Genomic DNA, 72,089 nt, shown 5'->3' with positions numbered 1-72,089 from the left:
TTATTTTGGTGTGTCAATGAATTATGCTTTGTTAGTGAACTTAGTGACAAAGGCTGTGTGTTCTGACTGCTTCATGGAGTGGCTACTCTACATTCCTCCCCTCTCCTGAGGCCTGCTTCTTTTCTGAAACACCATATTATTGAAATCAGTTCAACTAATAACCCTAAAAGCATTCTAAATGTTCAAGTGAAAGGATGAATTTTACATCTCTCCTTCTAAATGAAACATGAGAAATGACGAAGCTTAGTGAGAAAGATGATGAAAGACACCCTGGGCTGAAAGCTGGGCCTCTTGTTCCATTTATTCACGTGGTAGCTCCAAAGAAAAAGTTCTTAAGAAAAACTCAAAGTGCTACTCCAGGGAACGCTGGGATGTAAAACAGCCTGATTTCTGATATGGGGGAAGCTTTGTCGTCTTGATTAAAAATAACTCCTTTCACAACATTATCTTAAGCTAAAGTGTAATCCTGGTCAAGACTCTAACTCTCTTCAATGATCTGAGGGTTAAGAAAAGTAAGAAGGAAGCTGTGGATAGAGAGTCTGAGGCTAGCAATGTTTTCTTCCATGATGTTTAAGAAATCATCTCCACAGCATGTAAGTGCAAAATGAGGCACCAAGTGTTGACAAGAAGGTGCAAGAAGTTATCCAGAAGATCCATTCAAGATAATTTGTGAAGGTGGTTCTGCTAAACAGCAGAAGTTCAATGTAGAAATAATAGTCTTCTAATCTCTATGCTCTCTCCTCATTTTCTTGTTTCCTTTGCTGAGAAAAAGCTTTTTAATTTGAATCTATCCTATTTATTAATTCTTGATTTTACTTCTCGTGCTTTAGATGTCTTGTTAGGAAGTCATATTCTTGGCCTAGTTTTTCTTCTATTAGGCACAGGGTCTCTGTTCTAGTGCCCAAGTCTTTGATCCACTTTGAGTTGATTTTTATGGAGGGTGAGAAATAGAGGTTTAGCTTCATTTTGCTATATATGGATTTCCAATTTTGCCAGTACCATTGGTTGAATAGGCTGTCTTTGGTACAGTGTATGTTTTTGGCACCTTTGTCTAGTATGACATAACCATATTTATATATTCTATTCTATACCATTGGTCTACAAGTCTATTTTGAAGCCAATACTATGCTGTTTTTATTACTAAAGAACTGTTGATTAGTTTAAAGTCTGGTATTGTGATGCCTCCTGCTTCACTGTTCTTGATTAGGATTGCTTTAGCTATTCTGGGTCTCTTATTTTTCCAAATAAATTTCATGATTATTTTTTTCTCCATTAAGAATTTCATTGGTATTTTTGTAAGAATTGTATTAAATCTGTATAACAATTTTGGTAGTCTGGCCATTTGGACATATCCAGGAGCATGGGGATCTTTCCATCTTTTGAGGTTTTCTTCAATTTTTTTCTTTAGTGTTCTGTAGCTTTCATTGTAGAGGTCTTTCACCTCTTTTGTTAGCTCAAATAAAGCATTAATCTGTAGGATATATAAAGAACTCAAAAAACTTAACACCAAAAAAACCCAAATAACCCAATATATAAATGGGCTAAGAAATTGTACAGACACTTCTCAGAAGAAGAAATATAATTGATCAACAAGTATATGAAAAAGAGATCAACATCTCTAGCAATTACAGAAATGCAAAATAAAAGTACTCTGAGATTTCATCTCACTACTGTCAGAATGGCAATCATCAAGAATACAGGCAACAATAAATTTTGGTGAGGATGTCGTGAAAAAGGTACATTCATACATTGCTGGTGGGACTGCAAATTGGTGCAACCACTATGGAAAGCAGTATGGAGATTCTTCAGAAAACTGGGAATGGAACCACCATTTAACCCAGCTATCCTGCTCCTTGGTTTACATCCAAATGACCTAATATTGGCATACTATAGTGACGCATTCACATCAATGTTTATTGCAGCTCAATTCACAATATCTAGACTATGGAACTAACCTAGGTGTCCCTGAATAGATGAATAGATAAAGAAAACATGGTATATTTACTCGATAGAATATCACTCAGCTTTAAAGAAGAGTAAAGTTCTTGCATTTGCCAGTAATTGGTTGGAGCTGAAGAATATCATGCTAAGCAAAATAAGCCAATCCCGCAAAACCAAAGGCTGAATGTTTTCTCTAATATGTGGATACTAATTAACAACAATTTCAGGGGGACACTAGGGAAGAAGAGTGTTACCTTAGATTAGGTAGAGGTAAGTGATGGGAGGGAAATGGAGGGGTTGTGGGGATAGGTATGATAGTAGAATGAAACAGACATTATTACAGTATGTATATATGCTACTACATGACCAATGTTATTCTGCAACATGTATTCTCAGAAGAATGAGAAATCATATCCCACCTATGTATGATATATTAAAGTACATAAATGCATTCTACTGTCATGTACAACCAATTAAAACAAATTTAAAAATTGAAAAAAAGAAAGAAAATAGCCTTGTATTGGAAGAATATGGCCCTAGGACTTTGAGAGCTAGAGAGGAAATGGCAATGTGTGACTTAAATCTTCCAAGGACAGACTGGCTCTATCATTAGGTGCTAATGCAGCTGGTGGTTCTAAGTTGAAGCCAATGTGATAGTGGTCAGCATTCTGAAAATAAGAGAGCTCTTTTTAATGTTACTAAATCTATTCTTCCTGTGGTCTAGAACTGGAACAACAAAGCCTGGATTGTAGCAGGTCTCTTTGCAACATGGTTTTCAGAATACTTTAAGCTCGCTCTTGAGACCTCCTGCCAAGAAAAAGACTCTTTTCAAAATATTTGTCTACACTGACAATGTATCTGGTCACCAAGAGCTCTGATGGAGATGTCCAAGGAGATAATGTTGTTTCCATAACTCCCAACACAATATCAATTCTTCAGTGCATGTTCAACAGAGTAGTGATTGCTTTCAACTGTTGTTATTAAAGAAAAATATGTGTTAAAGCTTTGATAACCATACATAGTGATTTCTTTAATGGATATGAGCATGTTAAATGGAAGACTTTCCAGAAAGGACTCACTGTTCTAGATCCATTAAGAAGAAATATGATTCACGGGAATAGGTCAAAACATGAGCAGTAACAAGACTTTGGAAGAAGTTAATTCCAACCCTCATGAATTAGATTGTACTCTTAATTTGAGAATTTAGTAAAGGAATTAAATGCAGAAATGGAGAGAGAGAGAGAGAGAGAGAGAGAGAGAGAGAGAGAGAGAGAGAGAGAGAGAGAATATGAACATGTGGCTGAATCATTGCAATTCTGGTTTGGATCTGAAGCATCTCACAAAGACCCAAATGTTGAAGGCTTGGTTCCAGGCTGGTAGTGCTATTGGAAGATGGAGGAATCTTGAAGATTTGGGAGCTAGCTGGAAGAGATGGGTGCCTAGGAGAGTGCCTTTGCAGGGTCTGTTTTACCCACAGATTCTTCCCCTTTCCTCTGTCCTTGCTTCCTTGTTATATGAGGTGAACTGTTGTGATTCCCCACACTCTTTGTGCCTTGATGTTTTCCAAAGAAGTTGTATAGTGAATGCCTTGAAGGAAATATTTAATAACCTTTAGTAGTGGTGCCATATATGATTTTTTCTTCTTTGTTTCTAGCTTCTTATATCTTCCCCATTTTATTTAACAACTGTGTTGACATAGATGGTCACCCCAGTATACAGTTAGCATCTCATTGTGAACATACAGCAGGGTTAGACTGCCTTGGCTCTTGCTGTTTCTTCAGATTATAGGACTAATTCTGGCCCAGGTGTTGTGTGACCTCTATGATCAATGGCAATGGTCAGTGATGCCTCAGGATCTGAGCACTTAATTTCCAGTGAGAGTCTCCTAGCAATGATATTGAGATGTGAGGCCTCAAGATGGAAGCTGTGACACTGCTACATGGCAGACTTGGGGGGAGCCCTGGAGAGGTGTCTAGACAAGCTGTTATCTTTCTATGAACAAAAAATAAACTTTCATTCCCTTAAGTCACTGATATTTTGGTGTTATTGATTTCTTCAGCCTAACCCAGTCTGTATCATCTGCTATAGTAACATGCACAAACTATGTACTATTAATAATACTCTTACTATTTCCTAAAATGTAGTCAACTATATACATCTCAAAAATTTTGCCAAAATTCTGAAGCCATCTTGCTAATATTACATTTAGTTTATACCAATCATATGATTGGTTTGAAGTCAAGATCATTTTTGAAATTAAGTGTTGTTCATTTGTATTAGTTACCTTCATCACAGGCTTGTAAAATAGGGTGTGATTAGGAGAGTGACTTTGCAGGGTCTATTTTACCCACAGATTCATTTTACCCATCCCAGTTTATACAGAGGTTTGTCTATTTCATTTAGTACAGGTGAGTTTTCTAATCCAGTGGTTTCCAAACCCTTGTAAGCAGAAAGAAAGAAAACTTTAGAAAATAAGATTTCTAAATCACAATTCTGGAGTTTTGGTAAGAATGTCTATTGTAGGACCTAGGAAATGGCATTTTAAGAGCTCTATTATTAGATTTCAGTCTCAGTGAGGTCTGAGAGTCACTGGTCTAGAGACTTACTTTCAAATTGCTTTTCTTCAACTTAAGCATCACTAAAACTTTGTGTCTATGTTAAATTGAGATCACTTCTATAATACCAGGGCAGCTCTCCAGTAGGAGAACATGGCACAGGGGTTCATGTGCATGGCTTTATTAATTAATGCTCTCAGCAGAAGTATGTAAGAAAGTGAGGAAAGGATTACAGGGGAAAAGAAGAAAGTAAACAAGAATAAGCTTTCATTGAAGATTAGCCTCAGCACAGTCTTGCAGAGGTCTCTGGAGTGTAGATCACCAGAGAGTTTGTTTCTTCTTGAATCAGGGAGCTGGACTCCTGTGCACCACGCACCTTGGTCATTGGCTCCAGGCAGCCTGAACTGAGGTATGTACACTGTGAAACAGGTCTAAGCTCCCAAGGACACTTCATTGGCAGGGTTTCCCTTGTGAGCTATTAAGAGGAATTCAACTTCCACTTGAGGAGAAGTGTACCTAACTGGCACCAAATGTGCCTGCTATTGTCCACAGTTGAGCCACTGACCCCACTTACTTATCCTATTTAATTCATCCCATCACAGCTTCTCCAGGATTCATCCTGTTAACAGCTTACTATAGAGGAAGAGGGGAAGAGTTATAGTCCCTGGTTCTGTAACTTGTCCAAAGGCCACAATTTATTGATTTTCTCCATTTCGCTTGTGTTTGTGCTGTTTAGGACACTGGTATGAGCATGATCTTTTGGGAAACAGAACCTCTAGATATCCATAGACTATTGTTTCTCAGGGGGAGGTCCAAATTCCCCCAGCTGTTTCTGAGAGTGATGTTTAGTGGGACCACTATTTTCTTACATGGGATCAAATGTTCTTCTCATGAACATTCCTCCACCTAGAGTGACCCTTGGTTTAAGGATCCCTGAAACCTCTATTTTATCTATCTGAGGGCTCTTCATCACTTTCAGTCTCATATGATGGGTTACAACGTATGATTGGTGGATTCCATGCATCCACTGCTTTCCTCTTTGGCCATTGAGAGTATTGCTTGGTCCCACAGAAGCTGCATGTGGTTTCATGTTTTTGAAACAGATTCTCTGTGTAGGGGTGGAGTTACGGTGAGGAGAGTAAGTTGCCTTGGAATTCAACTTTAAGATGACATTTCCTATTTTCCACTAAGTATCTCATTTGTCTCACCTTGTCCTTTCCCTGATTCTGTGAGTCCTTGGATAATGGTACTGGCAGAGGCATTGTGGGAAGGAAGGGCAAATAGTAATACCTAAAGTACGTGTCAACCCTGGTCAGGATGAATTGCTGTCATTTTCTGAATGTAAGGTTCCAACTACTACCAGATGTCAGTCTGTGTCTGTTTGGTCTCCTTAGATGATGGTCCCATGCTGGGGGTCTCAGTGTAGGTTTTCATTGTTGACAGGTTACATATTCAGCAGCAGTACATGAGCCAGACCAACTGTGGTGAGTGTATTAGTCAGCTTTTCATCAAAAGTAACCAAATAAGTGACACTGACAACTGAGAGGAGCCAACTTTTATTTGGGTCATCGTTTCATATGTTTAGACCTTCCTTGACTCATGTCATTGCTCTTGCCTAAGGTAAGGCAGAGCACATAGTGGAAGGACATGTCAGAGGACAGTTCCTCAGCTCATGAGAGCCAGGAAGATGATGTAAGGGAAGAAGTATGGAGAAGAAAAAGGAGAGAGAGGGAGAGAGGGGGTGGCAGGGGATACATAAAGAGATCAGGAACAAGATAAAACAAAACAAAACAAAGACACACAACCAGTAAAGACCTATTTCCTCTAGTCATGCCGCAAGTGCCTGTAATTATTTCTCAGTTTATTTAAACTCTGAATCCATCCAATATAATAACACACTGATTAAGTCACAGCTCCATAATCTAATCACTTCACCTCAATATTTCTCTACAAACAAAAGTTTTCAGAGGACATCTCATATCCAAACCTTATCAATGAGATTCTGCTGCATGACCCATACATAACTTTCTCCTCTGGTATTGTGCTGTTCTATCCATGATCTAATTGTAGGAGCATTAGGGTGGACAAATACAGAGCTGGCTGATACCAACTGAAATTATTAATTTGATTGTTTCATTTCTCTTTTGCATTGTATGCATTCTAATTGGCTTTAGCACATAATACAAATGCATAACACACTGGTCTTTAGTCTATACACAGATTTGTGTGAACATGATCTCAATATAATTTTGGAATATTTCCATCACCCCCAGAAACTCTATATCTTTTAGACCTCCCAAATCCTGTTTCTCATTCTTGCAAATCACATTCTTCCTTAGACCCATAGACATTCTGTCTCTACTGATTTGTCTGTTGTGGAGTTTTTTAGGGAAATGGCATCATACAATGTGATTTTCTTGTCTGGCTTTTTTAACAGAGCAATATTTTTTAAACAAATCTTTAAAATGTATTTTCCTTTTGTCTTTATATAAAACAGACCTTCCCCTTAAGATTAGAGTCATCTCCTACTATTCTATTAATTTTCTACCACTCTGTCTGAATCATACACTTTTTTTCCAACTAGTGTTTTAAATAGAGACTGGGGATAAGTGTCCTGGGTGTGCTACATCTCTTTGCACAAATCCACACAGTCTGTAGCAGTTTATCAGCTTTTCTCAACCTTTTATGAGTCTAGAGTAAACTTTTGAGACATTCTGGCCCTGAGTGCTCAAAACAATGGTAGGAAAAGTAGGTCATATCAGTATCTCCCTGTTTGCAATATGCTATCTCCAAAACCTAAGACACTTACCAATTTTATTCCCCTGGACCAAATTATATTGTGTTAATGTACAAATATATCGCAATGTGTTTTACTCTGCTTTTTTGCTGCTGTGACTAACAGATCAAAGTAGCAGAACTGTAGAGGAATATAAGCTGATTTTGGAGCTCATGGTTTTAGAGGTTTTAGTCCATTGAAGGCTGGCTCAATTTCTCAGGGCTCAAGATGAGACTGAACATCAGGGCCAGACAATGTGACCGAGGGAAGCAGCTCATATCATGGTGATCAGGAATCAGAAAGAGAGAGAGAGAGAGAGAGAGAGAGAGAGAGAGAGAGAGAGAGAGAGAGAGACACCCCATTCTCCAGATACAGAATATATACCCCATGGCCAGCCCCCAATTCCCACCTCCCATCAGAGGTTACTACAGTGACTGGGTTAAAACTCTCTCTTTTTAAAAAATATTTATTTTTTAGTTGTAATTGGACACAAATACCTTTATTTCACTTATTTATTTTTTATGTGGTACTGAGGATCGGACCAAGGGTCTCGCATGTGCAAGGGGAGTGCTCTACCACTGAGCCACAATCCCAGCCCAGGGTTAAGAGTCTTACAATTCAATCTTTCTCCTCTGAACCTTCTTGCATTGGGGACACTTCATATCCAAACCATGACATAATGAATCCCACTATTATGCATAATTATAAGCATCATTTTAAAAAATCCTGATAGTAAAAAAAATGTTGGGGTTTCAACAACTCCTTTCTTAATAGCTGGATGTGGAGGTAGAATATCTTACTTTTTGCTTTGAGGAGGATGTTTAAGCTTGCCTAAAACCATCAAGCTCCTAAAAAATTTGCAGGTGGTCAGGACCTTGAAACTTGTGATTTTCATTTCCTTGATATCTAGAGTACTTGCCAATTGTTCATTATTAGTTCAAATTACTATGATGTTATCAATATAGTGGAGCAATATGATGTTTCTACCTTCAATATGTGTTCAGACAGAATATATAAGTGTTGTAAACTCTTTCCCATCCTACCTGAAACATAGTCCTTCTGATCCTCCTTCCTGATATGTTTTAATAAGGACACATTTGTTGGGTCAAAAGCAATGCTAAGTACCAAGTCCAGGTTTCTGTTTTCTAGTAATGATGCCAAACCTGGCTCAGAACTTGTAATTAGTACTACTAGTTGATAGATGTCAGTGATGTACCATCTGACGTGTCCCCTTACTTTTTTATTAGGTCATATCTGGTAAATAAATGGTTATGCCATCAGGACAAGCATCCATTCATCTGTTAAATGTTTGAGATGACCAATTTCTGCTATTTCCCTGGAAGGCAGTGTTATTTTTATCTATTATTTTTGAGTGGAAAAGGGTAGAATTTCAGGACATACATCTGATCTTTCATTTTAGAGTACTTTACACCTATACAAATAGGAGGGTTTTGTAAACTGCTAAGTCAGTCCACCATTCCAAGGATGTATTTTAGAACTGGAGAGGTGTTGAGGGTTTTTGCCTATCAAATAGAAGATTCTGATATAAATGGCCTAAGGGTCTATCAATTATTTGGTTCCCATTTACCAGAAGAGGGAATGATGGCAGTTTGGGTACCTGGGCTTCTGCGTCAGCTCTGACTATAATTTATAAACCTCAATAGATACAGGTATTTACTTCTACTCAAATATGAACACTGTGATTGTTTGATTATTGGCACTAGGTCTCTTTGGAAAGGACTCTAGGAATCACTATTTATATATATCTGTGGTATCTGGGGGGCTGTTTTCTAAGAAAACTTGGTGTTTGTTATTCAAAATGAAAATGTAGGCTTTTTACTTTTCTTTTTATTTTGACGAAGTTTCAAATTTACAGAAAAATTTGAATAGTACAAAGAAATCTTGTATATCTCTCAGAAATCCCATTCAGGTTTCATCAAGAATGGTCTTTACTACAAAAGGGTCTAGGTTGAAATTCACATATTGCTTGCCTTTGTTCAGTCTCCATGGTGTTCCTCAGTTATCTCAGTTTCTCAAAATTTCCTTTTATGACTTCATCCAATTTTTGAAAGATATGGGATAGTAGTTTGTAGAATTTCCTTAATTTTCTTTTGCTTAATACTTCTTTGCAATTAGACCTAGATTATGCATTTTAGCTGGAATGCCCAGAAGTGATGCTATGTTCTCATCACATTCTGCATGATGTGGATTCATCCCAGGTTAGTAGTGACAGTTTAATCACTAGATCAAGATGGTGGATGCCATGTTTATCCTGTATTATTACTTCCCCTGATTTGGAACTAGTAAGAGTTTTGTGGGGAAATATTTTGAGTTATATTAAGATCCATTCCTGAGCACACTTTAAATTTTAGCATCTGTTAATTTTTCTTGGGTGAATTTTTACACCAGTGGTTGCCAAGAATTGTTTTCCTGATTGTCTCAATTTTCAGTTTGCATCCTGTTGGAAGGAAACAGTTGTTTCTTCTCTCCATTTATGGTATTCCTGTATGTACTCATGTCATTGTTGATTCATGGATTCTTGAGCCAATAAGCTAGAATCTGGCAGTATTGAAATTTTGTTACTTAAATTAGCCATGGTTATCCCAGTTGAGGCCCTTTAAGGTGGTTTCTGTGTTTGTTTGACATGTCCCCATTATTCTCTGTACCTGAATGAGGATTCCTTTTTAAGGGTCCCAGGCTTCTTGTAATATTTTTGTCTGAGAGCTATCCATTGTTTTCAAGTAGCCTTAAGAATGGCATTTAGAGACTAAAATCTATTGTAGTATTGCTACTTCTAGGTCTTCTTGGTTTTTAGAAGTATTTTACACACATACACGCACACACATATGTACAACTTTGCTTTGTAAATATCTTTATTTTTATTACATTATTATTATGAATAATATTGGGATTCATTTTGGCATAATCATCCAAATGTGGAATACAATTTGCTTTAATTCTGGTCCTGGTACTTCCCTTTTCCCGCCTCCTCTATTCTCCTGTTCCCCTTCTTCTAGTCTACTGGTTTTCCTTCTATTTACTTAGAGTTTTTTAAATGAATTAGTGAGATTATAAATAAATAAATAAATAAATAAATAAATAAATAAAGTATATTCATATACATCCTGTCTCTTCTTGTCCATTATTCCTCTCCCTTAAACCCCTTTCTGTTGTTCCATTGATCTCTTTTCTATTTTCATGATATTTACTCACATTTCCCCTTATTTTGATCTGTATTCTGTACATGAGAGAAAATATTTACCCCTTGACTTTCTGAGTTGAATTATTTCATTTAACATGATGTTTCCACTTCCACCCATTTAACAGAAAATGCTATTATTTCTGTCTTCTGAATATATATGTTCAGAGTTCACTGTAGAATATTACTATACTTATGTATGTACATAGCACAGTTTTGTCAAAATCATTCCCTGTATCCCCTTTTTTTTTTTTTTTTTTGGTTCTGGAGATGTACCCCAGAGTGCTTAATTATGGGCCACATTCCAACCCTTTTATTATTTATTTTGAGACAGGAGGGTCTCACTAAGTTGCTTGAAACCTTGCAAAATTGCTGAGGCTGGCTTGGGAATTAAGATCCTCCTGCCTCCTGAACCACTAGGATTATAAGTGTGCACCACAGTGCTCATCTCAATCCTGCCTTTTTAAAAAATGTATTGAGTTGTGGATGAACACACAGTATCTTTATTTATTCTTATGTGGTGCTGAGAATTGAACCCATTGCCTCACACATGCGAGGCAAGCACTTTACCACTGAGCTACAGCCCCAGCCCCAGTCCTGTCTTTTCTTGTCCATTCTTCCTCTTCCTTAAACCCGTTCTGTTGTTCTATTGATCTCTTTTCTATTTACATAATATTTGCTCACATGTTTTCCATTATTTTGCTCTGTTTTCTGCACATGAGAGAAAACATTTACCCCTTGACTTTCTGAGTTGAATTGTTTCATTTAACATGATGTTCTCCACTTCCATCCATTTAACAGAAAATGCCATTATTTTAGTCTTCTCTATGGATGAGCAAAAATGCCTTGCACATTTATCACATTCTCTTTACACATTCATCTGTGGAGAGGCTCCATAGCTTGACTTCTATGAATTGTATCACTGTAATCATTGATGTGCCTATGTCACTGTGGTATTCTTTTATGGAATTGTGCTGCTATAATTATTGTTGTACCTATGTCCCTATGGTATGCTGATTTGAGTACTTTTGATAAATAACAATGTATGAGGTAGGTGTGATCATATGATGGTATAATCCTTGTCTTTTGAAGACAAAGTGGTTGTACTGATGTCCAGTTCCCAGCAATGTATGAGTATACCTTTATTCCCACATTCTCACCAGCAGTTATTATTATTGTTTTCTTAATGATTGCTATTCTTTTTTAAAAATATATTTTTTTTAATTGTTGATGGAGTTTATTTTATTTATTTTCATGTGGTGCTGAGAATCAAACCCAGGGCTTCATAAATGCTAGGCAAATGCTCTACCATTGTCATTGTAACTGGACTGAAATAAAATCCAATTTAGTTTTGATTTGTGATCTAAGCAATCTCCATATTTCTTTCCAGAGTGGTTGCACCAATTTTCATTCATAGTAATGTATGAGTGAATCTTTTCCCCCAGATCCAAGCCAACATTTACTGTTTACCTGTATTCTTAATAATTGCCATTCTTTAGGAGTGAGAGAAAATCTTAGAATAGTTTTGACGTGCATTTCTCTAACTGACCTGTTGAACATTATTTTGTTGAACATTCATATTTCTTCTTTTGTGAAATGCCTGTTTAGTTTTTTGCTCATTTATTAACTGAGTTATTTGGAGATTTTGCTGTTAAGTTTTTTAAAAAATATTTACAGTATAGTTTTAATATTTCAGCCATATCAATGAGAAAGTCTCATGGAAAACAAACATAATCCACTGTTGGTAGTAAAATTGACACATTTTGCTGATAATCCTTCATGTATTTTTGGTACAAAGCAATACAAAATAAGAGAATCTTTGTATGATACAATGAATTATTTTACAAATTTGAACAGAGTACAGGTTACCTCATATTTCCAAAACAGAATATCTTTTTCATATAAGTTTGAATCAAAATAATTTATCTGGAAGGTGGCTATTTCTCTATCTCCCATCAGTGGTGTGGTAAAAATCTTCAACTGAACCAGAACTGACTAGAACAGAAGTTGAGAGGTGCTTGTCCATGAAATATGTCTTAATAGATTTTTTTCTAAGTCCTACCTTCTCTTGGTCACTTTTCTACCATACTACCAGACACTGGAATCTCACTATTAGAATTGTTTGCATTAAGTCATTATCTCCAGACTTATAAAATCACAGAATTGTTGTCTCAAGAATACTGTCAAGAATTGGGAAGAGTCTCAGATTTTTTTTCTTATGCCAACAGGTTAGACTGTCCCCATTTCTTGAATGCTGACAGGAGACATAAATAAAGGAAAGTTTGTTATTCACAGAAATAACAATATCAAAAATTCTCAGGATTCCCTCTGGTTCCCTGAACCCCAATACCCACAAGGCAAAACAGAGGGTCCAAGGGGAACATATATATTTAAAAGCAACTATGATATGCAAACTTCTCCTCTCCTTTTCTCACCTTGGAATGTTTTAATAATCCTATTATCTGTAGTCTCTTCAGCCACTCAGGTACAATCTACTACAAGCACTCTAATTTCTCTCTTTTTTAATTTTTTGATTTGTTATATATGACAACAGAATGCATTACAATTCATATTACACATATAAAGCACAAATTTTCATATCTCTGGTTGTTCACAAAGTAGAGTCTCATCCTTCATGTCTTCATACCTGTATTTAGGTATAATGACCCCCATCACATTCCAGTGTCTTTCTTACCCCTTCACCTCCTTCTTTCCCCTCCCTCCCCTTTTCCCTTTTGCCTTATCTAGAGTTCAGTTAACCCCTGCCCCCAGCATATTATGGATCAGCATTTTTACATCAGAGATATCATTTGGCATTTGGTTTTTGGGGATTGGCTAATTTCTCTTAGCATTATATTCTCCACTTCATCCATTTACCTGCAAATGCCATGATTTTGTTCTCTTTTAATGCTGAATAATATTCCATTGTGTATATATGACACATTTTCTTTATCCATTCATCTACTGAAGGGCATCTAGGTTGGTTCCACAGTTTAGCTATTGTGAATTGTGCTGCTATAAATATTGATGTGGCTATGTCCCTGTAGTATGCTGTTTTTAAGATCTTTGGGTATAGACTGAGGAGAGGGATACCTGGGTCAAATGGCGGTTCCATTCCCAGTTTTCTAAGGAATCTCCATACTGTTTTGCAGATTGGCTGCACCGATTTGCAGTCCCACCAGCAGTGTATGAGTGTGCCTTTTTCCCCACATCATCACCAACAGTTATTGTTATTTGTATTCTTAATAGGTGCCATTTTGACTGGAGTGAGATGATATCTTGGAGTAGTTTTGATTTGCATTTCTCTAATTACTAGAGATATTGAGCATTTTTTCTTATATTTGTTGATTGATTGTATATCATCTCCTGAGAAATGTCTGTTCAGTTCCTTGGCCCATTTATAGATTGGGTTATTTTTTTTTTTTTGGTTAAGGTTTTTGAGTGCTTTAGATATCCCAGAGATGAGTGCTCTATCTGATGTGCTTGTGGTAAAGATTTTCTCCCATTCTGTAGGCTGTCTCATCACCTCACTGTTTCTTTTGCTGAGAGGAAGGTTTTCAGTTTGAATCCATCCCATTTATTGTTTCTTGATTTTATTTCCTGTGCTATAGGAATCTTGTTAAGGAAGTTGGGGCCTAATGTGACATGATGAAGATTTGGACCTGCTTTTTCTTCTATTTGACACATGATCTCTGTTCTAATGCCTAGGTCCTAGATACATTTTGAGTTGAGTTTTGTGCATGGTGAGAGATAGGGGCTTAAATTCATTTTGCTGCAAATGAAATTCCAGTTTTCCCAGAACCATTTGTTGAAGGCTATCTTTTCTTAATATATGTTTGGCACCTTTGTCTAGTATGAAATGACTGTTTTTATGTGGGTTTGTCTCTGTGACCTCTATTGTGTGCCATTTGTCTACAAGTCTATTTTGGTGCCAATACCATGCCATTTTTATTACTATAGCTCTGTAGCATAGTTTAAGTTCTGGTATAGTGATGCCATGCCACCTGCTTCACTCTTCTTGCTAAAGATTGCTTTGGGTATTCTGGGTCTGCTATTTTTCCAGATGAATTTCATGATTGTTTTTTTCTATTTCTTTGAGGAATATCATTGGGATTTTGATTGAATTGCATTAAAACTGTATAGGGTTTTTCGTAGTATGTTCATTTTGACAATATTAATTCTACCTATTCATGAAGAAGGTAGATCTTTCCATCTTCTGAAGTCTTCTTTAATTTCTTTCTTTAGTGTTCTGTAGTTTTCATTGTAGAGGTTTTCACTTCTTTCATTGATTCTCAAGTAGTTTAGCTCAGTTTGTAGAGTGCTTGCTTCTCATGTACAAGTCCCCAGCACTAAAATAAAGGGAAAATATGTTACATTCAAATTATTAATACATCAAATAGATTAATCCATTGATTTGGTTACAGCTCTTTGAATCTAATCATTTCACTTGAATATTTCTACAACAAGAGAAGCTTTTAGAGGATGTCTCATATCCAAATATTCCAGAGGGAGTAAGATTGTGCTGCAGGGTGAATACCTAATTTTCATCTCTGGTACCATGGCTGTTCCATTGATGATCTAACTGTACCAGCATTAGGGTGGCCAAATACAGAGCTGGCTGATATCTACTTGATCCCATTCCTTTGATTTTTTTCATGCTTCTTTTGCAATATATGCAAATATATATGAGTGAGGTGTGAGTGCCAATGAAAAGAAGTATTCAAAATAGGAGAATAACTATGGAGGATTTTAGTGGTGTGTACAATATAAACTTACCCCATTCCCTCCCAGGAAATCCTCAGTAACAGTATCTTCTTGATGATAGCTTTTGTGTGAGATGAGTATATGAAGTGAAATTGAAAGAGGGCATGGCTTGAGGTGTAAAGAGTGATTTTACACTTAAGGTGTTAAAAAAGTGAGTTTTCAAGTACATTTTGAACAAGTAAAGCATCCACTCATATCTTAATGATTAACAGGAGTTAATTTAGAGTGCACCACATAATTTCTCTTTGAATCCTCTCAAAATCCGATAAAGTAAGAATTTACATCTGTCCCATTCTTACAGAGTAAGGAATTGAAGCACAAGCAGGATGAATAATTAAACCTGGTATCACACAGTGTGGATTCCATCACCTCAGGTTCTACAGCTTTTGAATCCCCCACCCCACTGTGTTAATTATATGTGGATGAGAGAAAACCAGATAAGTAAATCCCAAGTTAATCTCAGATGGCATTCAAATTTCGAATAAAATGAAATCTAGCCTAAGCACAGTTCAGAAACAGAGAGGAAGTGAAGCCCATCCAATAGCTGCTCATTCCTTTGTCCCTTTTACTCTAGGTGTGTAAACAGTGCTTCATTTCTGCTTTCCTGAGGGCACTTCACCATGTATTGCTGTTGTTCCCTTAATTCTGCACATCTTTGTAACTAGTTCTTCCTGGAGTATTCTTCAATTATTACAATTTGAGCCACCTGTTTCTTGTCAGAATTTTAGAATTAAGAGGGCATATTATTTTTTTAATAATAAGTGAAAGCAATGAAACCCATTATGTAGCCTCTTATCTCAAGTAAGCAATATCTCCCTGTGGCTTAACTTTTTAAATAAATTTTGGGAAAAGGCAGATATTTATCCATGAGTGCAGGTTTAAAAGGTGGGAAGAGGGGATAATGAGAGATAAATCAGAATGGGAAAAGATCTCATTAACCCCATTTTAAACTCAAAGTAGAAGCTCGAGCACCCAGTCTTCAGAAGGATGATTCTGTCTCCTGCCTTTTCCTGAAAGAAGCACCCTGACCCTCTCCAGGTAGAACCTTACAGTAGAAACACAGGGATGTTAACTCAGAGCAACCCCCATACATAACAGGAATTCTGACTCTTCTTACCTTCCTGCCATTCTCCTGTCCAGAAGTAGAGAGTTGAGCTGTGTTGATAGGAGAGAGTCGTTCTCAGATGAAATGACACCAAGGTATAATTCATTGTTCTCCAAGTGGACAGATGCTTATGGAAGCTGTTTAAAAATATATTTATTGTTCATTTTGACATAAACATCCAAAAGTGGAATATAATTTGCTTTAATTCTGACCCCGGTAATTTCCTTCTATTCCCATGTTTTATTTCTTCTATTCTTCTGATCTTCCTTTTATTTACTTACATTTTTAAAATAGTGACATGTATTTAGATGAAATTCACTTTAGTATATTCATATATGTACATAGCAAATTTTTGTCAAAATCATTCCCCTCCCCGCTTTTTTTTTTCGTTCTGTGGTTTGAACTCAGGATGCTTACTATGGAGCCCCATCCTCATCTTTTCTAATTTTTGACAGGGACTAACTAAGTTGCTTTGGGCTTCACTAAGTTACTGAGGCTGGCTTTGAACTTGAGGTCTTCCTGTTTCCTGAATCATTAGGATTACAGGTGTGCACCAACATGCCAACTCATTCCTGTTTTCTTTCCCTTCTCCCTCTTTCTTAATCCCCTTATGCTGTTCCTCTGATGTTTTTCTATTTTCATGGTATCTCCCTACTCATTTTCCCTCATTTTGCTCTGCTTCTGCACATGAGAGAAAGCATTTTGTCCTTGACTTTCTGAGTTGACTTATTGCACATAGCATGATGTTCTCCTTTTCCATCCATTTACCGCACAAAAGCCATTATTTCATTCTTGTCTATGACTGAGTAAAATCCATTGCATTTATATCACATTTTCTTTACACATTTATCTGTGGACAGGTTCCATATCAGTTCATAGCTTGGCTTTTATGAATTGTGTTGCTATAATCATTGATGTGCCTATATCACTATGGTATCCTTTTCTTAATTGTGCTGCTGTGATTATTGATGTGCATACGTCACTATGGTATGCTAATTTGAGTACATTTGAATAAATACCAATGAATGTGAGAGGTGTGTTCACATGATGCTATAATCTTGAGTCTTTGAGGAATCTGTTCTGTTTCCCAAAGTGGTTGTATTGTTGTCTGTCCAGTCCCTTACAATGTATGAGTATACCTTTATTCCCACATTCTCACTAGCAGTTTTTATTATATTTTTTTCTTAATGATTGCTATTCTAACTGGAGTGTGATGAAACCCCAATGTCGTTTTGTTTTGCATCTCCGATTGCTAGAGATATTTACGTTTTTCATATATTTGTAGGTCATATGTTCTTCTTTTGAGAAATTTGTGTTTAGTAGTTTAGCCAGTTTTTTAATTGGGTAATTTGATGTTTTGGTGTTTTTGATTTCTTGGCATATTCCGGATACTGATCTATCAGAGGAGTAAGTGTCAACGATTTCTCCCATTCTGTAGGCACTCTTTTCATACTCCTGGTTGTTCTGTGCAGAAGAATTTATTTTAATGTCACCTCTGATTTTTGGCTTTATTTATTGAGCTTCTTGGGAGCTATTAAAGGAAGTAGGTGCTTGCACGAATATGTTGGAGTGTTAATCCTGTGTTTTCTTCTAGTGTTTGTAGTTTTTTTTGTCTATATCCTAAGTTTTTGATCCACTTTTTGTTGACTTTTTTGCAGGGTAAAATAAAGGAATCTAATTTCATTCTTCTAGATAATGGATATCCAGTGTATCATCCCCATTTGTTAAAAAGTTTTTTTTTTCCTCCAACATGTTTTCAGAAACTCTGTGGAGTATCAGGTGACTGTGTGCGCTGTGTCTATGTGCAACTATCCTTTTTCTTATCTATTTAGTGGCATCCTTTTCTTGTCTGTATCTGATTGAAGATACTGGGTGACACCAGCAGCACAGTGGAGTGCAGAGGGAGAGGGATTTGAGTTTTTGATCTCCTAGATCTCTCCAGTGAGGCCCTGTGTTGGCAGTGGCACTTCCTCACCTTCCTGGCCATTTCCTAGTAACACAGCTACAGATATGGCTGTGCTCTCTCCCTGGGAGCTGCTCCATCCCTTTTTCATGAACAAGGGGTGGAAATATTCTTTCTTTCCTCAGAGCACTTCACCATGCATTGCCATTTTCCCATTAATCTTGCACATCTCTGGAAATGGATCCTCCTGGAGGACAGTTTAATTATTCCAATGGAACCATGTGTTTCTTATAGAAACCTTCAGAGACACATGAGGAGAATATTTTGAAAATCCTATAAAAGAAAAGGTACCTATCATACAGCATCTTAGCTCTACTATTGAACAGCTCCAAGTGGCTTTGCTTTTTAAATGAATAAAAGAGGCACCAATTTATTCAAGACAGCAGATGTGAATGGTTGGAATAAAGAGGAGAAGATGCAGAATTTTAATAGAGTGAAGGAATTTCCCATTAATTCTTTTTAAAACTCCCATGCAAGGGCTGCTGGTACCGAGTCTTCACAAGCTTGCTTCTGCCTCCTACATTTCCTTGATAGAAGCACCATGACATCCTCCATGTAGCATCCTCCATGTAGCACAGGGATGTGACTCAGGGCAAACATCATCACAGGAAATCTGACAATTCTTCAAATATACCCTTACCTCTCTTCCATTCTCCTGTCCAGAGTTGGAAAACTGACAATGAAGAGCCTTTCTCAGACTGAGCGAAACCACACTATATTCCTTGGATCTTTTTTTTTTTTTTTTGAGAGAGAGAGAGAGAGAGAGAGAGAGAGAGAGAGAGAGAGAATTTTTTAATCTTCTTTTTTAAAAAAATTTTTGGTGGACACAACATCTTTATTTTATTTTTATGTGGTGCTGAGGGTCAAACCCAGCACCCCATGCATGCCAGGTGAGCGCTCTATTGCTTGAGCCACATCCTCAGCCCCCATTCCTTGGATCTTTAAGTGTGGAGATGCCTATAGAAGCTGGAGTAAAATCTGCTGACCAATTAACTGTATAATAAAGAATAACAATAACAACAAGAAACAGAGACAAGATGCAGAGACAGGGAAGGTGGCAGAGTGGCTCTTTGTCCAAGTGGCCATGTTTATTTATACCAATAGGTTACATTAGGTCAATAGGAAGTACCATAGCCATATCATTATTTAGAGTATCAGTAAGGTTGCTTTTTCTTAGTTATATTTCACAGTTACAATATGCAATGTTACGACCTTGTGCAGTTCTCAAGAAAGTTTATTGTCTTGGGCTGGGGATGTGGCTCAAGCGGTAGCACACTCGCCTGGCATGCGTGCGGCTGCGGCCCGAGTTCGATCCTCAGCACCACATACCAACAAAGATGTAAAGATGTGTGTCCGCCGAGAACTAAAAAATAAATATTAAAAATTCTCTCTCTCTCTCTCTCTCTCTCTCTCTCTCTCTCTCTCTCCCCTCTCTCACTCTCTCTTTAAAAAAAATAAATAAAAAAAGAAAGTTTATTTTCTGAAGTTACTGTTAGGCAGGCAGATCCAGGAACGTCTGAGCTTATTGAAACCTTGTAGTTATCAAGCAAGCAATTTCCTTTATTCCCAGGAGATATGTACCTAAGATTAAGGTCGAGGCTTGGTGAAGCTCTAACACAGAGTCTTCTCAGGGCATTGCCATACCAGCTAGACATTGAACACATATTAGCTATATTATTAGATCATAAGAGAGATCACAGGGCATTCTAAGGGTGGGAAACAGGATACTTGTTATCCCTCAGGAGTTTGGTCACCAAAGGAATGCTTCTCTGTACATTTCTATGGTCAGAATTCCTACAATCTATCAAGATTATGGATGGCTCCTCTGATTTCCTGTGCTAGGACTGGGAGAAAATTGGAGACCATGTCCATTTGAGACTTCATCCTTCATGGAGATATTTCTGGGAAACTTTCCTATTTCCACTCACATATCAGTCTCTTCCATCTTATTCCTTTTGGACTGTCTTCCTAGAATTATTGCACTTCTTTTTTTTTAATTGTCACCTATGATTGTTGGTAGTAACATAACCAATGTGAGCTGTCATAGTGGAGCTTTACTACTAAGTCATAAAGTATATCATTGGGTCATTCAAGGTTTATCACACCCTGACCATATATGTTTTTTAGTAGTTTACTTCTGAAGTAATGTATCTACCTGTATACCTTTGTTCCAAATTACAGAGAATTGTAAACAAAATCAAAATCTCATTGAATTCTACCCTCCTGATCTCACCACTTCTTCATCTGGCCAATTTTTATATATTCATTATTATCTCTGAAACAATACTTATATTTCTGTTTTTAAATTGTCAGTATGAAGAAGTTAATTAATTGACTTCCCTTATGAAATATGAAATGTTGAGCACATTTATTTTTTGTCATCTCTGCACTTCATGAAATTTTTATAGACTTTTAATGCAGGATAGGCACTTAGCATTTGAAGTTTATCACACACGGCTTTTATCATACATGGCTCCACTTTTTGCTCTTCATGCTATAATCATGTAAGATTTTTCATTTTTCAAATAATGTAACTTGAATTAAGAGCTAAGATGGACATAAACCTTGAGGGTCATTGGTGGAACTCTGTGGTTTGGATATGGTTTAATTTTGTCTCCTCACCCCATGCATTCATGTGATTGGTCCCCCAGTTGGCAGTATTGGGACATTCTGTGGAGCCTTTAAGGGATGGGGCCTTGTGGTCCTTAGGTCATTGGCATTTGCTCTCATATTTGGTTATCTTGCTGCTTATAGAGTTCTTGTGAGAGAGTTGCTATAAAAGAACAAGGCTGGCCTCAAGAAAGCCCTCTTCTGGGGCTGGGGATGTGGCTCAAGTGGTAGCGCGCTTGCCTGGCATGCGTGCGGCCCGGGTTCGATCCTCAGCACCACATACAGACAAAGATGCTGTGTCCGCCAAATACTGAAAAATAAATATTAAAGTTCTCTCTCTCTCTCCCTCTTTCTCACTCTCTCTCACTCTTACTTTAAAAAAAAAAAAAAAAAAAAGAAAGCCCTCTTCTTCCTGGATGGATATGATTCTACTTCCAAATGTACTCCTACCATTAACCATGGATCTTGGTCCAGTGCTCACTTAATTTAACCTTTTGATTTCATGAGTAGGCTGTGTCAGGAATTTTGTTGTAGCAAAAAATGCTGACTCATAAATAAGCTAATTAAAACATTCAGAATATTTCTTCACTGTTTTATTTTGTATTTTATTTTTTTTAATTTTTATTGTTGGTTGTTCAAAACATTACATAATTCTTGATATATCATACTTCACACTTTGATTCAAGTGGGTTATGAACTCCCATTTTTACCCCGTATACAGATTGCAGAATCACATTGGTTACACATCCGTTGATTTACTTATTGCCATACTAGTGTCTGTTGTATTCTGCTGCCTTTCCTATCCTCTACTATCCCCCCTCCCCTCCCCTCCCCTCCCCTCTTCTCTCTCTACCCCCTCTACTGTAATTCATTTCTCCCCCTTGTATTTTTTTTCCCTTTCCCCTCACTTCCTCTTGTATGTAATTTTGTATAACCCTGAGGGTCTCCTTCCATTTCCATGCAATTTCCCTTCTCTCTCCCTTTCCCACCCACCTCTCATCCCTATTTAATGTTAATCTTCTTCTCATGCTCTTCATCCCTACTCTGTTCTTAGTTAATCTCCTTATATCAAAGAAGACATTTGGCATTTGTTTTTTAGGGATTGGCTAGCATCACTTAGCATAATCTGCTCTAATGCCATCCGTTTCCCTGCAAATTCTATGATTTTGTCATTTTTTAATGCAGAGTAATACTCCATTGTGTATAAATGCCATTTTTTTTATCCATTCATCTATTGAAGGGCATCTGGGTTGGTTCCACAGTCTTGCTATTGTGAATTGTGTTGCTATGAACATTGATGTAGCAGTGTCCCTGTAGTATGCTCTTTTTAGGTCTTTAGGGAATAGACCAAGAAGGGGAATAGCTGGGTCAAATGGTGGTTCCATTCCGAGCTTTCCAAGAAATCTCCATTCTGCTTTCCAAATTGGCCACACCAATTTGCAGTCCCACCAGCAATGTACAAGTGTACCCTTTTCCCCACATTCTCGCCAGCACTTGTTGTTGTTTGACTTCATAATGGCTGCCAAGATGGTATCTTAGGGTGGTTTTGATTTGCATTTCTCTGACTGCTAGAGATGGTGAGCATTTTTTCATGTACTTGTTGATTGATTGTATGTCCTCCTCTGAGAAGTATCTTTTCAGGTCCTTGGCCCATTTGTTGATTGGGTTATTTGTTATCTTATTGTCTAATTTTTTTAGTTCTTTGTATACTCTGGATATTAGGGATCTATCTGAAGTGTGAGGAGTAAAGATTTGTTCCCAGGATGTAGGCTCCCTATTTACCTCTTTTATTGTTTCTTTTGCTGAGAAAAAACTTTTTAGTTTGAGTAAGTCCCATTTGTTGATTCTAGTTATTAACTCTTGTGCTATGGGTGTCCTATTGAGGAATTTGGAGCCCGACTCCACAGTATGTAGATCATAGCCAACTTTTTCTTCTATCAGATGCTGTGTCTCTGATTTGATATCAAGCTCCTTGATCCATTTTGAGTTAACGTTTGTGCATGGAGAGAGAAAAGGGATTCAGTTTCATTTTGTTGTATATGGATTTCCAGTTTTCCCAGCACCATTTTTTTGAAGTTGCTGTCCTTCCTCCATTGCATGCTTTTAGCCCCTTTATCAAATATAAGTTAGTTGTAGTTTTGTGGATTGGTTTCTGTGTCCTCAATTCTGTACCATTGGTCCACTTGCCTGTTTTGGTACCAGTAACATGCTGTTTTTGTTACTATTGCTCTGTAGTATAGTTTGAAGTCTGGTATTGCTATACCACCTGATTCACACTTCCTGCTTAGCATTGTTTTTGCTATTCTAGAGGGTCTTTTATTTTTCCATATGAATTTCATGATTTCTTTCTCTATTTCTACAGGAAATGCCATTGGGATTTTGATTGGCATTGCATTAAACCTATGGAGAACTTTTGGTAATATCGCCATTTTGATGATGTTAGTTCTGCCTATCCATGAACAGGGTATATTTTTCCATCTTCTAAGATCTTTTTCTACTTCTCTCTTTAAGGTTCTGTAGTTTTCATTTTGTTAGGTTGATTCCCAAGTATTTTATTTTTTTTAAGGATATTGTGAATGGAGTGTTTTTCCTCATTTCTGTTTCAGAAGTTTTGTAGCTGATATACAGAAATGCCTTTGATTTATGTGTGTTGATTTTATATCCTGCCACTTTGCTGAATTCATTTATTAGTTCTAGTAGTTTCTTTGTAGACCCTTTTGGGTCTTCTAGGTATCGAATCATGTAATCCGCAAATAGTGATAATTTAAGTTCTTCTTTTCCTATTTTTATGCCTTTAATTTCTTTCGTCTGTCTAATTGCTCTGGACAGTGTTTCAAGAACTATGTTGAACAGAAGTGGTGAGAGAGGTCATGCCTGTCTTGTTCCATATTTTAGAGGGAATGCCTTCAATTTTTCTCCATTCAGAATGATGCTTGCCTGAGGCTTAGCATAGAGTGCTTTTACAATATTGAGGTATGTTCCTGTTATCCCTGGTTTTTCTAGAGTTTTGAACATAAAGGGATGCTGTACTTTGTCAAATGCTTTTTCTGCATCTATTGAGATGATCATATGGTTCTTATTTTTAAGTCTATTGATGTGGTGAATAACATTTATTGATTTTTGTATATTTAACAAGCCTTGCATCCCAGGGATGAATCCTACTTGATCATGGTGCACAATTTTTTTGATGTGTTTTTGTATTTGATTCGCCAGAATTTTATTGAGGATTTTTGCATCTAGGTTCATTAGAGATATTGGTCTGTAGTTTTCTTTCTTTGATGTGTCCTTGTCTGGTTTCGGAATCAGGGTGATGTTGGCCTCGTAGAATGAATTTGGAAGTTCTCCCTCTTTTTCTATTTCCTGAAATAGCTTGAAAAGTATTGGTATTAGTTCCTCTTTAAAGGTTTTGTAAAACTCTGCTGCATACACATCTGGTCCTGGGCTTTTCTTAGTTGGTAGTCTTTTGATGGTTTCTTCTATTTCCTCAATTGATATTGGTCTGTTTAGGTTGTCTATATCCTCCTGACTCAATCTGGGCAGATCATATGACTTAAGAAATTTATGGATGCCTTCACTATCTTTTATTTTATTGGAGTATAAGGATTCAAAATAATTTCTGATTATCTTCTGTATTTCTGAAGTGTCTGTTGTGATATTGCCTTTTTCATCCCGTATGCTAGTAATTTGAATTCTCTCTTTTCTTCTCTTTGTTAGCATGGCTAAGGGTCTGTCGATCTTATTTATTTTTTCAAAGAACCAACTTTTAGTTTTGTCAATTTTTTCAATTGTTTCTTTTGTTTCAATTTCATTAATTTCAGCTCTGATTTTAATTATTTCTTGCCTTCTACTTCTTTTGCTGTTGTTTTGCTCTTCTTTTTCTAGGATTTTGAGATGAAGTATGAGATCATTTATTTGTCGATGTTTTCTTTTTTTAAGGAATGAACTCCAAGCAATGAATTTTCCTCTTAGAACTGCTTTCAATGTGTCCCATAGATTTCGATATGTTGTGTCTGTGTTTTCATTTATCTCTAAGAAAATTTTAATTTACTCCTTGATGTCTTCTATAACCCATTGATCATTCAGTAACCTATTGTTCATTCTCCAAGTGATGCATGATTTTTCCTTCCTTCTTTTATCATTGATTTTCAGTTTCATTCCATTATGATCAGATAAGATGCATGGTATTATCTCTACTCCTTTATATTGTCTAATAGTTGCCCTGTGACATAATATATGATCTATTTTTGAGAAAGATCCATGTGCTGCTGAGAAAAAAGTGTAACTGCTTGATGTTGGGTGGTATATTCTATATATGTTAATTAAGTCTAGGTTATTAATTGTGCTTTTGAGTTCTATAGTTTCCTTATTCAACTTTTGTTTGGAAGATCTGTCCAGTGGTGAGAGAGGTGTGTTGAAGTCTCCCATGATTATTGTATGGTGGTCTATTAGACTCTTGAACTTGAGAAGAGTTTGTTTTAATGAACATAGCTGCACCATTGTTTGGGGCATATATATTTATGATTGTTATGTCTTGTTGGTGTATGGTTCCCTTGAGCAGTATGTAGTGTCCCTCTTTATCCCTTTTGATTAACTTTGGCTTGAAATCTATTTTATTTGATATGAGTATGGAGACTCCTGCTTGTTTCCAAAGCCCATATGAGTGATATGATTTTTCCCAACCTTTCACCTTCAGTCTATGTATATTTTTTCCTATCAAATGCGTCTCCTGTAGGCAGCATATTGTTGGGTCTTGTTTTGTGATCCATTCTACTAGCCTGTGTCTCTTAACTGGTGTATTTAAGCCATTAACATTTAGGGTTATTATTGAGATATGAGTTGTTCTTCCAGCCATATTTGTTTATTTGTGTTACTAAACATGGTTTGTTTTCCTCTTCTATAATTCCCCCCCCCTTTACTGTCCTACCTCCCACTGTTGGTTTTCATTGTTATTTTCCATTTCCTCTTCCTGTAATGTTTTGCTGAGGATGTTTTGAAGAGATGGTTTTCTAACTGCAAATTCTTTTAACTTTTGTTTATCGTGGAAGGTTTTAATTTCATCTTCCATCCTGAAGCTTAATTTCTCTGGATACACAATTCTTGGTTGGAACCCATTTTCTTATAGTGTTTGAAATATGTCATTCCAGGATCTTCTAGCTTTCAGAGTCTGTGTTGAAAGATCAGCTGTTATCCTGATTGGTTTACCCCTAAATGTAATCTGCTTCCTTTCTCTTGTAGCTTTTAAAATTCTCTCCTTATTCTGTATGTTGGGCATCTTCATTATAATGTGTCTAGGTGTGGATCTCTTATGATTTTGCACATTTGGCGTCCTGTAGGCTTCTAGGATTTGGGATTCTGTCTCATTCTTCATGTCTGGGAAGTTTTCTGGTAATATTTCATTGAATAGTTTGCTCATTCCTTTGGTTTGGACCTCTATACCTTCCTGTATCACAATGGTCTCTTTATGTTATCCCATATTTCTTGGATGTTCTGCTCATGGTTTCTTAATAGTCTTGCTGAGCTGTCTATGTTCTTTTCAAGTTGAAATACTTTTTCTTCATTGTCTGATGTTCTATCTTCTAAGTGTTTCACTCTGCTGGTAGTATTCTCAATTGAGTTTTTAAGTTGGTTTATTGCTTCCTGCATTTCTAGGATTTCTTTTTGTTTGTTTTTTATAACCTGTATCTCCCTGTATAGTTGATCTTTTGCTTCTTGGATTTCTTTATGTAATTCATTGTCGAAGTGATCTTTCATTGTCTTATTTTGTTGTCTAATGTCTTCCTTGAGACTCCAGATCATCTGAAGCATGTATATCCTGAATTCTTTTTCTGACATTCCATCTGCTGTAGCTATTACCTCTTCTAAAGTTGAGTTGACCTGCATTACTTGTGGTCCTTTCTTTCCTTGTCTTTTCATACTGCTGGCGTTTCTTTCTGCTTGGTGAAACTGTTGTGTTATTGAATTTCCCCCCTATATATTTATATTGCTCTTGTATAGTTGCAAAGTATCCCTTGCAGGGGTGGGCGTGCAGGGGTGGGCGCTGGCTGTGCTCCTCTTCCAATTGGGGTGATCTGTCTACCACGCTGGCGGGGCGCTGGGCCTGTTCTGCCGCTCAGTCCCAGGTCTGCCTACCTTGCAGGTGCGGGTGCTGGCTCTGCTCTTCCCTTACTCCAATTGGGGTGACGTGTCTACCATGCCTGCGGACCACTGGGCCTGTTCTGGGTGCGGGAGGCCGGTCTGCTCTGGCCCTACTCCAATTGGGGTGACGTGACTACCATGCTGGCTGGTCGCTGGGCCTGTTCCGCCGGTCGGTCACAGGTCTGCCTACCTTGCGGGTGGGGGCGGCGGCCTTCTTCAGTGTTTTAATTCAGAAAATATTTAAGTAAGAATTATGTTATGGGTTAAATTATGTCCTTTCAATATTTACTTCTGGAAGATCTACAGTATTTATACCTGGAAGTTCTAATTCCTCATTGTCTCAGAATATGACTATATTTAGAAATGGTGTCCTTGTGGAGCTAATTGTTAAGAAAAATCAATTAGGATTGAGTTTCTATAAGATGACAGCTGTTCTTTCCATTTGTCACTGTGAGTTTCATCTACCAGGATGAGATGTTTGGGGAGACAGGAAGGGAAGCAGAATAAAATAGACAGTATAGACAGTACTATTGTTGTATGTATATATGTGGCCATATAACCAATGTGATTCTGCAACCTGTACCTTTGGAAAAATGAGAAATTATACCCCATTTGATTCAAATGTATGATATGTCAAGATCATTGTATTGTCATGAGCAACTAATAAAAAAAGAAAGTTCTAGAAATGTCCCTATTTTTTTCATTTGTCAGTGTGAGTCTCATCTACCAGAATGAGATGTTTTGGTTCATGCTCAGAATACTCCACTGGTACTCCTGGGAATAAAAACCAGTCATGAACCAGACATGTGTTGCCTGCCAGACCAAGAAGAACATAAATGAGGATCACCAAGCCTGAGATCAGAATCTTCTTGTGAAAAGTTCCAGAAATGTCCCTATTCTTTCCATTTGTTGTATGATTACCATTCTCGGGGCCACAATTCTATGTGGGATTTACTATAAGGCCTTTACAAGGGAGGAAACAAAAACTTAGTATTTTCCCATTTTACAGAGGATGGATTTACAGCTCAAAAGGATGAGCTATTAGCCTCTGACATCATTCACTGAGAATTTGAATGTGACAGTGTTGTCTCATGGTCTGCCTTCAGTCCAGCCCTTCTGACCTACATGCTCTATGTGCTGATGACACATGGCCACAGGTAAAGAAGAGGAGTAATTCATACGTTATATCCAACATGGTGGTCCAAACTGTGGATGAAATAAAACTTATCATAAGCACACTCTTGCAATAGACAGGAGAATCCAATCAAATAGGGAGCCAAGGAGAGGTTAATGGTAGTCAATTAGGAACAGATATAAGAATCCAGGTGCCCTTTGTTGTCTCACAAAGGAGCCATGACTTCAGAATCAAGAGCAGTTTCAGAGGGGCAGGAGGCCTCAAGGGAACAGAGGATGCATCATCTCCTGGGATCTGAAAGGCATTCAGGATTGAATGGATGGCCTCCATCCTGTGTTCTCTTAGAGCAAGAAGCTTTTATGTCCTTGGTTGGTCATAATATGTTTTGGGAGGGACAACAGAATCTGTTTTGGTTGTACTCAGCCTGTAGGGAAAAGTGCATGGAGTACTGCATACATGGCATATGTTAAGGAAATATGAGTAGCAAACCACTCCCCTCATGCTAGGCCCATCAGTGGCAAATAGCTTACCCCTAGGCACAACCTTGGATATGAGGCCATGTGTTGCAGTCCCTGGACCTGCTCCACAGCCAGATCATCGAATGATCTCTGCAAGGGCAGTTGGCCAGAAATTGTGTTGGTGACTGCCTGTACTCTGCTTATCTACTGCCTGCTTCCTGCTTGGTCTCTGGAGATCTTGAATAGTGACTCAGCAGCCACACTCTCCTCTACCCTGTTCCGTGGACCTCCCTGCTGGATGAAAGAGAGCTCATGCCGCAGGGGACTCAGAATTCACATTTTTCTTTAGTGTTTGATGTATTTAGAAGCTCCATAAGGAACGAGTAATTTATGGTTTGTTCACATTTGGACCCTATGTTCCTCCATGGCCTTCTCTTATAAGATCCTCACTTAATACAGGAAGAAACTGAGGCTTACAGACAAAGGGATATGCCTGAACTAACACCATGAAGAGCCATTCCAACACCACTCCTTGGTCCTTTCATGTTTTTTTCCAGGGCTTTCTCACTATTCTCTCTTAAATCATTCAGTACTCATAGGAAGGTTTGAAATTATTTTTATATCCTCACAGAATCTGAGAGACATAATGGGGCTGCAGAATCTCCCAATTTTCTTTTAATATCTATTCTTACCTTCATCATATAATATTTCTAAGAGGATTATAACTGGAAAAAAACCCCATATTTCTGTTTTCCTTGTTATTGAGAAAACCATGTGGCTCTGTACTGACCCAGAGGAGGTGAGAAGGGTTGATGTAATCAAATCCCAGCTCATGGGATTAATAGAAGAGGGTAGTCTCTCCTTCTCTTCTCAGACTTCCTAGTTGACACATCCTGGAACCTTTTAGAAAAACCAGCATGAGGGCACTTTTTCTGTGATTGAATAATAGCAATTTGGAAGGAGTTCTGATGTCTGAGGCCTTGGAGCTTACAACTCAGGTAGAAAACATCTTTGTATTTTGTCTAAGAATTATGACAATTGGTGTCTGTGACAGCAGTCTGACTTCAATGAATAAAGAGTGCATGTTCCCACAGGTCCAGTGTTGCAATGGCAGGGCCTCTTCTGTCTGATCATCGTCTTCTACTGCTGCAGCTATAGTTATGGCTACTGGTTTTGGCACCTGCTCTTTGCCTTGTCATTTTAAATCTAAAAGGATGAATCTGATGTTTCATTATTGGTTAAGGTATTTGTGCATCATTCTGCCCAATTTTGTACAAAGTCCTTTCATAGAAACTTCCTTAAATATTCAGATTGATTCATCTGTTTCGTTAGACTTTTCATATCCACAATGTTGAATAATTTTGAAATCAGGTTCACAGCACCTCATGTTTGGAAGTCAATGCCTATTTGTCATCTTGTTTTTTGGTTGCATGTAAGAATTGGCATTCTTTCCATTAAAGCAGATTTATTTCTAAAATGGGAATTGAATTTTAGAAATTTTTAGCTGGGGTAAGAAGACAAGTTTGTACCTGAGTGAATGAGAGATGGTATGTGCTTGAGAGTTTACTTTCTATTGTCTTTAAATCCTGTGAAGAGCCTGTTATGTAAAACTTAGTATTTTCCCATTTTAAGGAGGATGTGAGGAGATGTACTAGAAGAAAGAAAGCTCTGGAAAACTCCATTCTGAAACCCAACAGTCAGAGATGCCAATATCTTGTTTTCAGAAGAAGCTTCAAGCATCTTGTCTTTTCCTGAAAGAAATTCCATGACCTTCTGCACATAACACCACAAGATTGAAACAAGGGATGTGCACTTAAAGGAAAAAAAATCACGTTGGACATTGGTAATAAAATAATTTTTGTCTTTTATCTTTTCCTTTTGTACATTTTTCTGCCCAGAGTTGGAGAATTTGCCAAGGATCAAGGGCATTAATGTTCAAATGATAGAGGGACCAGAGAGGACCCTTTTCTATCATCTACATGGGAGCTGCTTATGGGACTTGGAGTAAAAGCTGGGAACCCAGGAAAACTATTGAAAATATTGATCACTGAGATGTCCTGTACAGTACTGTGGGAAAATCTGAAACAAGAGCCATGTAAGGTTGATCTGTTCCTGAGATATTTCTTGGCCTCTGTTCTCTGCACTTCCAACCCAACTAGTTCATCTCCTGTAAGTTATTGCTATTGTGGATCCCTTAATTGTCAAGTGTAAGCCTAGGTAGCCATGTTAGCAATGTGGTGTTACAATGTGGGGCTTTGTAAAATATATGAATGTATCTTCAAGGATAATCATGTCTTGTTCCAATGTTTTGGGGATATATTTCTTTATCACAGAAGTAATGTATTGCTGTGTATAATTTCTTTCCCAACCACATATAATTATAAACAAGGTGGATATTTCTGAATCCCATTCTCTATAGGCCATTACTTACTATACTTTCCATTCTTGTTTCTTTTAAAACTGTTAGCTCTGAATATTAAATTTGTATTTATCAGTATGATCAATTATATCTATTGACTTCATTTATAAAATGTAAAGAGTATGGCACTAGAACATATAATTCCTCTTCATTGCACTTAATGAAATTGATATTTCCTTTTGTATAGAGATTAAAATTTTAAGTGTTCTTCTCATATGGCTTTTTTATGCCTCATACTCCAGTTACCTAAACTGTTCATGATTTTAAAAAATGACATTTGAATTATAACAATTTTCAAATATTCAAAAGAGTTTTGTTGTTTCTTTTTCTTTTTTTCTTTCTTCTTTTTCTTTTCTTTTTTTTTAAGCAAATATTCAACAGGAAACTTATTATGGATTCAAATGTGTTTCTTCCTCAATCCCTATTATGAAGGCCTTATTCAGTGCCTCAGAATAATATGGTTTTTGATGATAGGAATAGGTTTTTAAATTTTTCTTTTAGTTGTAGATGGACAAAATGCCTTTATTTTATTTGTTTATTTTTATGTGGTGCTAAGGATGAAACACAGTGCCTCCACATCTCCACATGCTAGGTAAGTGCTCTCCCAGTGAGCTACAGCTCCAGACCCTGAAGATGGGAATATTTAAAGAGGTGATGAAATTAATATCAAATTATCAGGTTGTTCCTAATCTAATATGACTGGTGCCCTTATAAGAAGAGGAGATTAGGCCAAGTTACAGAAAGTGAAGACCATAAGAAAATATGATGGTAACATACAACCAGCAATGGGTGGGTCCTCAGGAAAAAAAGACTAATTCAACATTAAAATTGCAATATTTAAACTTCCAAAATTGTCAGAAAATAAATTTCTGTTGTTTAATCAGCAAAGTAATATACTAGTCAGGAATTGGCATTTTAATGTGACCTAGATTTGACTATGACCTTTTTGGAGATTATCCACCAAAGGCTGGAGAATTCCTAGAGATAGCAAATAAAAATTGAACAGGGAAGTGTTCCAAGGAGTTCATCATCAGGTACAAGTCTCGAGAAAACATTGGACCCAGCAATCTTTACATACAGGAAGTAGGGAATGGATCAAAATTCTCAGAATTAGACAGAAATGGAAATGGGAATCTGGTACAAACTCACTATTAGATTATTGGGTAAAACATGAGAAGAAGCTGCTGTTTCAGTAATGGGAAAACAAGGAGTGGGGAGTATTGCATATCCCCAAGTGATGAAGTCTTTGATCAGTTGGTAGTGTCAGCAGCAGATGGGATGTAGATAAATTAACCCCTGATTTAACTCTGTGGAATCACTGTTGATCTTGATACCATGGTTTCAGAGGGAGAGTGTACTTAGGGCCAAATGAGGCATGTGTACAAGGAGCTGGCAGGGATGGCTTGGACTGCCCGGACAGGTCAGGTCTCAACTGAAACAAAACCTCAGCCAAGGGGATAATTTAAATAGTGGTGGCATGCTATGCCGTTGTACAAATAGTCATTAGTATGTCTGTATCTAAAAGAGGCCATTAAAAATGAAGCAGGAAAATGGATGAATTTGGAGAATATCATGCTAAGCAAAGTAAGCCAATTACCAAAAAAACAAAACTTAATGTTCTCTCTGATAAGTGGAAGCTGATCCATAGGCATAGGAAAAATGGAGGAACTTTCATTGGGCAAAGGGGAGAGAGGGGAGGGAGAGGGTATGGAGGTAGGGAAATTGGTGAAATGTGATGGACATTATTACCCTAGGTATGATTGAACATATGGTGCTATGCTACATCATATACAACAGAGTAATGAAAAGTTGTGTTGCAATTGTGTACAATGAATAAAATGTATTCTGCTGTCATATATACCTGATTAAAATAAATAAATAAGTCACCGATCAACACATCTGTAGATCACCAAGACTTTGCTCCACTCCCACACAGGTCACTCAGCTGCTACCTATTCTTAGCACAATGCCATAACCTGACTCCCTTCACCTCACCAGACACCCCAGCGCTAAAAACAGACCACTGCCATCTTGGCTCAACATTCTCACCATATTAGGTGGAGGTAGTTCCCAGATCAGATCTCTAGTGGCCAGGTACCAGGTTTCCAACCTTCCCCCATCCCCAGCAGTGGTAACCCAACATAGTAGCTGCCCAACACAGGTATGCTGTGCTACCAGTGAGCTGTCCAAGGGAGCCATGGGGTGAGAGTTTTCTCAATTGGGAACTGCTAGAGGAGAGGGAGATGGGGCTAAAGTTGGAAATCTTACAGAGAGAGCAGGAACTTGGAAATTTCCAGGCAATTTAGAGGGAAATAGAGCTGGGCCCTCAAGTCATGCGAGCAGTCTCAAAAAGAGACCCGTGAGGTGAAGTCTCCCTGCAGGGACTGGGCAGGTATCACTCCATGCCTCTAGGTGCCCGGCACCAGAACCAGTCTTTCCACCCTGGTTACCTCCACCATCCAGAGAGTAGAGACACCAGCTTACAACAGATGACCCCACCCATTGGATGAGAAGAGAGGCAGGAAAGATGCGGGTCTCTAAAGGTAGCTACAACCCTGATTTCTTCATTTGAGTTTTTTTGTTTGTTTGTTTGTTGTCTTTTCTTTTCTACCCCTCTATCCTTTGGTCCTCACATCCCCAACGTATGTGAAACCAAGAACTTTGCATGAAAGAGGACTTTGAGGACCAGGTCTTCTGAATAATATAATCTAGAGGTGTTGTATATGCCCCCTTTTTTTTCTTTTACTTTCTTCTCTCTCATTTTTCTTTCCCCCTCCAAATTTTGTTGAATTAACATTGGTATTTTTCTAAATACGTATGTGTGTTTGTTTTATGTACTCTACTGTCATCCCACTTACTTGCCTACCCTAAATTACATCCTGTCTATTCTCTTGCTACTAACCCTTTTCATTAGATTTCTCCTTCACACTTCCTAAGATATATTCACTCTATATCCTCACATCCTACCTCCTCAGCATATCGTACTATGCCCCACCCCCAGTTCATTGTCCACCGTCAGAAACAGTAAAACTTTTTATAAAACTACTGATTATATGTTAGATAATAATTAAATCCAACATTTCTGTATATTGAGACTAAACTTAATATCTTAATAGCAGCAAATTGTTCATATAGAGTATATTGTTGATATTGGGGTCTGTTAACATTGTCCTTCCCCACAAAGAGAGTTTTTGGAACCCTACAAAAGAACTACAAGCCTGTAGAGTAAAAACAATAACAATCTAGACACACAGAGCTGGAAAGGAAGACATGTGAGCAACATGAAAAGACAAGGGAAGAAAGTGCCTCAAACAAATGAAGTCACCACATTATTAGAATCATTGGTAGCAACATCAGAAGAAGTTTCAGACAAGGAGTTTAGGGTGTGCATGGTTAAAATGTTCTGTGAACTCAAGCAAGATATAAGAGAGCAAATACAGGCAGTGAAAGATCACTTTGACAAGGAGCTACATAAACAAATACAGGAAGCAAAAGACTACCTCAACAGGGAGATAGAGGTTCTTAAAAAAAATCCTTGAAATGAAAGAAAAAAAAATCGAAAGCTCAAATAAAAATATTACCAACAAAGTAGACCACTTGTAAGATACGACATCAGGAAATAAAGACAAAACTTATAATCTTGAAAAAAACATAGACCACACAGTGATAAAGGTAAGAAACCATGAGCAGAACATTCAGGAAATATGGGATAGCATAAAAAGACCAAATTTAAGAGTTATTGGGATACAGGAAGGCATAGAGGCCCAAATCAAAGGAATGAACAATCTATTTTAAAAGATAATATCAGAAAACTTTCTAAACATGAAGAATAAATTGGAAATCCAAATCAAGAAGCCTACAGGACACCGAATGTACAAAATCACAACAGATTCACACCAAGGCACATTATAATGAATATGCACAACTTACAGAATATGGAGAGAATTTTAAAAGTCACAAGAGAAAGGAAGCAGGGTTACAGAATACATCAAAGAGGAAATTAAAAGATTCTAAGAGGTAAATCAAAACTCAAACACAACATATCAAAATCTCTGGGACACTATGAAAGCAGAACTAAAAAAAAAATTCATTTCATGGAGTTCATTCCTTAAAAGAAGGAAAAGCCAACAAATAAATGGCCTCACACTAAATCTCAAAGCCCTAGAAAAAGAAGAACAAATTAGCAGTAAAAACAGTAGAAGGCAAGAAATAATTAAAATCAGAGCTGAAATCAATGAAATTGAAACAAAAGAAACAACCGAAAAAAATGACAAAACTAAAAGTTGGTTCTTTGAAAAACAAAATAAAATTGATAGACCATTAGTCATGCTAACAAAGAGAAGAAGAGAGAGAACCCAAATGACTAGCTTATGGGATGAAAAAGGCAACATCACAACAGACATTTCAGAAATATAGGAGATAATTAGAAATTATTTTGAAACCCTATACTCTAATAAAATATAGGATAGTGAAGGCATTAATAAATTCATTAAGGCATATGAGCTACCCAGATTGAGTCAGGATTGTATAAACAACCTAAACAGACCAATATCAAGTGAGAAAATAGAAGCCATCAAAATATTACCAACCAAGCCCAGGACTGGATGGATACACAGCAGAGTTTTACAAGAACTTTAAAGAAGAACTAATACTAATATTCTTCAGTCTATTTCAGGAAATAGAATAAGAGGGAGTACTTCCAAATTCATAACCAACATAATCCTGATTCCAAAACCAGATAAAGAAACTTCAAAGAAAGAAAACTTCAGACCAATATCCCTAATGAATATAGATGCAAAAATCCTCAAAAAAAAATTCTGGCAAATCAGATACAAAAACATCAAAAAGATTGTGCACCATGACCAAGTGCAATTCATCCCCAGGATGCAATATACGAAAATCAATAAATGTAATTCACCACATCAATAGACTTAAAGATAAGAACCATATGATCATCTCGATAGATGCAGAAAAGGCATTCAACAAAATGCAGCATCCCTTTATGTTCAAAAAATTAGAAAAATTAAGGATAACAGGAAATTACCTCAACATTGTAAAAGCTATCAATGCTAAGCCTCAGGCCAGCATCATTCTAAATGGAGAAAAATTGAAGACATGCCCTCTAAAATCTAGAACAAGACAGGGATGCCCTCTCTCACCACTTCTATTCAACATAGTTCTTGAAACACTAGCCAGAGCAATTAGACAGATGAAAGAAATTAAAGGCATAAATATAGGAAAAGAACTTAAATTAGCACTATTTGCCAATGACATGATCCTATACCTAGCAGACCCAAAAAGTTCAACCAAGAAACCTCTAGAACTACTAAATGAATTCAGCAAAGTGACAGGATATAAAATCAATACACATAAATTAAAGGCATTCCTGTATATCAGTGATAAATTCTCTAAAATGGAAATGGGGACAACTATCCCATTCAGAATATTCTCAAAAAAATAAAAATAAAGTACCTGGGAATCAACCTACCTAAAGAGGTGAAAGATCTATACAATGAAAACTACAGAACCCTAAAGAAAGAAATACAAGAAGACCTTAGAATATGGAAGGATTTACCTTGCTCATGGATATGTAGAATTAATATTGTTAAAATGGCCATATTACCAAAAGCACTATACAGATTCAATGCAATTCCCATCAAAATCCCAGTGACATTTCTTGAAAAAATAGAAAAAGCAATCATGAAATTCATCTGGAAAAATAAGAGACCCAGAATAACTAAAGTAATTCTAAGCAGGATGAGTAAAACTGGTGGTATTGTGATTCCAGATTTTAAACTATACTATAGAGCAATAGTAACAAAAACAGCATGGTACTGGCAGCAAAACAGGCTGGTAGACCATTCGTACAGAATAGAAGACACAGAGACCAATCCACAAAATTACAACTACCCTATATATACAAAGGTGCTAAAAGCATGCAATGGAGAAAGGATAACATCTTCAACAAATGGTGCTGGGAGAACTGGAAATCCATATGCAACAAAATAAAATTGAATCCCTTTCTCTCACCATGCACAAAAGTCAACTCAAAATTGATTAAGGAACTAGGAATCAAACCAGAGACTCTGTGTCTAATAGAAGATAAAGTTGGCCCTAATCTTTATCATGTGGGGGCAGGCCACAAATTCCTTAGTAAGACACCTGTAGCATAAGAGTTAAAACCAAGAATCAACAAATGGGATGAATTCAAACTAAAAAGTTTTTTTCTCAGCAAGAGAAATAATATGTGAGGTGAATAGGGAGCCCACATCCTGGGAACAAATTTGTACCCCTCAAATATCAAGTAGAGCTCTAATCTCTAGAGTGTACAAAGAACTCAAAAAGTTAAACAAAAAAAATAATAACCCAATCAACAAATGGGCCAAGGACCTGAACAGACACTTCTCAGAAGAGGATATACAATCAATCAACAAATACATGAAAAAATGCTCACCATCTCTATCAATCAGAGAAATGCAAATTAAAACTACTCTAAGATACCATCTCACTCCAGTAAGAATGGCAGCCATTATGAAGTTAAACAACAATAAGTGCTGGTGAGGATTCGGGGGAAAAGGTACACTCATAGATTCCTGGTGGGACTGCAAATTGGTGCAGCCAATTTGGAAAGCAGTATGGAGACTCCTTGGAAAGCTGGGAATGGAACCACCATTTGACCCAGGTATTCCCCTTCTCGGACTATACGCAAAAGACCTAAGAAGAGCATACTACAGGGACACAGCCACATCAATGTTTATAGCAGCACAATTCACAATATCTAAGCTGTGGAACCAACCTATATGTCCTTCAATAGATGAATGGATTAAAAAATGTTGCATTTATACACAATGTAATATTACTCAGCACTAAAAAATAACAAGATCATGGCATTTGCAGGGAAATGGATGGCATTACTGCAGATTATGCTAAGTGAAGTTAGCCAATCCCTAAAAAACAAATGCCAAATGTCTTCTCTGATATAAGGGGGACGACCCAAAATGGGATAGGTAGAAAGAGCATGAGAAGAAGATTACCACTAAATAGGAAAGAGAGGTGAGAGGGAAAAGGAAGGAGAAGCAGAGTTGCACGGAAGATAGAAGGAGAAGCACAGTTGCACGGAAGATGGAAGGAGACCCTCATCGTTATACAGAATACATGTATCATGTTGTGAGGAGAAAAAGAAAAAAAAGTGTGTCACATTTGATTGGATAGAGAGAAATTATGGAAAGGGAGGGAGGGTAAGGGGGGTAGGAAGGGCAGCAGAAGAGAATAGACATTTATGATTGCTGTATGTATATAGGTGATTCTATTACCAGTGTGATTCTGCAATCTGAAAAATTAGAAAAATGAGAAATTATACCCCAATTGATTCAAATGTATGAATTGCCAAGATCATTGTAATGTCATATGTAGCTAATAAAAGAAAAATTTTAAAAAAATCTAAAGCTTAATTTTGCTAAATACAAGATTCTTGGTTGGCATCCATTTTTTTTCAGAGCTTGATATATTTTGTTCCAGGATCTTCTCGCTTCAGGGTCTATGTTGAAAAATCTGCCTTTATCCTAATTGGGTTTCCCCTATATGTGTATTGTATATTTATGTATATTTCCCTTATATGCATATTGTTTATTCTCCATGTGATGTAGGAATTTTTCTTTCTTATTTTATCATTGATTTCCAGTTTCATTCCATTATGATCAGATAAAACACATGGTAGTATCTCTACTCCTTTGTATTTGCTAAGAGTTGCTCTGTGACATAATAAATGGTCTATTTTTGAGAAGGATCCATGTACTGCTGAGAAAAAAATGTATCCGCTTGATGTTGGGTGGTATATTCTGTGTATGTCTATGCAGTCTAAGTTATTAATTGTATATTGAACTCTACAGTTTTTTTATTCAACTTGTGTTTGGAATATTTGTCCAGTGGCAAGAGAGGTATATTAAAATCTCCCATGATTATTGTGTTGTGGTCTATTTGACTTGAGAAGAGTTTGTTTGATGAATGTAGCTGCACTATTGTTTGGGGCATATATATTAATGATCCTTAAGTCTTGTTGGTGTATGGTTCCCTTGAGCAGTATGTAATGTCCTTATTTATCCCTTTTGATTAACTTTGGCTTAAAGTCTATTTTATTTGATATGAGTATGGACACCCCTGCTTGCTTCCGAGGTCCATATGAGTGGTATGATTTTTCCCAACCTTTCACCTTCATTCTGTGTATGTCTTTTCCTATCAGGGGGGATAGTAGAGGATAGGAAAGGTAGCAGAATACAACAGTTACTAACAGGGCATTATGTAAAAATGTGGATGTGTAATAGAAGTGATTCTGCAATCTTTATTTGGGGTAAAAATGGGAGTTCATAACCAACTTGAATCTAATGTATGAAACATGATATGTCAAGAGCTTTGTAATGTTTTGAACAACCAATAAAAAAAAAGAGATATGGTTTGTAGTTCCAGCCATATTTGTTTATTTATGTAATCTAACATGATTTGTTTTTCCTCTTTGATTAGTTTTTTCTTTACTGTACTACCTTCCGCTGTTGGTTTTCATTATTATATTTCATTTCCTCTTCTTGTATTGTTTTTCAAGGGTGTTTTGAAGAGCTGGTTTTCTAGCTGTAAATCCTTTTAACTTTTGTTTATAATGGAAGATTTTTATTTCATCTTCAATCCTGAAGCTTAATTTCACTGGATACACGATTCTTTGTTGGAACCCATTTTCTTTCAGCATTTGAAATATGTTGTTCCAGGATCTTCTAGCTTTCAGAGTCTGTGTTGAAAGATCAGCCATTATCCTGATTGGCTTACCCCTAAATGTAATCTGCTTCCTCTCTCTTGTGTGTTTTAAGATTCTCTCCTTATTCTGTATTTTGGGCATCTTCTTTATAATGTGTCTTGGTGTGGATCTCTTATGATTTTGTACATTCGGCTTCCTGTAGGCTTCTAGGATTTGGATTTCTGTTTCATTCTTCACATCTGGGAAGTTTTCTAGTATTATTTCATTGAGCAGATTGCTCATTCCATTGGTTTGGACGTCGATACCCTTTTGTATCCCAATAACTCTTATATTTGGTCTCTTTATGTTATCCCATATTTCTTGGATGTTCTGTTCATGGTTTAACATTCTCGCTGAGCTGTCTATGTTCTATTCAAGTTAAATACTTTGTCTTTGTTGTCTGATGTTCTATCTTCTAAGTGTTCTACTCTGCTGGTGATACTCTCATTTGAGATTTTAATTTGGTTTATTCTTTCCTTCATTTCCAGGATTTCTGTGTTTTTTTAATAACCTCTATCTCCCTGTAGAGTTGATTTTTTGCTTCTTGGATCTGTTTATGTAATTCGTTGTCAAAGTGATCTCTCATTGTCTGATTTTGCTTTATAATGTCTTCCTTGAGACTCCAGATCATCTGAAGCATGTATATCCTGAACTCTTTATTTGACATTTCATCTGCTGCAGATATTACCTCTTCTAATGTTAAATTGACCTGCATTGTTTGTGGTCCTTTCTTTCCTTGTCTTTTCATACTGCTCAAATTTCTTTCCACCTTTGTGAAACTGTTGTGTTAATGATTTTCCCCCTATATATTTATATTGCTCTTGTGTTTCTCTAAAATCCCTCTTTTGCAGAGAAAGACAATGTTAACAGTTCCCAATATCAATAATACATCATCTAAGCACAAGTTTTCATTATTAATACATTTATAGTTAGACTTTAAGTCTACAGATATTGGTTTCAATTATTATTTAAAAATATAGTCATTAGTTTCATAAAAGGCATACCATTTCTGGTGGCATATAGAAAACTGAATTTCAGATGAAGGATGTTATGCTTAGGGGGAAGGGGTGAGGGTATGAGGTTAATCTAACTTAGCAACTTTGGAGCACTCTAAACAATCGATGGGTAATTTATGGAAGAATGTATAGACTCAACCTCCTATCTGTATTCAGAAAGTTACCCTACGTATAGATCGTAAAAGTTATGAGGTTGAAAGTGAGTTAGAGTGCAGAAGAATGAAGAAAAAAATAACAGGGAAGAGAAGAGAAAAAATAGAGAGGAAAAAAGAAAATAAGGAAGTAAAAGAAAAAAAATGGGGGGAGGTGGGGCATATGCAATTCCTCTATATTATATTATTTTGGTGATTAGGTTGTTAAAGTCCTATTTCATGCACAGTTCTTAGTTTCACATATGTTGAGGTTGTGAAAGAGTGAGAAGAAAAGATAGCAAAAAAACCCCCCAAAAGTCTCTCAGAACTGTGTTTTCCTTTTTTTCAGGAGGTGTCATTGTCTATTCCTAGCTTGAGCCTCTGTGTTCATGGTGGTGGATGTAGCCAGTGTGAAAGGACATGAGCTTCCCCCTGTATCCTCCCTACTCTAGTCTCTGAGATGGAATCCAGGTGCCTGTACAGTTGTTGTTTTGCATTGATAGCTACACCCCCCCCAAAAAAAGCTTATGGGAAATATTTTGAGGTATCGCAGTAAGGGTGGGGGAGTTGGAAACCGGGTATCCAGATCAGCCACAGAACTGTGCTGGTAACCACTCCCCCATTGATGGGTTTTAAGGGTTGATGGGCTTCCTCTGGTCTGGCGTGGTGGGAACCAGGCTGGCAAGCTTTAGATTTGAAGATGAAATAAATCCTTCCATGATAAACAAAAGTTAAAAGGATTTATAGCTAGAAAACCAAACATCCTTGGAAAAATATTCCATGAAGAAGAAATAAAAACCAACAATAAAAATCAGCAGAGGGAAGTAGTACCCTAAAGTACCTAATAGAAGAAGAAAATCAAGTAAAAAAAATAACAAAAATAAACAAACAATGTTGGGAATACACACCATGTCTCAATAGTAACCCTGAATGTTAATGGCTTATCTCACCAATCAGAAGACATAGGCTAGCAGATTGGATTAAAAACAAAGACCAACAATATGCTGCCTCCAGGAGACTCCTCTGATAGTAAAAGACATACACAGGCTGAAGGTGAAAGGTTGGGAAAAATCGTACCACCCACATGGACTGTGGAAGCAAGCAGGGGTTCCCATCCTCACATCAAATAACGTAGACTTTAAGCCAAAGTTAATCAAAAGAGATATAGATGGACGTTACATAATATTCAAGGGAATAATACATGAACAAGACATAGCAAACATAAATATATATGCCCCCCTCTAAATGGTACAGGTATATTAATCAAACAAATTCTTCTCAAGTTCAACAGTCAAATTAATCACAACCCAGTAATATTGGGTGACTTTAACACATCTCTCTCACCACTGGATAGATATTCCAAACAAAAGTTGAATAAAGAAACTTTAGAAATCAATAATATAATCAATAGCTTAGACTTAACTGACATATATAGAATATTTCAACTTGAGAAGAAAATGGATACATTTTCTTCTCAGCAGCATATGGATCCTTCTCTAAAATAGACTCTAAAATAAACTATGCCATGAAGCAACTTTTAGCAAATAAAAAAGTAGAGATACTACCATGCATTTTTTCAGATCATAATGGAATGAAATTGGAAATCAATGACTAAATAAAAAATAAAAATTACTCCAACAACTGGAGACTAAACAATGTGCTACTGAATGAAGATTGGGTTGCAGAAGACATCAAAGAGGAGATTAAAAAATACTTAGAAGTAAAGGAGAACATTGATAAAACATATTGAACTCTCTGGGACACTATGAAAGCAGTTCTAAGAGGAAAGTTCATTGCATGGAGTTCATTCCTTAAAAGAAAAAAAAGTAAACAAATAAGTGACCTCACACTATAACTCAAAACCCTAGAAAAAGAACAAATCAATGCAAAAGCAGTAGAAGGCTAGAAGTAATAAAATTCGAGATGAAATCAGTGAAATTGAAACAAGACATAATTGAAAAAAATTGACAAAACAAAAAGTTGGTTCTTAGAAAAAATAAGTAAAATTGACAGACCCTTAGCTATGTTAATGAAGAGAAGGAGAGAGAGAACTCAAGTTACCAGCATATGCGAGGAAAAAGATAATATCACAACAGACACTACAGAAATACAGAGGATAATTAGAAATTATTTTGTAAACTTATACTCCAATAAACTAGAAGCTATTGAAGGCATCAACAAATTTCTTAGGTCATACAACTTTCCGAGATTGAATCAGAAAGATATACACAATTTAAACAGACCAATAGGAAGTGATGAAATAGATGAAGCCATCAGAAGCCTACCAACCAAATAAAGCCCTGCACCGGATGGATACAGAGCTGAGTTCTACAGGACCTTTAAAGAAGAAATAATACCAATAGGCTTTGATTTATTTTAGGAAATAGAAAAAGAGGAATCACTTCCAAACTCATTCTATGAGGCCAATATCACCCTGATTTCAAAACCAGGCAAATAAAACTTTAGACCAATATCTCTAATGAACATAGATGCTCAAAAATTCCCAATAAAATTCTGGCAAATCAAATATAAAAACATATAAAAAAGATTATGCACCATGATAAGGTGGAATTCATTCCCAGGTATGCAAAGTTGGTTCAACATAAGGAAATGAATAAACATAATTCATCACATCAATAGACTCAAAGATAAGAATCATATGATCATCTCCATAGATCCACAAAAAGCATTTGACAAAATACAGCACCCTTTCAGATTCAAAACACTAGAAACACTAGAGATAACAGAAACATATCCCAACATTGTAAAGGCTATCTACACTAAGCCTCAGGTCAACATAAGTATAAGTGGAGAAAAATTGAAGACATTCTCTCTAAAAACTGAAACAAGTCATGGATGCCCTCTCTAACCACCTCTAATCAACATAGTTCTTGAAACACTGGCCGGAGCAATTAGACAGATGAAAGAAATTAAGTGGAGACAAATTGGAAAAGAAGAACTTAAATTAGCAGTATTTGCTAAAGATATGATACCTAGAAGACCCAAAAAGCTCCACCAGAAAGCTTCTAGAACTAATAAATGAATTTAGCAAAGTAACAGGTTATAAAATCAACACCCATAAATCAAAAGCATTTCTGTATATCGTTGACAAATCCTCTGAGAGGGAAATGAAGAAAACTACCCAATTTACAATAGTCTCAAAAAATAAAATAAAATACTTGGGAATCAACTTAACAAAAGAAGTGAAAGATCTATATAATGAAAACTACAGAACTCTAAAGAAAGAAATCAAAGAAGACTTTAGAATTTGGAAAGATCTACCTTGCTCTTCGATATGCAGAATTAATATTATCAAAATGACCATACTACCAAAAGCACTATATATATTTAATCCAATTCCAATCAAATCCCAATCGCATTCCTCATAGAAATAGAAAAAGCAATCATGAAATTCATCTGGAAAAATAAGAGATGCAGAATAACTAAAGAAATCTTTAGCAGGAAGAGTGAAGCAGGTGGCATCACTATACCAGACCTTAACTATACTACAGAGCAATAGTAACAAAAACAGCATGGTACTGGCACCAAAAAAGACTGGTAGACCAATGGTACATAATAGAGGACACAGAGACTAACCCACAAAGTTAGAATTATCTTATATTAGACAAAGGTGCCTAAAACATGCATTGAAGGAAAGATAGCCTCTTCAACAAATGGTGCTGGGAAAACTGGAAATCTATATGTAACAAAATGCAAATAAACACCTATCTCTCACCATGCAAAAAAACTCAACTCAAAGTGGATTAAGGACCTAGGAGTTAAACCAGAGACTCTGTGTCTAATAGAAGAAAAAGTAGGCCCTAAACTTCATCATGTGGGATTAGGCCCCAACTTCCTTAAAAAGACTCCTTAGTTCAAGAATTAAAACCATGAATCAATAAGTGGATGGACTCAAACTAAAAAGTTTCTTCTTGGCAAAAACCATCTGTGAGGTGATTAGAGAACCTAAATCTTGGGAGCAAATTTTTACCCCTCACACATCAGATTGAGCACTAATCTCTAGGTTTTATAAAGAACTCAAAAAGCTAAACATGAAAAAATGAATAAATAAATAAAAACCAAAGCAAAATCCCAAAATAACCCAATCAATATATAGACCAAGGACAAGAACAGACACTTCTCAGAAGAGGATATTCAATGAATCAACAAATATATGAAAAATGTTCTAATTCCAGGAATTAGAGAAATGCAAATCAAAACAACTCTAAATTATCATCTCACTTCAGTCAGAATGGGAGCTATTATGAAGACAAGCAATAATATGGGTTGGTAAGGGTATGGGGGAAAAGTCACACTCATACATTGCTGGTGAGACTGCAAATTGGTGCAGCCAAGGTGGAAAGGGAGATTCCTTAGAAAAATTGGAATGGAACCACCATTTGACCCAGCTATCTCTCTCCTTGGTCTATACCCAAAGGACTTAAAAACACGCATACTATAGGGACACAGCCACATCAATGTTTATAGCAGCATGATTAACAATAGCTACACTGTGGAGCCCATCTAGATGCCCTTCAATAGGTGAATGGATTAAAAAGTGGCATATATACACAATGGAATATTACTCAGCAATAAAAGACAATAAAATCATGGCATTTGCAGGTAAATGGATGGAGTTAGAGAAGATAATGGTAAGTGAAGTTAGCCAATCCCCCCAAAACAAATGATGAATGTTTTCTCTGATATAAGGTGACTGACTCATAGTGAGGTAGAGAGGGAGCATAGGAGGAAAAGACAAACTCTAGGTAGGGCAGATTGGTGGGAGACAAAGGGGGCAGGGTGTTAGCAAGGATGGTGGAATGTGATGGACATCATTATCCAAAGTACATGTATGAAGACATGAATTGGTGTGAACATACTTTATATACAACCAGAAATATAAAAATTGTGTTTTATATTTGTAAGAATTGTGATTTATTCCACTGTCATTTATTTAAAAAATAAAAGTAATTAAAAATAAATAAATAAATTTATTTTAAAAAGAGAGAATGAATCAGAATAACATATTCTGAAAGAAAAGAGTAATAGGGATGATTTAAAAATAATATAAAGCCCAAGTAAGTATAACATTGTAGTGAAAATGTGTAATAATGAAAAATTCTGGAAACTGAACTTCTAATGCTCTCACTTCCTCTATTAAATTTGCCTTAATTTTGATATTAAGAAAGTATCAACTATTATTATATTTGTTATCATAAAATTTAGTACATTTATTATTAGAAAAGTATTGGTATTTTATTGTAGGAAATGAAATGGCTCTTGATTTCTTTTTCTGCAATTTTTATTGTTAATGTTGAGAAACATTGCTGATTTTGTGTAACAATTTTGTATCTGCAACTTCATTGAATTTTATATGAATTCTATCACTTTTTGTAATGAAATTTACAATTTTGCCACATATGACCATTTCATCAGAAAGCAGTGACAACTCTATTGTTTGTTCTTATAATCCTTTTTTCTCGGCTTGCCTTACTTCTCTGATAAGAATTCTATTTTTCATGTGTGTGTGGTGCTGGGAATTGAACCCATGGCCTTGTGCATGTGAGGCATGCACTCTACCTGCTGGGCTGTATTCCCAGCCTTCTATTATTATTTTGAACAGAAGTGGCAAGAGTGGACCTTGTTGTTTTGTCCTGAGAAAGGGGTTTCCATTTTTAAGTGATGAATATAGTGTTATTTGTTGGCTTATTATATATAGAATTTAATGTGTTGAAGTATATTCCTTCTATACCTAATTTGTTATTTTTTTATGAAAGTATGCTGAAATTGTCAAATTATCTTTATAAACCTAAGGAGGTAACCCTATAATTTTTGTCCTCATTTTTTAAGATGCAGACTCATATTTATTGACTTGTGAATGTGTAAACCTGCTTGCATCTGTGGGATAAATTCCACTTGATTTTGGTGCATTAAATTTTAATGTCTGCAATTGGGTGTATCTATAGAATGCTGTTTCTATGTTCATCATGAATATTATCCTATAGTTTTCTTGTCTTATGGTGTCTGTGTATGGCCTTAGTTTTAAGGTAATGCTTGTCTTCTAAAAAGGCATAGACAGTACTCTATTCTACTTTTTGGGAAATTTTGTGGATAATTGGTGATTTGTTAAAATATTTGATTCAAGTGTGCAGTGAAGACATCAAATCCTGGATTTTTTTTCAAGAAGACTTCCCTCTCTACTGGCCACCACACACACACTTACTTGTGAGCTTGTTGTATGAATGATATTGATTCCCAAAATATACCACACAGTCTACTGAGTGCAAGTACCTGCCACATAGGTTGAAGAATGCATGCTCACTGTGATTATAGCCAGGAGTAGACACATGGACTGTTTTACATTTGTTCTTTTTAGTTATGCATGACATCAGGATTCATTTTGACACAATTGTGAATGCATGGAATATAATTTGTTCTAATCAAGTCTGTACTACTTCCCCTTCCCATTCCTTCTTCCAACCTCCTGTTTCTTTCCCACTACTCTTCTAATACTTCTGCTATTTGGTTATGATTTTTTGAAAAATTAGTGTCTTGTGGATGTATGCAATGGTGAGATTCATTATGGTATATCATACATGTATGTAGGAATGTTAGGTCAGATCCATTTCACTGCCTTTTCCTATCCCATTCCTCATCCTTTCCCTTCATTCCCCTTTGTCTACTCCATTGAGCTTCCTTTTACACCCCCCCCCCCCCAACACACACACTTTTTGGAATAGCTTTTTCCTATCAGTATGGAGATTCCTCAAAAAACTGGTAATGGAACCATATGACCCTGCTAATCCAGTTCTCAGTATATATCCAAAGAATTTTAAATCAGAATACTACAGTGATGCAGCAACATCAATGTTTATAGCAGCACAATTCACAATAGTCAAGTTTTGGAGGTAACTCGGGTGCTCTCAACAGATGAATGGATAAAGAAAATATGATACATATACTCAATGGTCTACTACTCAGCCACAAAAGAAGAATGACTTTATGGCATTTGCCAGTATGTGTATGGATCTGGACACTATCATGCTAAGTAAAGCATGCCAGTCCTGAAAAGTCAAAGGTCAAATGTTGTCAACTTCTCAGGCTGGCTGTCACACAATTCTGTTTCCTTTAATCCATCTCCGTAGTGAGTCTATGCCCCTATCTTATTCTGAAAAACAGATTCTATTTCACAAATAGCGTAAGATTTAGATTTGGCAATTCAATAAACCTTGTACCTCTTTAGAGTGCCTGGGGTGAATAGGTCTCTGAATTTAATCATGGGATGAGCTTGAAAAGCCAGGTGTCCTGATACCAAGTCTTGTGCAATCTATAATCTAGCAATCTCAAGATCTCTGTCTCTACACATGCCATGATTTCAGATTATGGAACATGTTTCTAGGTTGAGTACTTGAACAGTAAACAGCTAAATAACCACTTACCAGTACTTAAGAGCAAAGATCATGGTTTTAACTGCTAAAAGCCAAGGCCAAGTTATCACCATGCCATGGACAAATATTACCAGAAGACTTTCTATAAACTAATTTCCCAAGTTGTTGTTATGCAGGTAGGGACTCTGCCTTCAAAATTGACAGAATTCAGTAATACAGAATTACTGTACCAGTACTCAGTCATTCATAACCAAGCTTTCTCTCTGCATCAATGTCCCAACATAAAACACAAGATTAATTGCTATCAGCATAGGCAGAAAAAGATAGGAGATCATTATTCTATGAGTTCAGGTAGAAAACAGTCAAAATAAAAGGTTTATAATTTTATACAAGCATCCTTTTTGCATTGGAATGAATATATCAAAAAAAAGCATTAAGGAAAAAGACTGAGATGAAGATATGATGAGACATTTATTGAAAATATAAAAAGTTAATTGAGACATAAGATTGGATTCCATAAGAGAAGGAAGAAAATCCTAGTTAACATAAACCCATTGGATGACATGAAAGAATTTCAGGGGCAAAAACCTGAGAGGAGAGCAGGTATCTGTCAAGTGTGATTGGGTATTGTTGGCTCTTGAAGGCACATCTGATGGATGAGAGCAGAGAGTCTTCATCCCTGCTCCACTCTGCCTTCTGACATCTCCAGTGTTCCCTGGGAAAGGCTGCCTCCACATTCACCCTCCTCAGGAGTGTCCTGCAGAGCCTGCTCAAGCACCAGCTTGAGGTTCCGCCCCTGCACCCGCTGCCTATAGGAGCCAACAAAGAAGTAAATGATGGGATTGGCAGAGCTGTTAACACAGGACAAAACACTGGAAACCAGATGAAGGCAATAATATACATCAGAACCATTTTTAATCCAGTAATACAGGAAATAAAAGACACCAAAGGGCAGACCACAGAAGAAGAAAACCAATACTGTGAGCATAATGGTAACAAACAGCCTGTTAAGAGACTTTTTCTGGGATCCACAGAACATCCTACCCAGCAGGGCCACACTAGACACTGAGAGAACCACAAATAAAAGAACCAGCCATGCAGCTATAGTAATTTCAACTATTTTACAAAGACCTTCAGTTATATAGAAATATAAACAAATAACTACTTTTAGGATGCTCAGAACCAAAAACAGGGCCCAGAGCAGGGTACAAATGATAGCTGATGTGTGTCCTGGGTGATGGCAGCGGTACCAAATGGGCCACAGGACTGACAGGTAGCGCTCAGTGCTAATAGTGCCTAGCATGCTCAGGCCTGCAATGTAGAAAATGATTGTCCCGGTTGGTATGATGTCATATGTAGGGCTGTGGATGGTAAGGATGACTGTGATGATTCCCCGCAGGACATTCGCCATATGGAAGCAGAGATAGAGGAAGTCAGCTACAGCCAGGTTTAGGATGTAATTGTAAAAGGCATTTCTGTGCATGTGGAAACCCCAAAACCAGATGACAGATGCATTTCCAATCAGCCCAACCAGGGAAATGAGGAAGGTCAATTCTTTTGGAGTCAGATTATCAATGTAACAGATTGGAGGAAGGTCTTCATCACTTTCATTGGTTGGTGTGTCTTCTATCAACCAGGCTGTGAGGGATGGGTCCAGGCTCCTAATCACTTCAGTCATGCTTCTGGGAACACAAAGGAGACTGGAGCACTCGCAGCAATAGCTCAGATATCAGGATCACCCTGCTCTGTGGAGATTACTATATCCATTTTAAAGAGAAGGAGAACAGAGGATTGCATAGGTGAAGTCATCTATCCACAGCAGGGGATTTATGAAATATCAAACTAAATCCAGTAGTTATTGTCTGAACAGCTGGAGTTCTCTGGCCTGAACCTAAATGACAAGGAAATATGCTATAGTCTGGATACCCCCACTCAGAATAGGACCAGTACTATGATGACCTGGGACAGGTTTCCCTCAGGTGCCGGAATTGATATGGACACAGATCCCTATCACAAAGAGAGTTTCACTCAAGGAGGCAAAAGAAGACCTAGCTGTATGGCTACTAGGATCATGTGAGCTTTTGCTAAAACAGGGCTGAGAATGACTGGTCATAAACATAGCTCAGTGTTCAGGCATTGAAGACAGGTTCACTTTTTAATCCCCAGAGCTGAGCTCTATGGGTGGCCCACAGGCCCTCAATATCTATTTAATGACTGAATACATGACAGTGCAGGATGGTGTGGGTTAAATGGAAAATAAAAATGAAAATACAATGAAAGACCTTAACACACACACATAATGAAATGAAGAAAATGCTATCCATCATAATCTTTATTGTGAGCAGTATTGGTGTAGTTAGAATTATTTTTATGTGACCAAATGACTGATGTTGACTATTGATGTGCCTTTGGAGTGTGGATTGAAGGTGGCTTTGTTTAGCACCTAGAGGTCTTTGGTGCACAGTGCAGGGTGGGGTGGTCAGATTTGTATCTCAGCTGAATTTCTCAACAGTATAGAACAGGAGAGTATGAATTTGGGTAAGGTGTGAGTGCCAATGAAAAGAGGTATTTTAAATAGGAGTATAACTATGGAGGATTTTAGTGGTGTGTACAATATAAACTTACTCCATTCCTTCCCAGGAAATCCTCAGTAACAGTATCTTCTTGATGATAGCTTTTGTGTGAGATGAGTATATGAAGTGAAATTGAAAGAGGGCTTGGCTTAAGGTGTAAAGAGAGATTTTACACTTGAGGTATTAAAAAATAAGTTTTCAAGTACATTTAAAACAAGTAAAGGGTTCCACTCATATCTTAATGATTAACAGGAGTTAATTTAGAGTGCACCACATAATTTCTCTTTGAATCCTCTCAAAAGCTGATAAGGTAAGAATTTCTATCTGTCCCATTTTTATAGAGAATGAAATTGAAGCACAAGCAGGACGATTTATTAAAGCTGGTATCACACAGTGTGGATTCCAGCACCTCAGGTTCTACAGCTTTTGAATTCACCACCACAGTGTGTTAATTAAATGTGGATGAGAGAAAACCAGAGGAGTAAATTGCAAGTTAATCTCAGATGGCAGTCAAATTTCGAATAAAATGAAATCTAGCCTCAGCACAGTTCAGAAGCAGAGAGAAAGTAAAGCCCATCCAATAGGGTACAAAAGGGAAGTAGGTAGAAATCAGGGACAGATATGAGAATCCAGAAGCCCTTTGCTGTCTCACAACTTCTATGGTCCTGCAATACAATTTTTTTTGTCTTCTGAACAGTGATTATTTGGTTTGTAGGTCTCAATATTCCATTTACCTTCCTCTCTTACTGCTGATATCACCACATGACTAAGCCCTAACCAAAGGCAGTGAGGACAGGGATGTAATCAATTCCTGGTTTATAGGATTAATAGAAGGAGCCTAGCCTGCATTTCCTTCTTTATTTTCTCACAGGTATCCATTCTGATATGGGTGTAAGTCCTTTAGGAACACAGGATGATGGGAACCTCCCAGGGTTGCACAGCAGCACTATCAAAGAATTTCTTGCCTCTGATGCTCTGGAGCTTACAGCACAGGTCTAGCACGTATCCTGTGAAGGTGAGTAGTGGTTCATTTTGAGCCACACTTTCACTCCAAACAAGAAAATAGCTTTTCCTTTTAAAATGGCATTCAACTTTCAAGGCATTTTTTATTAATATTGGTGATTGTTACATAAAATTGATTCAAGAGAATTAACATGTATATAGGAAAAATTATTTCAATGGAGATAAAATGGGAATGGATTCAATGATATCAGATTGAGAATTCTCTAGATTGTAGGAAGATACAAGGAGTGGTGAGGGATAGTTTTATGTGTCCTGACAGTTTTTATTCCATCCTTCATTTCTGTCTTGATAGAGTTCCAAGCTAGTGGCTTCTTCAAACACCATCCATAGCATCCTTTTCCTTATTGTTTCTGGTTGAACTGACCTACCTGGTGATACAATCCAGACAATAGAGAATGGGAGGGAGGGATTTGAGTTTGAGATCTTCCAACTCTCTCCTGCTAGGCAGTGTGCTGGTAGTTGCACTGCTTCTCCACCTGCCTGGTCATCCTTTAGTACTACAGCTACAGCTATGTCTATGTTCCATCCTGGTAGCTTCTCCTTCCTTTGTCCCTTTTACTCGGTGTGGAAACAGTGCTTCATTTCTGCTTTTTTTAGGGCAACTCACCATGCATTGCTATTGTTCCCCTAATACTGCACATCTTTGTAACTAGTTCTTCCTGGATATTCCTGAATTATTACAATTTGAAGCAATTATTTCTTGTTAGAATCTTAGAATTAAGAGGGGATATTATTTTTTGAACAATAAGTGAAAGCAATGAAACCAATTATATATATAGCCTCTTATCTCAAGTAAGCAATATCTCCCTGTGGCTTAACTTTTTAAATAAATTTTAGGAAAAGCAGAAACCTATCCATGAGATCAGGTTTAAATTTTGAGAAGAGGGGATAATGAGAGATAAATCAGAATGGGAAAGATCTAATGAACCCCATTTTAAACTCAATGTAAGAGCTAGAGCAACCAGGCTTCAGAAGTATGATTATGTCTCCTGCCTTTCCCTGAAAGAAGCACCATGACCCTCAATAGGTAGAACCCTACAGTAGAAACAGAGGCATGTTAATCCAGAGCAAGAACAAACCCCATACATAACAGGAATTCTGAGTCTTCTTACCTTTCTGCCATTCTCCTGTCCAGAGGTGGAGAGCTGAGCTGTGTTGACAGGAGAGAGTCTTTCTCAGATAAAGTGACACCAAGGTATAATTCTTTGTTCTCCAAGTGGAGAGATGCTTATGGAAGCAGTATATAAAGCTAGGGACCAATTTCAGCTGTTAAGATTCTGAATGGCCCCTGGGATTTCCTGTTCTGGGATTGTGAGCAAATTGGAGAACATAGTCATCTGGGGCTTCATTTTAATGTGGATGTATCTGAGCCTCTGCACCATTTCCACTCACATATTGGCCTCCCTCTTCCATCCCTTTCACTCCACCTACTGTAAGTAGTTGCTCTTCTGTGTGCCTTGCCAAATAGGATCCTAGGTAAGAATATAAGCAATGTGAGCTTTCAAACTGAGTTTTATTACTAAATAAGAAAGTATATCTTTGGGTTATTGAAGACTCATCATGCCCTGGCCCCATATTTTTATTTCTTTATATCATCAGCAATGCATTCATTTCTATTTGTTTGTTCCAAACAACAGAGCAAAGGGATGGGCATCCTATTCTCACTGCATCCTATTCTCTGCTTACTACCTCTACCCTTTCTTATTTTTCTCATTATTAGCTCTCATTAGGAAACATATTTCTATTTTTAATTTGTCAGTATAAAGAAGTTTACTAACATCTCTTAGAAAATATTAGTGTTCAGTAGATAAATTATTCTTCCCCCCTTAATTCATGAAATTTGTTATTTTAAAATTTTCATGTAGCATAGACATTCAAAATTTGATGTATGACCTCATATGGCTTCCCTTCTTTTTCTTCATGTACCTCATAATAGGTTATATATCATTTGTTAAAACTTTAATTTGAATTGGTAGCTGAGATGAACATAAATCTTGGGTCTCATTGGATAATACTATGGTTTAGATTTGGTTTAATTTTGTTTCCTCAGGCATTCATTTGATTGGTGCTTGGTCTCAAGAGTAGCAGAATAGGGAGGTTTTGTGGAATTTGAGAGGGGGGCCCTAGTAATAGTCCTTAGATCATGTAGTTCTCATACAATCCCTAGATGTCTTGTGATGGATTTATTATAAAGGAACAAGCCTTTCCCCATCCAACTCTCTGCTTTCTGCCTGGAGATATGACCCTAACTCCATGTGCACTCCCATTACTCACCATGGGGCCTGACCCAGAGCCTGGACTATGACATTTTGACTTCCATAAAAATGTAACTGTAAGAGGGGAGTGGAGGGGAGGGGGCATAGGAAAGGCAGCAGAATACAACAGACACTAGTATTGCTGTATGTATAAATGTGGCTGTATATCCAATGTGATCCTGCAATCTGTACCCATGGAAAAATGAGAATTCATACCCCAATTGAATCAAATGTGTGATATGTCAAGATCATTGTATTGTCTTGAGAAACTAATAAAAAAATGCAAAAAAGAAAAAAAACTGTGAAGTAATTTTATCTCTATTTTCGGAGTAGCTTTTGTCAGAAATTTTGATATAGTAAGTAAAGCTACATAATAAAAAAATCAATTTAAAAATTCAGAAATTTCTTCTGTGGGTTTATTCAACAAATATTTCATAAGTATCTTATGTATTTGTTGAACTGTCTTTAAAAAATTTATTTGGAAGTCCTAATATCCATTATCTCAGAATATAACTACTTGGAGATGGTATCCTTCAAGATAATTAAGAGAAATCTACTAAGGTGAATATTATCCAAAGTGAATGGTGTACTTAAAAGAATAAGAGATAAGAAACAAAAATGCAGAAGGAGGATCAAGAAGGAGATCCAAGAAGTAAAGGATCCCAATTAAAGGCATGGGAAATGTCTCAAAACACAAGAGTCTGCTGTATTCTGGTTATACTATATATAATATTTCTTAATTTAAACAAGGGAAGCATTTGGATAAGTGGGATTTTTTAAATATATTGCTAGTGGGAGAGTGATTCAGCTACTCAGGAAATGTTTTTGCATTTTTTAAATTAAATGTCATGGATTTTTACCTATATGTGATACAGGCATAAAATGATGAAACCCAAATGAGATCTGTGGTGTAGGTGATTGAGTTATACTACCATCAACTCCTGATTTTGGTAATATACTACATTAGTGTAAATATCACCAAAGTTGTTGTGTGAGTAGTGAGTATACAGAAACTGTACTATGTTTTGCATTTTTTGTTAGTCTTTAATTAATTTGGAAGGAATTTCTTAAAAACAATAGAAAAGTTCATTTGGATGGACAACCTATGCAAATATCAGAGTCATCATAAAAGAGGAAATAGGGGATGCTAGAGATAGTTTTATAAACCAAGGTCAGTAGAAAATATCATGAGAATTCACACACTCTCCACTATAATTAAGTGGATGTTAAAATTTCATGACATTTTCTTTCAAAAACAATTTCAAAAGAAATCAGCAAAAATTACAGGTGGAACTATAGGCTCACATTTATATCTGCTCTCCCACAGCACTCTCTGAACTTGTCCAGTCGATAAGAATTTATCTGTCACATATGACACAGGATGTTAGAACAAAGATTGAATCTGAAAGTCAAGGAGAGTATTGGCTGAGGTGGAATTCAGGTTAGAGCATTAGCTCTGCATGTGAGAGGACCAGCATTGTAAGAAACAAATCAAAGATATACTGTTGTTATTAATGCCCAAAGATATTCTGATGACAAACATAATTTAAAGACATTTCTGAAAACTCTTTACCAACTCTTAAGCCATCAGTCATATCAAGGCTATACAAAGTTAGTTTTGAGTTTTTATGTGAGGAATAACATGTTTAATATTTTTAAGATGAGTTCCCTGTCCTGCTCTCAATGAGGCTTTTTGCAAGTCAGAAAGCATCAGAAAAATGGATATATTCCACTGCATCTTTCTTTGCCCCTTATCTCCCAAGTTTTTCCTTATTCTATTTGTGTTTGGTTTTCATTTGTGGCTTCTGACCCAGTAGGTTGTACATATTCCTTGGAAGAGGGTACGAAGCACAGGGTTTGGCCATGTCCTCAGGTCAGCTTGTTGGATGCTTTGGATTTGACAGTATTTTGGAGATGACTCCAATGAATTTTTAAACAGTATGCTAATTTCAGTCACTTGTAGCCTATGAGAGACATGGTTGTTTGCTTGAGCACACTACCTTCTTACAAGGAATCTTTCCACTATGACCAAATACATGGAGCAGCACAGAGAATTAAACATATATATCATGAAAGTCATTCACTAAAGAATCATAAACACTCATTTAAAAAACCCTACGAATTACCTTTCTCCCATTTTATTTTATCAGATTCTATTTATCCTTACATGCATACCACCAAAGGTTGATGTGGTTGGTATAACTGTAGAGTCATTAGTTTCAATTTTAGAATCCCAAGAAGACTTCCCAAATTTACTCATTTCTGTATACACACTTGCTAATGAGATCTTCTCCCTCTTCCTTCCCAATCTCATCTTGTATCTGGAAATGATTCAGAGCCACTTGTGCCTCTATTTTATGTGTATGTAAGGATATCTCTTCTTCCATAGTTTGTGGTAAGCTTCCAGACAATGGGACCAATTCTTTCCTATTTTTAGGGCTACCATTGGTGAGTTGAAAATATTTGTGTTCAGTATATATTATAATAACATACAGAAAGAGCATCACAACAGCTTCTGCAACTTCCAGGTATTTGACATACAGGAACAGAGACCCTATGTGTATTATGATTATACTTATGGTACAGAGATATGAACTTGTCTTTCCTCATCAGTATGGTAGTTACATGCAGTCCCTACCAAACACTGCACATTCTGAACACAGATTCCATACTTCATGTGGCACTAAGGTTAGAGCACTGCAATTCTGTAACTGCATTACCTGCTTGAGTTTCCCTCAATGGACATGTGCACCTGGTGGTCACTGATCAACTTGAGAATACCTGACTCTGGGTGAAGTGCTCTTTCCCATCCAGCACTGAGGTTCAGCATCCCTATGTATTTGGACTTCTGGTTGCTGATGTGAGCTCGCAGGAGGGAAGTGAATCCTTTGCTGGATCCCAGGGTAGTGGGAATAGGGAGGGCTATAATACCTGTGGCCTAAGTACCTGGAGATTCTTTTAAAATGTTTTTAGGAGTTTCATTTTGCTTTGATGTCAGAGTGTAGCAAGAGGGATATCCTAAGATTGGACGTAATGAATCCTGAGACAAAATGACAGTTGGGAATTACTGAGAATTATATGCCTTATTACATGGGAAAATCTATTCCCAACATCCCCACTCAATATGCTTAGGTGAAGGCCCCAAGCATCACTCAGTGTGAGCAGCATTCAGAAATTTTGTCTCAGGTGGCGGAATTCAGCAAGATGGAGAACTGGTCATGACATTACCATGAAAAGAAGATATTCCATCCTAGGAAGAGAAGACTTTGATTTAGGGCCTATAAGGGAACGTGGGTTCCTCCTAGAACAGGTGTGAGGATGGCTTGGCCTGATGAACTACAAATGACTCAATCCATCAGTCTCAGTGAAGACAGAAGCAGTGTTTGTGTTTCCAGCATCGAGTTCTATGTGCAGTATCTTTTATATTCATTTTAATTCAATAAACACATGAATAAATGAAGATTCTAAGCATAGTGCATATTGTGATTTAATGAAAATTCAATAAAAGCTATCAGAAAATACATAAATAGTTAGATGATCAAACTTCATATTATCAGTCTTTCTGTGGAAAGAGCTGGGTGGGTTTAGCATTGGTTGTTTGGGCTCATAGAAATTAAATTGACCACTGAATGCATTTCAAGTGAGGCTTCAGAATGGTTTTATTAAGCACTTAAAAGCATTTTCATCCACTATGGGAGTAGGATTTGTACTTGAACTGTGTAGCAGCCCCAAGGAGAAACAAATAAGCAATGGTGGAGTCTGAGTGTCACTGAAGAGAGACTTAAGTGTTGGAATATCTGTGGAGGACTATTAAGTGGTACTCTGGGCTGTGTCCAATAGAAACATACTTCATTTTTTCTCCCAGATGATTCTTAGCACAGTTGATTTAGAGATCAAATTTTTTGTGAGACGTCTGTAGAGTTGTAGATGCAGTTCAGGACTTGAATGGAAGGAGAGTTGCTCATGCAAATTTCAACTGGAGCATATGACATGCTCCTACCTGAGGAAAGACAAACAGCATGGGCTTGAGAATTTACCTGGCATTTCATCCTTGAATCCTCTGAGAAACTTGTCATGCAAGAATTAGTATTTTCCTACTTTATAGAGAATGGAATTTTAGTACAAACAGGATAAGTTATTAGCCCTAATCCTCATATGCTGTGAATTTGAACACAGAAGTGCTGTCTCCTGGTCTGCCCTCAGTCCAGTCTTTGTGACTCACACTCTGTGTGCTGTCCCACAAGGATGGAGGAGAAGCAGAGGAGTCATTCCCATGTTACATACAACATTGCAGTCAAACTGTGGATGAAAATGAAATCTAGCATAAGTGCATTCCACAGAGAGAGGAAGAGAATCCACTTGAGAAAACAACAAAAGAAAAGTGGATGGAAGTCCGTTAGGATTAGATATTCCAGGTGCCCTTTGTTGTCTCACAAAGGGAGCTAGGACTTCAGAATTAAGAGCACTCACAGGGGAAATGAGGCCTCTGAGAGGACAGAGAATGCATATCTTTTAAGATATAGCTGCATCCAGGACTGAATGGCGGCCTCCACCATGTGCTCTTTAAGAGAAAGGATTTTCCCACTCCTGAGTGGCCAGAAACAGTTGTGGGAGGAAAAAAAGAAACTTTGTTGTTTACACTGAGGGAACTTACAGTTCACCCAATTGTCTGTCATTAGGGTGTCATACTTTTGATTCCTTTTTTATTACTAGTTGTTCAAAACATTACAAAACTCTTGACATATCATATTTCATACATTTGATTCAAGTGGGTTATGAACGCCCATTTTTACCCCATATACAGATTACAGAATCACATCGGTTACAAATCCACTGTTTTACATATTGCCATACTAGTGACTGTTGTATTCTGCTGCCTTTCCCATCCTCTACTATCCCCCCTCCCCTCCCCTCCCCTCTTCTCTCTCTACCCTATCTACTGTAATTCATTTCTCTCCCTTGTTTTTTTCCTTTCCCCTCACTTCCTCTTATATGTAATTTTGTATAACAATGAGGGTCTCCTTCCATTTCCATGCAATTTCCCTTCTCTCTCCCTTTCCCTCCCACCTCTAGCCCTTGTTTAATGTTAATCTTTTTCTCATGCTCTTCCTCCCTGCTCTGTTCTTACTTGCTCTCCTTATATCAAAGAAGACATTTGGCATTTGTTTTTTAGGGATTGGCTAGCTTCACTTAGCATAATCTGCTCTAATGCCATCCATTTCCCTGCAAATGCCATGATTTTGTCATTTTTTAGTGCTGAGTAATACTCCATTGTGTATAAATGCCACATTTTTTAATCCATTCATCTATTGAAGGGCATCTAGGTTGGTTCCACAGTCTAGCTATTGTGAATTGTGTTGCTATAAACATTGATGTAGCAGTATCCCTATAGTATGCTCTTTTAAGGTCTTCAGGGAATAGTCGGAGAAGGGCAATAGCTGGGTCAGATGGTGGTTCCATTCCCAGCTTTCCAAGAAATCTCCATACTGCTTTCCAAATTGGCCGCACCAATTTGCAGTCCCACCAGCAATGCACAAGTGTACCCTTTTCCCCACATTCTCGCCAGCACTTGTTATTGTTTGACTTCCTAATGGCTGCCAATCTTACTGGAGTGAGATGGTATCTTAGGGTGGTTTTGATTTGCATTTCTCTGACTGCTAGAGATGGTGAGCATTTTTTTGTGTACTTGTTGATTGATTGTATGTCCTCCTCTGAGAAGTGTCTGTTCAGGTCCTTGGCCCATTTGTTGTTTGGGTTATTTGTTTTCTTATTGTTTAATTTTTTGAGTTGTTTGTGTACTCTGGATATTAGGGCTCTATCTGAAGTGTGAGGAGTAAATATTTGTTCCCAGGATGTAGGCTCCCTATTTACCTCTCTTATTGTTTCTCTTACTGAGAAAAAACTTTTTAGTTTGAGTAAGTCCCAGTTGTTGATTCTTGTTTTTAACTCTTGTGCTATGGGTGTCCTATCAAGGAATTTGGAGCCCCACCCCAAAATATGTAGATTGGAGCCAACTTTTACTTCTATCAGATGCAGAGTCTCTGGTTTGATATCAAGCTCCTTGATCCATTTTGAGTTAACTTTTGTGTATGGCGAGAGAAAGGGATTCAGTTTCATTTTGTTGCATATGAATTTCCAGTTTTCCCAGCACCATTTGTTGAAGATGCTATCCTTCCTCCATAGCATGCTTTTAGCCCCTTTATCAAATATAAGCTAGTTGTAATTTTGTGGATTGGTCTCTGTGTCCTCTATTCTGTACCATTGGTCCACCTTCCTGTTTTTGGTACAGTATCATGCTGTTTTTGTTACTATTGCTCTGTAGTACAGTTTGAAATCTGGTATCGCTGTACCTCCTGATTCACACTTCCTGCTTAGAATTGCTTTTGCTATTCTGGGTCTTTTATTTTTCCATATGAATTTCATGATTGCTTTATCTCTTTCTACAAGAAATGCCTTTGGGATTTTGATTGGCATTGCATTAAACCTATGGAGAACTTTTGGTAATATCGCCATTTTGATGATGTTAGTTTTGCCTATCCATGAACGGGGTATGTTTTTTCATCTTCTAAAATCTTCTTCTATTTGTCTCTTTAGGGTTCTGTAGTTTTCATTGTATAAATAATTCACCTCCTTTGTTAGGTTGATTCTCAAGTATTTTATTTATTTTTTTGAGGATATCGTGAATGGGGTGGTTTTCCTCATTTCCATTTCAGAAGATTTGTTGCTGATATACAGGAATGCCTTTGATTTATGCGTGTTGATTTTATATCCTGCCACTTTGCTGAATTCATTTATTAGCTCTAGTAGTTTCTTTGTAGACCCTTTTGGATCTTCTAGGTATAAGATCATGTCATCTGCAAATAGTGATTAATTTAAGTTCTTCTTTTCCTATCTTTATGCCTTTAATTTCTCTGTCTAATTGCTCTGGCCAGTATTTTGAGAACTATATTGAATAGAAGTGGTGAGAGAGGGCATCCCTGTCTTGTTCCAGATTTTAGAGGGAATGCCTTCAGTTTTTCTCCACTTAGAATGATGTTAGCCTGAGGCTTAGCATAGATAGCTTTTACAACGTTGAGGTAATTTCCTGTTATCCCTAGTTTTCTAGTGTTTTGAACATAAAGCGATGCTCTATTTTGTTCAATGCTTTTTCTTCATCTATCAAGATGATCATATAGTTCTTATCTTTAAGTCTATTGATGTGGTGAAAAACATTTATTGATTTCGTTATATTGAACCAGCCTTGCATCCCAGGGATTAATCCTACTTCCTTAAAATTAGAAGCTCAATAAGGCATACGTCATGCTTGTTTCTTTTTCACTAATGAACCATGTGTTCCTTACTGGCTATCTATTGTAATATCCTCACTTATTCCTTGAGGAAACTAAAGCTTTAACAGACAACAGAATTTTCTGAAATGACACCAAGTGTAGTCAATGCCAGCCTCAGGTCTCTTTAGCCTCCCCACTCCCACCCTGATCTTTTCATACCATGGATTGAACTCAGGGACACTTAACAACTGAGACACATCTCTGGTCCTTTTTTGTGTTTTATGTAGATTCAGGGACTCACAGACTTGCTTACAGCCTCATTCAAATGCTCAGGTGGGCCTTGAACTCCTGATCCTCCTGTCTCAGCTTCTGGAGCATCTGGGATTAAATGTGTGCACCATAGCACCCAGCTCTTGAAGCACTGTTTATGACTTTCTCACTGTTCTCTCTTATGTTACTCACTATTTTTGAGAAATAATGAAAGTATTTTCATGTGAGTGCTGAATGTGAGTGTCATGGGGCATGTAGAAACTGCTAATTTTCTCCAATACTGATTATAACCTCTGTGGAATGATATTTTATGAGGATTAAATAAGAAAAAGTCCATATTACCAGGTACTGATGAAGAGAATGTGAGCAGAAGCAATGTAACCAAATCCTGGGTCATGAGATTAATAAGGAGAGAATCTCTCCTCTTTTCCCATTCCTCCAGGAGGCACCATGATATATCCAGAAACCCTGTAGGACAAGCAGGGTAAGGGGAACATTTCTGTGATGGTAGAATAGGAATTTGGAAGGAATTCTTATGTCTGATTGTGTTGGAGCCTCTAACTCAGGTCTTAGACTTTACGAAAATTGGTGTCTGTTAGAGCAGCCAAACATATTGTCTATTGAATAAGGAGTGCCTGTTCCACAGGCCCTATGTTGACAATGGCAGTTCTTCTTCTCCTGTCTGGTAATCATCTCCTGCTTCTGAAGCTGTAGTTATAGCTACTTTCATTGGTAAATGCTTCTTCCCATGTCACTTTAAACCCAGAATAGAAATGATGTGGCACTGTTGCTTAGGATGCTTTACTGTGCATTTTAAACTTCTCATTCCTTCCCAGTTTTATGCATGGTCTGTTCATGGAACTGTCCTCCATGAGTTCAGATGGATTTATCTGTTTCCTCTTTTAGATTTTTCAGATACTTTATGTAGAATCATTTTGAGTAGCAAGTAAAGCAATGAAATCAAGTTCATAAGAACATATGTCTGGATGAAATGCCTACTTGTCACCATGTTCCTTAAATTCATGTCAAATTGCCATTCTTTCTAGGAAAGCAGTTTTCAAAAGGTGAATACAGGAGAGCTTATGGGGAAATGGATCAGACATCCAATAGTCAGCAATGCCAGCACCTTGTTTCATGAAAAAGATTCCTGTATCTTTCCTTTTTTAGGAAGGAAACAAGGTAGAAAAGACGAGTTTATACTTTGAAAAACAATCATAATTCAAAAAGTTAATTAAAATGTCTAGAGACATTGCCTTTCATTTTGTGCATTTTCTACCCAGATTGTAGTATTTACTCAGGATGAAGGAGGATAGCCTTTATAGGACTGAGTGAGGCCAGAGGACCCTATTTCATCCTCTACCTGGGAAATGCCTAGAAGAATTGGCATGAAAGATGGAGACAAAAAAGCAATGAACTCATTGAACAGCCTGCTATTTCCTGTACAGTACTACAGGCAAGTCAGAATCCAGAGTCATTCCAGGTATGGACCATTACCAAGACAGTCTTAATTGCTGTTCCATTTCCACTCAATCAGGCTCTCCCATCCCAACCAGCTCAATTTTCTGCAAGTCATTGTTGTTATGGATCCTTACAGAGCCACTGTAATCCTAGGTAGCCATGTTAGCAATGTAATCTTGCAATGTGGGGATTTGTACATAAGGAATAAAATATATATATGAATAGGCCTTCCCCATGGCTCTTCCCCACTTTTTAGTGTGTATGTGTGTGTGTGTGTGTGTGTGTGTGTGTGTGTGTTTCATTACAGAAGTGATGCATTCCTGTGTTTGATTTCTTTCCCAAACACAAAGTATCAATTAAAGTGAGTATACCTGAATCCTATTCTCCACTGGCCTTCACATACTAAACTTTCCATGCTTCTTTCTATTATCATTATCAGCTCTGAATGATAAAAATAAACATCTATTTTTAATTTATCCATATGATCAAATGAATCAATTGACTTTCTAAAATAAAGAGTTTGGCATACATCCAACATCATTACCCTTCCTGACACTTAATGACATTGTTGTTTACCTCATTTGGCATCATAGATATTAAAATTTTCATTCATCTCCTACAACTTCCCTTCTTCTTCTTCTCATGTACCAGTCAAAGCAAGTTATTAGTCACTTTGTACATGACATTTTAACTAGAATCTGTTTTCAATATTCAGAAGAAATGTTCAGAGGATTTAGTTAGCAAATATTTTATTGGCATCTCTTTATGGGCTCTATTGTTTTCCTCCCTCAAATTTAGGAAGTGATTGCTCATACCAATGTGTAGTCCCCACCGCCCCCACCACATTCTTTTGTAGTGGTTTTAAAATATCAGGTTTTCCATTGCAGTCTTTAATCCATTTTTGAGTTAATATTTCTGTATGTGATTTAAAGTATGGAACCAACTTAATTACATTTCTGCAAATGGATATAGAATTTTCTCAGTAGCATTTATTAAGGAGACTATTCTTTTCTTGTTATATATTCATGATGTTTTTGTTGAAAACCATTGGATTGTATATTTGGGGCTAATTTCTGAGCACTCTTCAGGAGCCTATGTGTCAATTTTGATGGCTGCACCATAACATTTTATTTGCTCTGTCCTTGCAGTATAGCCTGAAATAAGAGATGATAAGGGCTCCAGCTGTGTTCTTTGATTCATCATTGATTCAGTTATATAAAACATTTTTTGTGTGTTTACATGTTAACTATAGATTTTTAAATTTTCTGTGAAAATGATGTGGAAATTCAAATAGTATATTTAAACATAAATATATAAGTCTATATGGGCAGCTAGGGAGCTAAAGTACAAAGTCTTATCAGCGAAGTAAGAAAACTAAATAGCATATTTAATTGTAGCATTAAATCTGTAGGTCCTTTATTGCCATGCAGACATTTTAATAGTATTTACTGTTCCATCACAAGAACATGGAATGTCTTTTTATTTATTTATCTCTGCTGAAATTTCTTTCAAAAATGTTTTATTTATTTCAGTGTGCAGATCTTCTCCCTCCTCAATTGAATTTACTAATAAGTATTTTATTACTGTTTTTTTTTTGTTTTTCAGAAATGCCATTACTCTTAATTTCTGTTTTCGATATTTTTATTATTGATAAACATTACTCATTTTGTGTGAGAATTTTATATCTGCAACTATACTGAATTATTTGTCTGTTCTATTATATTTATAATGTAATCTTTAGAGTTTTCTCTGTATATAATTGTGTCATCCAAAAACAGTGACACTGCTTTCTTTTATTTTTATATTCCATTTTCTGGCTGCCTTACTTACCTGATAAGACTTCTATTTTTATATTGAATAAAATTTGCAACAATGGACATTCTTGTCTTACTTCATGTCTTACAGAAGGGATTTCAACTTTTAACTAAGGAATATAGTGTTATTTGTAAACTTATTATATTGGGCTTGATTGTGTTGAAGTACTGCTCTTTTATACATAATTTGTTAGCAATTTATTATGAAATTATGTTGAATTTGTCAAATGATTTCTATGCATATAAGGAGATGACCATAGGATTTTTGCCTCTCATTTTGTTAAGATGTAGATTCACATTTATTGAGTTGTGAATGATTAAGTGTATTTGCATCCTTGGGATAATTTCCACTTGATTATTTTGCATGATATTTGCATGTATGGAATTGGGTTTGCTAGAAGATTGTTGGTGAATTCTGTATTTGTGTTCATCAAGGATATTATCCTAGTTTTCTTGTCATGTGATGTATTTGTCTGGCCTTAGTATTAAGGTAATCCTGGCATTGTAAATAGACATAGAATATATTTTCTTCCTTTCTACTTTTTGAGAAAGTTTGTGGAGAGTTGCTGAATTCTTTAAGTATTCAATCCAATTGAATAGCAAAACCATCAAGTCCTTGATTTTCTTCAACCACAGATTTTTACCCCTGCTTCATTCTCCTCACTGATTATTGATTTAGTCAGATGCTATACTTCTTCATGACTAAGCATTAGTGAGCTGTATATGTCTAGGAATTTATTCATTTTTTTAGGTTACCTACTTTGTGGTGTGTACTTGTTCATAATCACCTCTTTTTATCCCTCACATTTATGTGTTATCTGAGACGGTGTTCTGTCTTTCACTTCTGATTTAATTTATGTGAGACTTGTTCTTTACTCTTGCTAGTGAAGTTAAAATTTTGTTGCTTTTTTCTTTATCTTTTAAAAGTCTAATATTTGTCCTGTTTCATCTCTTGTATTGTTTTACTCAACTCCATTTTATTTATGCTCTAACATTTATTATTTCTTTCATTCTTCTAACATTGGGCTCAGTTTGTTCCTTTTCTATTTCCTTGAAGCATTACATTGGGTTGTCTGTTGGAATATTTCTTTATTTTGGATGCATGCATGTTTTTGCATGTTTTCTTCTTAGATATGCCTTTGCTACCTTCCACATGTTTTGGTAAGTTTTGGTCACAATTTTTACTTTCTCAATATATTTGTAAATTTCTCATTGCACATTTATTGTTTAGGAACAGGTTTATTCTCTATGTTTTTTTGGGAATTCTCCAAAGTCTACTTTGTAGTTATTTAAAATCCTACAAGTCATAGTGTGCCTTTGTATTTGGATGTTATTCATTCACATTTAAGGTAACTATTAATAGATAAGTTCAAAGTTACCTCATGTTGTTGCATCTTTCTTTATGGTGATCCATATATATTTCCACCTTTCTTCTTTCTGTCCTCCATCCTGTTCTCTTCCTCATTCTTCTTGATTTCTTTTTTTCAAATTGAAGGTTTGAGGCAACCCCATTTTGAGGAAGTCTTTCAACATTACTTTTCCAATAGCCCATGTTGACTTCATGTCTCTGTGTCACATTTTGGGAATTTTCACTATATTTCAAGCTTTCACATTCTCATTGTATCTGTTATGGTGAATTGTGAGCTGTGTTCTTGGATGTTGCTCTTGTTATTTTGGGTGTCCACTAATTATGCTTTGTTAGACAGTGAATTTAGTGATAAAGGGTGTGTGTTCTGACTGCTGCATGGAGTGGCTACTCTACATTCCTCCCCTCTCCTGAGGCCTGATTCTTTTCTGAAACATCACAATATTGAAATAAGTTCCACTAATAACCCTATAGGCACTCTAAATGTTCAAGTGAAAGGATGAATTTTACATCTCTCCTTCTAAATGGAACATTAGAAATGACGAAGCTTAGTGAGAAAGATGATGAAAGCCACCCTGGGCTGAAAGCTGGGCCTCTTGTTCCATGTATTCACGTGGTAGCTCCAAAGCAAAAGTTCTTGAGGAAAATTCAAAGTGCTGCTCCAGGGAACACTGGGATGTCAAACAGCCTGATCGCTGATATGGGGGTAAGCTTTTGTCGTCTACATGGAAAATCACACCTTCCACAACTTTCTCTTAAGCCAAAGTGTAATCCTGGTCAAGACTCTGACTGTCTTAAATGATCTGAGGGTTAAGAAAAGGAAGAAGGAAGCTGTGGAAGGAGAGTCTGATGTTTGCAATGTTTTCTTCCATGATGTTTAAGAAATCATCACCACAACACGTAAGTGCAAAATGAAGCATCAAGTGTTGTCAAGAAGCTGCAACAAGATATCCATAGGATCTAGTCAAGATAATTGATGAAGGAGGCTCTGCTCAACTGCAGATTTTATTTTATTTTTATTTTTTTTGAATGTTTAAAAAGTTTATTCTACTTATTTATGCATGACTGAAAAATGCATTTCAATTCATTGTACACAAATGGAGCCCAACTTTTCAATTCCTTGGTTGTACATGATGTAAAGTTGCACCATTTATGCAATCATACATGTAACTAGGATAATGATGTCCAACTCATTCCATGATCTTTGTTTTATATGTTTTATTATTTTTTTAAATACACGACAACAGTGGAATGCATTACAATGCTTATTACACACATAGAGCACAATTTTTCAAATCTCTGTATATAAAGTATGTTCATGTCAATTTATGCCATTATACAGCTACTTTTTTGCATTACAGTTCTTAACTCACATATATACTACAATTTTTCATATCTTTGTTTGTATATAAGGTATGTTGACATCCAATTCAAGGCTTCATACATGTACTTTGTATAATGATGACATCACATTCCACCATCCTTGTTAATCCCCTTCCCCCTCTCTTTCCCTACCACCCCTTTTCCCTATCTAGAAATAATCTAATCTTTCTATGCTCTCCCTCCCTACCCCACTATGAGTCACCCCCTTGTATCAGAGAAAATATTTGGCTTTTGGTTTTTTTTGGGATTGGCTAACTTCACTAAGCATTATCTTCTCCAGTGCCATCCATTTACCTGCAAAAGCCATGATTTTGTTCTTTTTTAATTCTGAGTAATATTTCATTGTGTATAAATGCCACATTTTTTTATCCATTCATTCACTGAAGGACATCTAGTTTGGCTCCACAGTTTAGCTATTGTGAATTGTGCTGCTATAAACAATGATGTGGCTGTGTCTGTGTAGTATGCTGTTTTTAAGTCCTTTGGGTATAGTCTGAGGAGAGGGATAGCTGGGTCAACTGGTGGTTCCATTCTCAGATTTCCAAGGAATCTCCATACTGCTTTCCAAATTGGCTGCACCAATTTGTAGTCCCACCAGCAATGTATGAGTGTACCATTTTCCCCACATCCTTGCTAACACTTGTTGTTGTTCATCTTCATAATAGCTGCCATTCTGATTAGAGTGAGATGATATCTTAAAATTATTTTTATTTGCATTTTTCTGATTGCTAGAGATGATGAGAATTTTTTTTATATATTTGTTGATTGATTTTATATCCACTTCTAAGAAGTATCTGTTCAAGTCCTTGGCCCAGTTATTGATTGGGTTATTTGGTTTCTTGGTGCTTAGCTTCTTGAGTTCCTTATATACCCTACAGATTAGTGCTCTATCTAATGTGTGAAGGTAAAAATTTGCTCCCAGGATGTAGGCTCTCTGTTCACCTCACAGATTTAAACAGCAGATTTTCAATGTAGAGAAAATAGCCTTCCAATCTATAGGCTCTCTCCTCATTTTATTAATTGTTTCCTTTGCTGAAGAAAAGATTTTTAATTTGAATCCATCCCATTTCTTAATTCTTGATCTTACTTCTTGTGCTTTAGGAGTCTTGTTAAGGAAGTCCAATCCTTGGTCAATGTCATGAAGATTTGGGCCTATTTTTTCTTCTATTAGTTGCAGGGTCTCTGTTCTAAGGCCAAGTCTTTGATCCACTTTTAGTTGATTTCTGTGCAAGTTGAGAGATAGAGGTTTAAATTTCATTTTGCTATATATGGAATTCCAATTTTGCTAGTACCATTTGTTGAATAGGATATCTTTTCTACAGTGGATGTTTTTGGCACCTTTTCTAGTATGACATAACTGTATTTATGTGGGTTTGTCTCTCTGTTCTCTATTCTGTACCATTGGTCTACAAATGTATTTTGGTGCCAACACTATGCTGTTTTTATTACTAAAGCACTGTAGTATAGCTTAAAGTCTGGTGCTGTGGTGCCTCCTGCTTCACTTTTCTTGTCAAGTATTGCTTTAGATATTCAAATCTCTTATTTTCCAAATAAATTTCATGATTTTTTTCTAATTCTATGAAGAATGTCATTGGGATTTTAATAAGAATTGCATTAAATCTGTATAACACTTTTGGTAGTATGGCCAGTTAGACAATATTAATTCTGCCTATCCAGGAGCATGGGAGATCTTTCCATCTTCTGAGGTTTTCTTCATTTTTTTCTTTAGTGTTCTGTACTTTTCATTGTAGAGGTCTTTCACCTCTTTTGTTAGGTCAGATAAAGCACCAATATCTAGGGTATATAAAGAACTCAAAAAACTTAAAACCAAAAAAAAAAAAAAACCACTATGGGCTGGGGATGTGACTCAAGCTGTAGCACACTTGCCTGGCATGCATTCGGCCTGGGTTCCATTCTCAGCACCACATACAAACAAAGATGTTGTGTCTGCCGAAAACTAACTAAATAAATATTTTAAATAATTCTCTCTCTCTCTCTCTCTCTCTCTCTCTCTCTCTCTCTCTCTTAAAAAAAACAAACACTAAATCAATAAATGGTTTAAGGAACTAAACTTCTCAGAAGAAGAAATACAATTGATCAACAAATGTATGAAAAAGTCTTCAATATCTCTAGCAATTAGAGAATGGAAATCAAAACTACTCTAAGATTTCATCTCACTCCTGTCAGAATGGCAATCATCAAGAGTATAGGCGACAATAAGTGTTGGTGAGGATGTGGTGAAAAAGGTACACTTATACATTGCTGGTGGGACTGCATATTGGTGCAACCACTTTATAAAGCAGTATTGAGATTCCTGAGAAAATGGGGAATGAAACCACCATTTGACCCAGCTATCATACTCCTTAGTTTACACCTAAAGGACCTAAAATAAGCATACTACAGTAATGCAGCCACATCAATATTTATAGCACCTCAATTCACAATAGCTAGACTATAGAACCAACCTAGGTGTCCTTCAATAGATGAATGGATAAAGAACAATATAGTATATATACTTCATGGAATATTACTCAGCTTTAAAGAAGAGTAAAATTATTGCATTTGCTAGTCAGTGGTTAAATTTGGAGAATATCATGCTAAGCAAAGTAATCTAATACCACAAAACCAAAGGCTGAATGTTTTCTCTAAGAAGCAGATGCCAATTAACAATAAGGTTGGGGGGGGCACTAGGAAAGAGTAGTGTTACCTTGGATTAGGTAGAGGGAAGTGATGGGAGGAAAGGGGAGGGGATGTGGGGATAGGAAAGATAGTAGAATGAAAGAGACATTATTACTGTATGTATATATGCTACTACATGACCAATATGATTCTGCAACATGTACACTCAGAAAAGTGAAAAATCATATCCCACCTATGTATGGTATATTAACGTACATAAATGCATTCTACTGTCATGTACAGCTAAATAAAACAAATAAAAAATTAAAAAAAAGAAAGAAAATAGCCTTGTATTGGAAGAATATGGCACCTAGGACTTTGATAGCTACAGAGGAAATGTGAAAGTGTGACTTAAAGCTTCCAAGGACAAACTGTCTCTCTCATTATGTGCTAATGCAGCTGGTGGTTCTAAGTTGAAGCCAATACCATAGTGTTCAGCATTATAAAAGTATGAGAGCCCTTATTAATGTCACTAAATCTACTCTGCCTGTGCTCTAGAATTGGAACAACAAAGCCTGGATTACAACATTTCTCTTAGCAACATGATTTTCTGAATACTTTAAGTTCGCTCTTGACCTACTGCCAAGAAAAAGATTCTTTTTAAAATTTAATCTTCACTAACAATGTATCTGGTCCCCCAGAGCTCTGAAGGAGATGTCCAAGGAGATAATGTTGTTTTCATAATTTGTAACATAACATCAATTCTTCAGTGCATGTACAACAAAGTAATGATTACTTTCAAGCCTTCTTATTAAAGAAAAATATCTAGTAAAGCTAAAACCACCATGAATAGTGATTTCTCTAATGGATATGAGCACATTAAATGAAAACTTTACAGAAAGGACTCACTGTTCTAATTCCATTGAGAAGAAATAGGATTCATGGGAGTAGGTCAAACCATGACCAGTAACAGAAGGAGTTAACTGGAACCCTCATGAATGAAATTGTACTCCTAATTTGAGACTTCAGTAAAGGAAACTGCAGAAATAGAATAAATAGCCATATGTGGGGTGTGTGCGTGTGTGTGTGTGTGTGTATGTGTGTGTATATATATATATATATATATATATATATGGAGAGAGAGAGAGAGAGAGAGAGAGAATATGAAAATATGGCTGAATCATCGCAATTTTGATTTGGATCTGGAACATCTCACAAAGACCCAAGTGTTGAAGGCTTGGTTCTAGGCTGCTGGTGCTATTGGAAGATGCTAGAATCTTGAAGATTTGGGAGCTAGCTTGAAGAGATGGGTGCCTAGGAGAGAGCCTTTGAAGGGTCTGTTTTACCCACAGGTTCTTCCCCTTTCCTCTGTCCTTGCTTCTTCATTGTTATGAGGTGAACTGTTGTGATTCCCCACACTCTTTGTGCCTTGATGTTTTCCAAAGAAGTTGTATCATCAATGCCTTGAAGGAAATATATAATAACCTTTAGTAGTGGTGCATATATAGTTTATTTCTTTTTTCTAGCTTCTTATATCTTCCCCATTTTATTTAACAACTGTGTTGACATGGATGGTCACCCCAGTATAGAGTGAGCATCTCATTGTGAACATACAGCAGGGTTAGACTACCTTGGCTCTGGCTGTTATGATCAGATTATAGGACTAATTCTGGCCCAGGTGTT

The sequence above is a fragment of the Urocitellus parryii genome, chromosome 4 (assembly GCF_045843805.1).
Source record: "Urocitellus parryii isolate mUroPar1 chromosome 4, mUroPar1.hap1, whole genome shotgun sequence".
In the NCBI taxonomy this organism is placed as follows: Eukaryota; Metazoa; Chordata; class Mammalia; order Rodentia; family Sciuridae; genus Urocitellus; species Urocitellus parryii.
Note: the sequence above shows the minus strand (reverse complement) of the source record.